Consider the following 71,727-nt stretch of genomic DNA (forward strand, 5'->3'; position numbering starts at 1 on the left):
TAGGTACTAAACCCAAGATCACATGCGTAACACACAAGACACATAATTATACCTTTGAAGCGTGAATTCCACGAAGCTATTTGATAGGCAAATCAGGGAGAGAATAGAGCCTCAAGTGTTGCCCCTTTACTTAGTCCACAGGATTCGAACGAGCCGTCCACCAATACTAGATTGGTCGAGTGAAGGAGGAAAACCACGATCACCACCTGAACGGACAACCGACCACCGCACGAACCACCGCCACCACGAGACACCACCGGCGCCGAGGTAGAGAGTGAGCCCTGAGAGAGAGAGAGAGAAATTTGAAGGGCTTGGTTTCTTGTTTGCTAACTCGAGCTTGATCAAAACTGATCACTTGAATTGTTATTCAAAACCTAGGCAACTAGTCTACTTATAATCACATTATAACTAGACTAGGGTTAGGAAGCCCAAAACACTCCAACCTTCTCTATATGGTCGACCATACTAGGGGATGAGGCCCATCATGGGCCTCGTCCTCTCGTGCTCGATCTAGGCCCTTTGTATGACCTTATAGGATCTGTCCATTTGGGCTTTGACCCATTTTACTAGCCCTAAGATTGTTACTACCTCTAGCTATGATATAATGACAACCCAAATGTACGAACTTAATTATCTTCATAATTTGATCTATTTATATATCTAGTATTGCACATGATAAAGACATAATTCCTTCAAAATTAACTTCAGTTGAGTAAAAATTATTTAAGTTTAGTAAAAATAAGGTGAAGTGAACGGTTTTTTTTTTTTTTTTTTTTTTTTTTTTTTTTTTTTTTTTTTTTTTTTTTTTTTTTTTGCATTTACACTCATTATTACAGTACATAGTATCATTAGATGATCTAAATGGTGAATCTTTTTTTTTTTTGACAAGCGAAATGGTGAATCAAACACCCCCTTAATAGTAAATATATACATTATTCTAATGATATAAATTATTATGTTAATGGTATTAATAAGGCAGTAACCTTTCAATGGTATTAAATAGTGTTTAGTGGTAAAGAATATTGTTATAATTCTTTAGATTATTAATAAGTCTTGTATAAGGCAGGCTTACGTTAATTTTATTGTAAGACACTCAATTTAAAGGTAATTTTAGCAATTTTATGGTAACTATAATACCCTATATGTTTTGAAAGTATTTTCTAATTAATTAATTAATTATCAATCAATTTCTTAAAATGGTATTTTGGTAGTTTTTAAAAATACAAACCACACGCCACCAACGAAGGGGAAGGGGGGACGGCTGCTACTGTCGTCGGCGTGTGCTGGCGGTAGAAGGTTGTGATGGTGGCAACCGGCCACCAAAGTGTGGTGGTGTGTGTATGAAGGTGAGTGAGGGGGAGAGGAAAATAAGATTGAGAAAATAAGAGGATAGAGATCAGAGAGTTTACCTTTTGTGTATTTTCACTTAGGGGCAAAAATGGGACTAACCTGTTGACTTTCCCTATTTGCCCTTAATGAATCCATTTCCCACTCAAAATAGTTTGTAGACTTTATTTAAATTCCATTGACTTAAAATTCCTTTATGATTTAAATACTTGTCCCAGTGTTTAAATAAAAATAAAATGTTTCCCAGAATAAATAGATGTCAGGCCTTATATTTAATTAATTGAAACCTTAAAAAAAATTTTATGTTCTCTTTCTTCAAACCTAGCCACCATAGTAAGCCCAAATTCTTCATTAATTTAATGTTTTTAGCAACTAAAGATCACCAACAGTATCGTAATTATAGTTAGTCCCTTCTAGGGATGGCAATTTAATCTGGGTTCGATTCGAGCCCGATTCCATCCAAAGGAAAAAGTTCGATTCGAATTCGAAATAGAAAAAATCCGAATTCGAATCCGATAAAAAGTCCGAGTCCTAATAGGATTCAGATCGGATTCGGACCTTGTGAAGAGTCCAATCCATGAAGAGTCTGATCCGAGTCCAGTTATTTTATGTATATGGGTTGTAGAAAATGCTAACTATAAAAGCCCAAATGAAAACCCTAAAACTCTAACAGTCGCCTATTCCTCTATTTCCTCCTTATTTTTCATTTCCTCTCTCTGACTCTTACCCATCTCTTTCTCTCTCCTTAATTTTCATTGAAAACATACCCTCATTACTCAATACTCATGATAACATCCCTCATTACTCATGGCTAAACTACATCAAGGTCATCAACGTATACAATTAGCATCAATTTATGAAGTTTTCGCCATGCCGAAGATAACACTCAAATATCAACGCTTGCACATCTTCTTAATTCTTGATCTAGATTTTTATGTAAATAGTTTGTACTCAAATTTCAGATCTGAATTTTGAAGGTTTGATTATATATGTCATATATTTATTAGTAAATTTAACAAATTCGATTATAGATAATTTCAGCCAATGTCTTTTTTACTTTTATGGCTTGATGTTTCTTCATGTTTAATTAAGCACCATTTTCTTGTGTTAACATTCAAAGATATTGAAAAAAAATATATCAGAGTGCCTTGAAATTTCCCGGATTCGAATTCGGATTCGGAGTTCCAAGACTCCTATTGGAGTGGATTCGGATGCAGATGATCCGAATTCGGAGGTGGACTCAGAGGTAAATATAGGATCCGTTTGTTAATCGGATCGGATTCGGACATTGTAGGGTCCGACCCGAATCCGATCCGTTGCCATCCCTAGTTCCTTCATACAGGGTTTAGTCGGTCCCTTCATGTAGGGTTTAATATTGTTTGTTTGTCTGTTTTAATGTTTTTAGTGTGTGCAAGGATACAAATTTAGAAGATTCATCTTGCAAATTTGTGGAATTGCGGGAACCGAACCCTAGCTTGCTGTCTGAACCTGGGCTTACTGGTATAGGGGTGCCTTGCAAATAAATTTATAGGTCTTGATGACCAATCAGGCTTTATCACTTTTGCGACTATACATTAATGGAGCTCCGTCAAGAATGATGCAAAGACATCTACAATTATCCAAGAGCAGGTCAGAAGCAACGTCATTAGTTAGGAGTGTTTAATTCTTGTATTGAGAATTTAGATCTCTTAAGGGATGCGAATGACTATTATTATTGAATGAAATCACCCCTCCTTATTCCATTAAAAAAAACATATCTATACTATCTAATATATATATATATATAAAGGGGAGTTTTTCCCCGAGTTTTTAGAGAGCCACGTAGGATCTAATTTTCTCAACGCGCCATGTAGGATTATAAATCTTAGTATTAGCCAATTAAATAAGAGATTATTAATTTCTTTTAGAATTAAATAATTCAAATGCCACGCGTAAGCAAAATTGGCGAATGAGATTTTTAAGTTTAAATTAATTAAATATTAAATATTATCTTTTAATATTAGGAATTTTATCTAAATATATAACAAAGTTTAGCTCATAAATACAAAAAAATAAAAAATAAAAAATAAATCAAACAAACCGTGCGTCGCACGGGCTTCATCTAGGCTTCATCTAGTCTAGTCTAGTATATATATATATATATATATTTATATTAAAAGGCGTTCCTTTTAAAGGAACGGTGCCACGTGGCACTGTTCAAAGTATGTGTGCCTATGTCACAATGCCACGTCATCATCTAAAGTATATGCGCCATGAAAGCTAGCCACTTCATTTAAAAAATAAAATATGCTTTCAAGCAGATTCGAACCCATAACCTCCAATACATATAGGTAATACTTTTACCATCTCAACCAACTATTATTAATGTTTCAAGTTTCACATAATATTATAATATTCCTTTCATTTATTAAGTAAATTAGAGGTAATATAATTCATATATTTTTCACAAGATTAAAATAAAAATACATATGATGTAAAAAAAAAAAAAAAAAGGTGACATCCAAGGCAACGCTCGAACTACTACAAACACTAACTATATATAAATAGTTGAACATAATTGTTAAATTAAAGCAAGAAGTACACAAACTAGCAACCCGGGGCATCGCCCGGGGTACACACTAGTTTAAATAGATTAATTGATGAGTTTTTAATTTCAATTTAACCTTCAAATATTTAAATAGAAATGAATAATTGTAATCTAATTATTAATAAATTGAGATGAATCTAATAAGATCATATTCAATTTAATTGACAATCAAAGTAGCTTATGTGAATAAGGAAAAAAAATATCATAAAATAAAAAAGAATTGAGCAAATAACATTAAAGGTTTAACAAAAAAAAAAATATATATTATTAATTGAGTGGTTACATCATGCATATGCATACCCACGTGCCATATAATAAAATTTGTTGCTAAGAGTGCTTTATCCTAAGATCAAAAACCCCTAACGTTGTGCTTCTTATCACTGTGGCAAATATAAGGCATAATGGAATATGTAACAAGATAAATGATTATTGTCTATTAGGTGATGATAATGAGCATATTGAGGTAAAACTAACTAATAATTTTAGCTGAGTGAATAGTAACAAAAAGGGCTCAAAATCAATGGTTGGATAATGACTTTTTGGATAACACTACATTAATATGTGGTATAGTAAAAAGAAGAACTCAAAATCCAACGGTTGGATTATGGGTTTTTAGAGACTAAAATAGTAATATGTGTCATATTATAGGGAAGGATGTATTAAGGTTAATCCTCACCATCGAAATCAACAGTTGAATTTTAAGTTTCTAGAGACTAAACATATTGAGGTAAAATTAACTAATAATTTTAACCAAGTGACCATTATGATGAGTTGATGTGGGTATTTGATGTATGGTCAAGTGATTTAAAGAGAAATAATTAGCTAATATGATGCTTCAATTTTCCAGGAAATACATCAATAGTAATGTTTGTCTTATTTTGTTAATAATATAAGCTTAATAGTGATACATATTATTTATGCTCTTAAAATCATTATTCGTTTTCAATTATTGTTTGCTCTTAAAACCATCAAAACAAAGGCCTAGCCTATTCAAGGTAATTTTTCTAGATGTAAGTTTGAGTTATTTCATTACATTTGGTTGATGAACAAGAAAAAGTGATAAAAGGAGTTGAAAAGAGGTTGAATCTTATCTTCAAAATATTTTTTTTATTATAGATTTTTTTTTTTTTTTTTTTGTGGTGTAGATTAGCTAAGATACAATGTTATGGGTATATATATACGAGTATAAAGTTTTGGTTAGAAGAAGATTTAGTTCCATGTGTTGCCACTTGGAGCAAAATCATATGTAATATTGTCATTTTTTTTGTTCTTTTGTGTTCTTATAAGCCACTCCATTCCAAATTTATTTAAAACTAGGTTAAAATTTGCACAGTTGTTAAATGTTTTTGACAATAATATTACAAAATACAAAGTATATCAAATATATTTAAAAATATTTCATTTGGCCATTTGGGTATATAGGGAATATGATTGTCAAGCTGGAAAGAAAATACATAAGGTATAAATAGTTTACTTAAAGATTTTGCAAAAAAAAATAAATAAATAAAATAAAGAAGCAAAAAAGGCGGGAAATTTTTTCACAAGATAATGACAAGTGTCATGGAATGATTTGCTTTTAGTATAGGTTAATAGATAGATAGATTGACTTCGACGAGTCAATGTACAACAACTCAGCGGCGGAATGAGTCATGAACAATCAGATCCCTCATCTAGGCTACCTCATTTAATCTGGTATTACCAAAGTCCTCATTATAGAAGCTACAGTTCTCCACAAAAAAATTCACAAAGCACTCCAATAAGGTATATTTACAATATTCAAATTGAGGGCAACAACCTTTTAGTTATCAACTCTATCCAAGGTATCTTATCCATTCTATGACAAATTGAGCACATGATCTTTAGTATTAGAGCACTTCTTTCCCAATTTCACGCATCTATCGAGAGGCGAACAAAGCTGCAATAACAAATGTGTTTTTTTTTTTGAACAAAATCAATTCATTAATAAAAAGCAATCTGACATATACAAATGAAATCTAAATTAACAAATACATAAAATATATATAATCAAATAAAGGTTTCTTTCATCAAAGCTACAATCGTTGATAAGATCTTGCACTGTGGTACATCCCTCGCACACATTGCTGAACAATGCAGCCTTTTTGAAGAGACGGTCTAACGATTTTTTGTAGCCATAAGGATAGTTATTATATGATTTGCTTGAACGCATTTGAGAATTCGACAACCATTGCAATCCCAAACAAATGTTTACTAACGAACTGATAATAGGGCAAAGGTTGATTACTTTTTTTATAAGCCCTGACAAACAAATAAACCCTAACGATAAACAAACAACTAATAAAAACTAAAGACTTCATCATAGGGAGATGGACGAATATCTACACTACTCGTGTAGATTTATTGAAAACTAAAAAGCAACACTATAGAAAAACAAGATTAAAGGAGAGAAAATAGTCTAGTTTTTTTTTTTGAAAAATTAGACTATTTCTAATCTGGCCTAAACGGCCAAAATATCTATAATCTATTTATAATATTATTAAAACTCAAGGGATTAATATGTTGACGACATGTGTCATTCTTATGTCATCATGAAATTTACAACCTAAATTGGCTAAATTAACCCTAGAAGAGAGGAGGAAAGGAGAGGCAAATGTGGGTTATTTAGTTGGCAATAATATGGATATTATTCATTATAGGAAATTTTGTCAAGAATTACCAATTAAAGTGCGTGTTTTGAAAACAACTACCTATTAAAAATTTCTTTTAAAAGAACTACCATAAAATTGTAAAAAGTTTAAGTAGCATTACCACTCTAATAATTCTATCTAGAATATTCGGCATGTAGGTTCCACTTTTTACCTTTACCTCATAAAATCACCATCTAAATTGACTAAATTAGTCTTAGTAAAGATAAAAAGTGACAACCAAATGTCAAAAAATTTAGCCAACATTGTTAGAGTGGTAGTGCTACATAAACTTTTTACAACTTTGTGGCAGTGGCGGATCTAGGATTTTTAACTAGGGGTAGCATTGAGCCATTGAATAATAAGAGAAAAAAACGCGTACGGTATATTGTCGTTAATTAGCCTTTAAATTTTAAACATTTATGTTGGTAGTTAAATTTCATTTCGCAAATATGGAAAAATTTATATTTTATATCAATATAATACAATGATCAAATTAAAAGTATTCTATATGTTCAATAGATTACCTTTCTGTGTATTTCGTATCCATCATTCACAAGTTTAAAAGCTACTTTATATATGATAATTTATACTAGTATATACAATAACTTTTCTTAATTGTTTTACTCATTTAAAACTAAATTATAAGTAAATTACTTAATTACCATATATGTGCATCCCTACCTTATAAAAAGTAGAAAATAACTCTTAGGAATAATGTGCTGCCAATTATACCCTCAAAAATGTGTACCAAATTGTGTGCAAAATGTGTATTTACTTTTTTACCCTCATTAATATGGTTACTTTCTTTATTTATATATCATCAATTAATTCAGTTTTTTTTTTAAATAAAAAAATTCTAATGTTTTACACTTCATATGATATTATTATTATTTAAAAAGCAAAAAAAAAAATGTATATACAAAGGGATGGTTTATAACCAAGATACCGTTTATTTTTACTCTTTTGTAATTGCTCTTCTTATTTACTATCTTTTTGTCCTTTAATTACATCTATCGTTAAGGTTTATTAGCTTTTGAAATGTACATATAAAAAACGTTATAGAATTTGAATGAGATTCATATTAAATAGTACGTGATATTTGAGCAGACGTATGTTATCAAGAGGTATAAAGAACTTAAAAATCCTAAAATCAAGGGAAATCAATTGATGGTAGAAAAAAAAAATAGCTGGTATTAATTATTGAGAGAATTTAAGAGGAAAAAATATACATTATTGAGTTTTTAGCTGCAGCATTTTACATATTATTACTCCATAGTCCATGCATATGACCACAGGTCCACAGCTCACAAAAAAAATCATTTGAAGAAAAACACGCTAAATATATTACACTAAGTATTATTGAAACACGCACATCAATTAAGAGTTCTAAACTAACAATCGGCGCTTAAAATATGAAGGGATTCAAATCAATTAAATATTATGTAATAATAATATTGAAATAACACTATCAAACTGTTTAGGGTTTTAAAAAATAATTGTCTTAAAAGATTTTGGTGGCTTTCTTATACTATTCTACAAATTCACCACATAGACACATAAACCAGATAGTGTACGTATTAAAATTACCAGGTCTACCACCCAAAGCAACGGTATAAATACATGCCAATGCAAATTCTCCGCAAGAGCTAGCCCCTCCGCGCGCATCGCGCGCATAGGATACCCTAGTTGAAATAAAAGAGCAACAAAATGTGAAGAATTTCATCAAATGAAGTAAAAAAAAAAATGTATGATTGCTATCATCTACATATATATGTATGGTGATTAAAAAATTATTAAAGTTTGAGTATATTTATTTATAAATTTAAAATCATAAATTTTATTACTTGATAATTTCATAAATTAAATGAAAGATTTCAAAAAAAAAAAAAATGGTTGTATGCATAACTAATTATGCTTACTATGCTTACATAAAGTAGAAGTAGAAGTTCATAAGCAAAAGTTTGTAAAAAGAGAAAAAAAAAAAACAAGACAACCTAAGAGACCGGTTGTTAGACACAACTGGTCTCTTTTACTATAAAATTGAAAGCAAAAGAAATTGGTGGTATGGGCCCTACGGGGTACAGTGAATATGCTATGGGCCTATTGGCTGATCAAAGAGACCGCCTTTGCATAATAACAGGTCTCTTTATCAACACTATATTTTTTTTTTCTCTTTTCCAGGGGTAGCATGTGCTACCCCTTGTTACTTCCTAGGTCCGCCAGTGCTTTGTGGTAGTTCTTTAAAAAAAAAAAAATTGATAGGTAGTTGTTTTCAAAACACATGCTTTAATTGGTAGTTGTTGAATTTTTTTTTATAATAATCCCCATTCTTTCATTAGGTGCATTAAGAATTTCCTTTCGTGATGAGTTTTTTTTTGGGTGTGCTAAACGCAACCTAAGTTTACTTAACGTAACCCCTTTTTTCCTTATTTTTTCCATTCTAAAAAATGAATCATTATTTGACATGGAACGATGGATTTAAACTTTTTCGCTTTTATTTTGTTTTTTAGCTCATTTCTGTACAAGTTGTGTGAAATAAAAAGATATTCTCGGACATATTGAATAAATGCTATTAAACTTTTCCAAGTATATTGAACAAAACAGTTTATTATATTTCCCTCATATTTGAAAAAAAAGCGTATACTATCTTTCCTCATAAATTGAACAAACTAGTCTAATATGTTCGTAAATATTGAACAAAATACAATTAACAGATAATAATCGACATCGATAAAGCCATACGAGTACTTAGATAATAAGCGCATACAATTAACGGATAATAATCGATAAAACCAAATGAGTACTTAGATTTCCATTATATCAGATAATCATTGGCATTGAACAACTCATCTAATAACAAAGGTGTAAGAAACTAAAGTTGTTGATGAGTTTCTAATCAGCAAATTAGTACAGTATAAAAGCTAATATAGGACATAGATTATGATATTAGACATTTTGGACAATTCATATGAAATAATTGGTCTATTTCATTGCACTTGTAAGCAATTCCAACAACTAATTAAGACCAGTTATCAAAAAAGAATGTAACCATTTCGGGCCATCCATCCAAAGCAATCACCTCATTTCGTTCAACTCATTCAATGTAATTGTAACCACTTTTTACCAGCCTTCCAAAACAGTCTCTGGCCCCCAGTTTCTTTCAATCCGAAATCAAATTCGCCAAATTTTTTTTTTGACAAATAGAACTAAGAAATAAACAAACACAGAAAAAGAAACAAACTAAAAAGACCAGAAAAGAAAATGTCGACATCGTGCCTGAATAGCCAGCCAATGAGCAGGAGTAACCCAGGACCGAGGACCTTCCGAAAATGGCACGCATGGAAACCATCTAGAACCTGCCTAATGTCATGAAGTAACCAGCAGCACTCGACATTATCAGATCTGGAACCACCCAGTAGGTAAACAAAGAAGAACAATTAGTGTAAACGGAGACACGCAGCAAGCCTCTAGTCAAAGCCGCGAGGAGGGCCCAGAAACAAGCTTGCAATTCTGCCTGGAGGGCTGAGGATGTTCGACAAGCACGGGAACCCCCACCTAAAACCACATCTGAACCCAAGTCCCGAAGGATCCAACCTGCACTGTTATCTTGTTTATCCCAAGCACCATAAAAAATCAAGCAAGTGTCCAACGATGAGTGAGCACACCCTTTAAGCCAGGAGAAATCACCCAAGGAAGAGAATGTTGTTGATACGAATGCCAAGAGGAAAAGGAAATGGCCTGTTTGCTACGCTGGTACCAATCCTCAGTTAAAATGGAAATGGTGGTTGGAGAATAGACTGCATTGCGAAAGACCAGATTGTTGCGAGTTAACCAAACTGCCCAAATAGACGAGAAGAAGAAAAGGAGAGCATCATGATTCCCTTTACCAACCAAATCAGAAACCATTCTCGTGAACCACTGTTCAAAAGGAGGAGAAGCAGGACGAAGATGATCAAAGCTCGGAGGGGCATCCAAAACAAACGGAGCAGTAAAGAAGCAATCACGAAATAAGTGTGATGGAGTTTCCGGCTGAGAGGGAACGGGAACACCTCTATTAGCTAGAGAATCAAACAAAGGAAGAGCACCATGAATTAACTTCCAAATAAAGAGCTTGAACTTCGGGAGAATCGGCAACCCCCAGAAGCGCTTCCACCACGTTGCAGATGCCGGTGCGCTAGGAATAGAAGCCAAAGAACAATGAACCAGCAATGCATAAGCCGATTTGGTCGAGAATTGACCATCCCGAATGAATTTCCAGTAAACAAAGTCGTCCATTGGACGCTGGGGGTGCTCCAAGGAAAGACTCCGGAGCGCTGAAGAGTTATCAAAGAACAGATGAATCCTAGAAGGATCCCACGCGTAAGTACGCAGATTAATGATGGAAGAAACATGAGTCGGAAGATCCGACTCAACCAAACCTGCTCTGAACCTCACTGGCCCCCAGGGGCCCAATCGTCCTCAAGCAGACGAACCTGCGAACCATTACCCACTTTCCAAGCCAACCTAGAGACCAAAGTGGACATCCCAGCCGAGAGACTACGAAAATCCCAAGAAGCACGAGGAATCGGACCTGTACCCAATGAGAAGAGCGAAGGATACTTAGCCGAAAGAACCCTAGATGCCAGAAGCTGAGGATGTTGCTGAAGACGCCAACACTGACGAGCCAATAAAGCCGAATTAAAATGCTCTATGCTGCGAAGACCCAGACCACCTAAACCTTTCGGAAGGTGTAACAAGGAAGCAGAAAGAAACGCCCACCCCTTGGAGGAAGCAGAGGACTTCCACCAAAATCGAGCCAAAAGCCTGTCAATACACTTCGTAATAGAAGAAGGAACACGGAAGACTGATAATACATGATTAAAAGATGCAATCAGAACAGAGTTGATGATAACCAACTTCGCCGCTGCCGAAAGCCGCAAAGAGGAGAAATCTGACAATCTTTGAGAAACCTTGTCGACCAGGAAACCAAAGTCAGAGACCTTATTGCGACCTAAGTCCACCGGGGTCCCCAAGTACGAACCAAGGTTGTTCGTATGATGAAGACGCAAGCTATTAGCCAAAAAAATCCTTATAGTCTGATGGAGTATTAGGGCTAAACTTAACAAATGACTTCTGCAAATTAATCATTTGACTAGACTTGTCACAGAAGTCTTTAAGAAGCTGCATCAAGTTATCGCAAGCAGAGGGATTCACCTCAAAGAAAAGGAGTAAGTCATCCGCAAAAAACAAATGGGAGATAGAGGTATTCGCCAAATTGTTATTATTATGGAATCAAAATCCATCGAAATCGAAAACAAAAGTTTATGAAATAATAGGGTAGAACTGTATGTATGAAATTATATATTGAATAATTGATATTTTAATATCATGAATCCTTCAACCAAATTGTTAGTTTGTCGTTGAATATCCATTACAAAATGAAGATACCGAATTGAACAAAATCAATTATTAAATTTAAAATAGCAGAAATGGGTCTACATTAACATGAATGGTTTATGGCTGAGTATGCATATTGATGAAAAAGAGGGAAATGCGTCGATTTGGATTGCAACGACTAAACTATAAATTCAATAGAGGGTTGCAGAAAGAAAGTAAGAAACTGTCCGTATTGTGTTTTGGGGAGAAGGGTGTTTTAGGTTTTTTAGAGGGGTGTGTAGGGTAAGTAAAAGTTGTATTTAGCAATCATGTTTTTTTTACTTTTTATGTTTTCCCTTTTTCTTACCTGAAAAAAAAAAAAAAAAAAAAAAAACCGATCGTTGAACCCAACACATGAATACGACCCAAACCCAAACCCAAACCCAAACCCAAATGACCTAATAAAACCCTAGCTAAACACATTGATAATTGTCAGCTGCCTCCTTCTTCCTCTCTTCACTCCACTTCCAGGGAAAACCAGAAAACCTTCGCACTTCGAAAATGGTAATCTCTCTCTCCTCTGTTTTCCATGGAAATTTAACTTCTTCTTATATTTTTACGAATTTGTAACAATCAAATCAAATAATTTGATTAATTAATTTGTTGAATGAACTTGATGTAGCCTTTCAAGAGGTACGTGGAGATCGGAAGAGTAGCTCTTGTCAACTACGGCAAAGAGTATGGTCGTCTTGTCGTCATTGTCGATGTTCTTGACCAGAACAGGGTATTTCCTTTTCCTTTTTTTTTTTTTTTTAATTTTCATTTCAATTGATATAAAAATTCAAATTTCATCTTCTATTATGCATTTCTGAACTGTTAGGTTATGATTGATTGCTTTGAATCGGTTTGATTTAGGGTTTATTTGCAGATTTTGAGTTGAAATTTGGTTAGGGTTTGTAAATTTATTGATGGGTGAATGAATTTGTTTCAATTCTGCTTCAATTAATTTGCCTGCATTTGTGTTTTTATGGTCGTTTGTGAATTGGAAATCAAGTTCAAATTTGCTTGTATTGTTTGCTTGTTTTCATGGAATTATGGACTTCTATCTTATGCATAATGAGTAAATTTGAGAACTTTATGTGTATTATGAAAGTATGTAGGCTTTTTCTCTTTGGCTGCGTTACTAGCTTTACTTCAGTATTTAACCTGGAGTTATCTGGGTTTTCGTTGTATCGTTATATGGATATAGACATTTCAATGGAACCTCTGATTGTTGAATGGTTTAGGATGTCACATGGACTTGTATCCAAATCCTATACCCGAATGCGAGTCTTTAGTTACATACAATCAGGTTATTCTTGATTGGAAACCTGTATGCTAGACATTTCTCAAAGTTAATATTGACTTTTTTGCTGTGCTCAATTGTAATATGTTAGTTTTGGTTGAGTGGAGTACTGTTTTGTTTGTATCTAATTGTCTATGGAAAATTGCATTTTAGGTTCTAGTTGATGCTCCCGATATGGTCAGGGGTCAAATGAACTTGAAGAGGCTCTCCTTGACTGATATTAAGGTTGAGATTGAGAAGTCACCAAAGAAGAAAGCTTTGGTTGAAGCTATGGAGGCTGCTGGTAGGGTTTCTTTTATCTTGTAATGGCCCTTTGCCACTTACGGTTTCTGCGTGCATTATGATTAAATTGCAATGATGGTGCAGATGTTAAGAACAAGTGGGAGAACAGTTCATGGGGTAGGAAGCTGATCGTCCAAAAGAGAAGAGCTGGTCTTAACGACTTTGACAGATTCAAGATCATGTTGGCCAAGATTAAGGTTTGTGTTTGTGTCAATGTCTTCACTTCTTTTGGTCCAAATTTCATTGTCCTTTTAATGCTGCTCTCAATGTTCAGTAGTATTTGTTCTTGAGGTTCCTAGTAAAACAATTTAATTTTGGGAGAAGATTTGTATGAAAGGAAACCTTTATAAAGGTGTTGAGCAGTATTGCCAAGGAACATTCTTATGTTTTCAGAGCATGTGAATTTTTTGATTTTATTGTTGTTTTCCTCTTATGCTTGTTATACGGTTTCTAGTTAAGGACTATGATTTTTTGGGGGCAGTTTTTTATGAAAAGAAAGCTTTAGACTTTGAGCAGTATTTATTCGTCAAGGAACATTCTTATGCTTTCAGAGCATGTGGAACTATTGATTCTAGCGTTGTTTTCCTCTTTTGTTTGTTGCTTCTGTTGAGCGCTTGGAGGATGTGTAGGTGCCTTGTTGCTCTAAATTGCACGTTTGCACCAATTACTTTTGCCAGATAGACATGCTATTTCTATAGTCATAAAGTATGCAATCGTCATGTTGTCTATTGACTATCATGGTGCTGATTTATCTCTCCTGTTTTGACTCTTGCAGAAAGCTGGTTCAGTGAGGCAGGAGCTTGCTAAGTTGAAGAAACAGGCTGCATAAGATGTTAGGATTCATGATTTTGTTGTCTCCAGTTAATGTGTTTGAAATTCAAGATTTAGCAAATTTTTGAGTGACTTCGTTTCTTGAAGTACAACGAAATAGCAAGGGAATTTTTATATATCTCCATCTTTGTGTTGGAACAACTACTTTGTGTCTGAGTAATGAATTTAGAAATCAGCAGGTTGAAGGTTTTTAGCTATTTATTGCTAGTGAACCTTTCAATTTCAATGTTTTTTCAAGTTTCAACTTCTATTACTCAACAATGTTTATCTTCCAACAATCGAAAAGTAGAAAAACATCTTATCTTCAATGTCTTCCAATTTTGCCATTAACTACATGAATTGTGTCACTTTCCTATACCAATCCTAAAACCAATCTTGCCAATTCCAGACCATGCCTTGCTGCATAGCTTCTGCGACATCCGCATCTGCACTATGATCACTGCAGCAGCTTCCAACAGTTCACCCTTCTGTCTTGCTAAGCTAATTGAACCCACACAGCCCCAGATACACCTTTCACAACATGTGCATCCAATTACCCGAGTAGATTTTGACGCATCCCACAAGAGGAGACAACAATACTTACTTTACACATCATGTGCATCCAATTACCCGAATAGATTGACGCATCCCACAAGAGGAGACAGCGGGCTGGGAGAGCAAAGATGGGAGAGTAGATGAAGGATTAAAAACCTTCATGGCTTCATGACAGAGTAATTTTACACCATTCTACAGCAACTATGGTCGGGTGGAGTTCATTTGTAAGCCACCTCCAACCCACAGGAACATTTATTTCATTAATGTCGGGTAGAAGGCCAAATTTCAGTATGTTTTAATACGAGGTATATGGCAAAACATTGCATCAGTTGCTTCATGATCAAGGACGTCAACCCACTAGTCACAATCTAGCTTTTCTTCAATAAGTCCAAGAACTCTTCATTTTTTTTTTTTTTTTAAATGGTAAGGAGAAGGACCCTGACTGAACCTCAACCCTCACGGTTTTTTTGGTCCGATATTTACGGGTCAGACACTTTGTGAGTGAGGGGGGGAAGGGTAAGGAATCCCCACTCTCAAAGTACTTCTAGTGGGGATTGAACCCCCAACCTCATGGTTGGAAGGTGCAATCTTTCCCACTAGACCAAGCTAAGCTTGGTAGTCCAAGAACTCTTCATGCATGCATCCTTGAGACATAAATATATTTCACATTTAACAATACAAATACCTTCACATAATAATGCCACATAATTCTTTTAAATAACAAACATGCTTAACCTTTATACGTACAATGTACTTTTTATACGTACAACGTTTAAGCCTTAAGTAATACATGAGAGCCCCAAAATCTTCAGCAAAATCAAGCAGCATGGTTATGTTATAAACATCAAAATAAGTAGCGACACCAAGTGCAACATTCGTGTAATGTGTAATGTTCTTTTTGAGGCACATCATAAACATGTGCATGAACTCTAAATAGAAAGTTTTTAAACTGTTATTATTATAACAATTGCACAAAATTAACACCTTTTACAGTTTAATGCAACTATAGAAATACTTAGATCATCATCTCTAATAAAATAGATGCATTTTTCTCTGATTGACTATAAGAGGACTCTATGCCATTGGGATATATTCTCTAATACATACTTCATCTGTTCTTTTTTACTTGACCTATTTCTTTTTTCACGCTTGCCAATGCAAATCATTAACAATCAATAACTTTAAGCATGTCAAGTAAAAAAGAACGGAGAAAGTAGTAGATTAAGACGTGAGTTAAATTAGTTAAGCGAGATTGAACATGAGCCCTCAAAAAATCTATTAAGCTTTGTTCATCTACTATTTAAATGTTACCGAACAACTTGTAAATGACTTGTTTTATTTAATTGAACAAAGTTCATATAGGATTAGATTGATAAATGTTCCATTTTATAAACAAGCGTCTCTCATAAACAAGATTCGTGCTTTTGACATATGAAAATCTTAAAATTAATCCACATGAGCTAAATTAACATCCTTGATTGAATTTCAAACATTTAAAAATTGCATTTTTTAGGGCTTTCGGGTATGCCACGTCGCATTCTCGATTATCCAGATGCTCTCGCAAAGACGATGTGCAGACCATTAGCGTTGGACATCAAGGCTCTGCCATATTTGTTTTTGCAACATGACAATCTCACTCGAATTACAAGGACCGATGGTATGTGCCCTTTATTCTTCCAAGCTTATTGGCGTATTGTTGGTTCGGCTGTCACAAATCTTGTGTTGGGTGTTCTAAATGGTGAGGTTATTTCGAGAGAACCTAATAAAACCTTTATTGTGTTGATTTCAAAGAAAAAAGAGACGGATATAATGACTGAATTCCGTTCGATTAGTTTGTGTATGTAATGTGGTGTATAAATTGATTAATAATATAAGGTGCTTGCTAATCGTTTGAAATTATTTATTTATAATATTAGGGTCTGTTCTGTTCACCTTATTTTCACTTATTTCAGGTGTAATAAGTTCAGATAAGTTCGTTTAAGTTCAGATTAGATTTAATCAGTTCTGATAAGGGTTACCCAAGTACAAATTACAACTAAAATAAGTTTTAATAAGTTCAGGTAAGTTCAGATAAGTGAAAATCAGGTGAATTGGTTCCACCCTTACTTCTCTGAACCAAAGTACATACCTTTACTCCAGGGAGATTAATTACAGACAACATTTTAGTGGCTTTTGAAGTGTTTCACCATATGAAAAATTCGACTAGTACAGGTGGTTCTTTGGCTCTAAAATTACACATGGCTAATGCATATGATAGAGTGGAGTTAGGTTTTTTGAGGCCTGTAATGGTAGGTGAAGATGGGATTTGCATAGATGTGAATTAATAGTTTTATGCATTGTATTTCTACAGTCTCGTTTTCAGATCTGATAAATGGTGCACCTTCGGGGGAGTTTACGCCTTATAGGGTTTGTGGCAAGGTGATCCTATATCCCCATATTTGTTCATTCTGTGAGCTAAGGCATTATCTGGTTTGTTATATAGAGCGGTGGAGAATGGTAGCTTGCATGATATTAGAGTGGCATAAATGAATCCTTCAATTTCACATTTGTTGTACTATTATAGATAGAGATCCTTCATACTTATGAGGCAGCGTCGGGGAAAATGGTGAATTTTAGTAAGACGACTATCTTTTAGTAAGGGAGTGCTGGAATTAAGGAGGGGGGAGCTGGCGAATTTATTAGGGGTGCAGCAGGAAGTATCTCAGACTCCCGACTGTTGTTGGGAGGTTGAAGAGGGTGCTTACTAAGGGTGTTCGTGAAATATTATGGAAGAGACAACAAGGGTGGAAGGGGAGAATGTTATCTAAGGTAGGTCGGGAGATTAAGGCTGTTGCTTAATCTATCCCAACCTACACCATGAGTGTGTTCAAATTTCCCTCTTCTTTTTATGATGAGTTGCGGTCTTTGTTGCCAAACTTGAAAAGGGAGCGAAAGATTCATTGGCTTGCTTGGAGGAAGTTGTGTGAGCCCAAAGGGGCAGGTGGTTTGGGTTTTTGAGATTTTAAGCTCTTTAATGCAGCGTTACTAGCAAAACAGGCTTGGATATGAGTGCTCCATATTTCAGGGAAGTGATTACTTAAACTTGGAGTTGGGTGCTAATCCGAGTTATTCATGGAGGGGAATATGGGGGGTGAGATGAGTGGTGCAAAGGGGGTATTCGGTGGAGAGTAGGTGATGGATGGGCTGCACATCTTAGTGTGGAGGACCCCGTGGATACCAAACAACTAATCTAGGATGGTTATTTCTCCATGTTATAGTCGAGGCGGGATATGAAAGTTTGTGACCTTATCCACCTTCCTACTGCATCATGGTCTGTCACGCACTCACGCTTATAAAGGATATTTTCCTTCCCTTTGAATGTGAAAGAATCCTTGCTATTCTGTTGAGCTTTAAGCTCCCTGATGATGAGTTTTGCTGGGATTTAGAAAAGAATGGAGAATACTCAGTTCGGTCAGCATATAGGGCGATCTTTGGGGAGTATGATGGGGAGCATGGTACTTCAGCTTCAAACTCAACGTCTATTGGAACAAAATTTGAAATGCTGTCACTTTGCCAAGATTGTATTTTATATTTTTATGTGTGGAGGGCGTGTAGGGGTGCTTTGCCAACATTGTGGCCTGGGGGCTTAGCAAATAATGAATTCATGGCAAAGAGAAAACCTGTAGCATTTGTTGGGTGGAAGCCGAGACTAAGCTAAATATTCTTCATGACTGTGACACTGTGTGATTGCTAGATTGATTTGGGATTGGTGCAATTTAAAGTTGGAGGATAATGGCTTTTGTACGGAGATAATTGATTGGATGCAAGTCTCTCTTGTTCGCATCCATATCGTGATGAGTATGGGCTGTTCTTTACTATCTGCCAGGCGATTTGGACAGAATTTCGAGGGTGAGGCGTGCAATCCCACACAATCAATTACAAAAAGAGGAGAAAGGGTAGGGTTTAGGTGGGGTTTCGACTCGACACATTAAAAATGGAAGCCACCAAGGGAGGGCATGCTCAAGCTTAATGTGGATGGAGGGTCTACTAAGGGGCTAGGGGCTTCTGCTGGAGCTGCTGTTCGGAGTGACAAATGGCAGTTGGTGTTGGTTAATTGTTTCGTGGAGGTTTGAGGAAAGGTGGGAACCAGTTATAGGAGAGGCAAAAGCAGTGCTTTTGGGGCTGCAAGTTGTTGTAAATGCGGGGTTCTCGTGGCTTATGGTGGAGAGTGATTGCCAAGGACTTTTGATCACAATCAAGTCTCAAAAAAGAGGTGGAAGTAGTCTTCATTTGATATTGGATGATATTTGATATTGCATATGTGTTCATAGTTTGTTTGAGTTTGTTTCGTTGAGCTTTGTTCGTAGGGAATGTAATAAAGTAGCTCATGAGCTTGCACATTGCTTGCCATGGGGTGTTAGTAGTAGAGTTTGGTTTTCGGATTTTCCGAGTTGTATTGTTTCTATTGTGGAACTTGAATCCCCTATGAATGAAAGCTAAGTGCCTTTAGGCCACGTTTCAAAAAAATATATAAAAAAAACTAGTATATATACCTTTGTTTGAGATTCAATTTGTTTGTTAAACGGGATCTCCAAACTTATTCAAGCTCGGCTAATTTCTTACAACGTAAATAAATTAGCGGAAACAAGCTCGGCTAATTCTTTCCTCATGCATAAAATGAGTAACAATTTTTTGTTCATTTATCAAACAAACAAACAAACAAACAAACAATTCTTTGTTTCTTTGCTCATTTGGCACTTAAGCAAACAATTTTTTGCTCATTTGATGTGAGCAACAATTCTTTGTTTCTTTGCTCATTTGGCACTTAAGCAAACAATTTTTTGCTCATTTGATGTGAGCAACAATTCTTTGTTCATTTATCAAATGAGCAACAATTCTCATACTTCTACCGTTCTTTAATTTTATTATTGCACCACTTGCCTTCAAATTTCACAAATATTGCACCATTTTCAATTAAAGAAACAAAATATGTGTGTTCACACTGTAAGTATCTAATATACCCTTATTTTTAACACTTGATTTTTTTACTTTATGTTTACACCACATGGCTTTTTTGTACTTTTACCCTTCTATCTCCTCATTTTTCCCACTACCAAAAATTGGAAAAATGTGTGCCCAACATGTATGGTGCACTAATAAAATACGGAGGAAGTATAAGAAAGCGTTCTCACATAAAAACCTATTCTCATCGAATAATCTCCTTAATGCAATACAATTAATCGATTATGATGAGTAAGTTGAACCTACAATCTGTTATACGGAGTATACTCAGGGACTGTTCTCTTCATCTTCAGTTCAGTTCAGTTCCAATTAGTTCAGTTCAGTTCAGTTCTTATCTTAATTTCCTTCTCTCATAAAATATAGGAAATTTTGTCAGAAACCACCCGTTAAAAACATTTTTTTGTCAAAAACCACCCGAAAATTTTTTTGTTGTCTAGAACCACCCAATTTTAAAAATTAGTTGTCAAACGCCACTAGAGTCTATTTTCCGACATTGACTCAGAATTCCAGCGTTGACTCCAACCAAGAAAATAAAAAAAAAGCCCCGCACCACCGCTCTCCCACCGCCACTACGCTTAACCAATACATTTGCCTTAACCCACCAATCGCACCACCTTAAACCACCCACCAGACTCACCTAACCCTAACTCGCCACCTTAACCCACCCCTCCCGAACCCACCCACCACCTTTACCCTCCTAACCCTAACCAACCCACCACCTTAACCCACCTAACCCGAACCCACCCACCAGAACCACCACCTTAACCCACCTAACCAGAACCATCACCTTAACCAACGTAACCTTAACCCAATCCGAACCCATCCACCCTAACCAAGATCTATCACCTAAACCCACACAAACAAAACCCATAACTATCATCCTAACCCTACCTATTCCGACCAACTACCCACCAAAAACCACCCACCACAACCGCCCAAAACCACAACCACAACCCAAAACTTAACAGAAACTTTTTTTTAAAGAAAAATTAAAAACAAGAAAACATACCTATAATCGAATTTGGCTTTGAATGTCACCTCGAATTTGGTTTAATATGGTCAAATTCGACCATGAAAACTCTAGATCTAGAGTTTTCATGGTCGAATTTGACCTAAATAACTATCAATTTCGTGTCGACCACCGTACCTCCACGCGACGCCGGCGAGAAAGAGGACCGAATTGGCGTTATGACCCAACCCCTTTGCCAGCAACAAAGAAAAGAGAAAAGAGAAAGGGAGGGAGAAGAGGAAAGAGAAGAGAAAAAGAGAAGGAGAAGAGGAAAGAAAAGAGAGAAAGAAGAAGGAGAAGAGCAGCAGATAATGAAGAAGAGGAAAGAGATATGGAAGGAGAAGAGAAAAGAAGGAGACCAGCAGATTCGAAGGAGAAGAGGAGAGAAGAAAGACAGGGGAAATAGAAGTCTAGAAGGGGGGAATTGGGGAAGGGTCAACGCCGAAATTCTGAGTCAATGTCGGAAAATAGACTCTAGTGGCGTTTGACAACTAATTTTTAAAATTGGGTGGTTCCAGACAACAAAAATTTTTTCGGGTGGTTTTTGACAAAAAAGTGTTTTTAACGGGTGGTTTCTGACAAAATTTCCTAAAATATAATATTCAGTTCAGCACCAATTTAGTTCAGTTTAGTTCAGTTCAACTCAATTCAGTCAATGAGAATATGCCCTTACTCTCAATTATATACAAATTCAATCATAATTAAGAAAAAACAACCATCATAATTAATATTGAGTATAGTTATATATTATGAGTACTAATTAATTTAATATTTCGGTTTGTATCAACGTAGTATTAAATTTGTAGTTTTATGTTAGCTAATAGCTAATGACGAATTGGCGATGTCGTTGGAGGCTTTTATGCATGCCACGTTGTCACCACAAGGCGGCAATCTATATCCTTTATTACAAATTTAAATTAAAATAAAAATAAATTATAATTATAATTGTTTTACAAGACCAAGCTTCCCTGTCCAGAATTAAATATTTGAATCTAATTCAAAATAAATAAATAAATACTGTAATAAATAAAAGTAATCGTATTAATAAAAATAAAATTAAAAAAGACTCCAGAAAATGTCGTTAATGAATTTGAAATAGTTTGCTTCTGTAAACGTTAAACCGGCCTCTTTCTGGGCCCTATCGCCAGAACATCATACATAATCATATTTTTATTCTTCAGAATAATCCAAAAACCCAGATTTCTCTTTCATTTCTTCATCAATTCTATTTTCATTTTCTCTCTTCTTGAGTTCTTTCTTACTTACTCTCGAATCCTTTGTAAGTTTCCATTTATTTAATCAACTTTTTATTTGTTGTTTGATCTTTGTTTGATTAACTAGCTTATCTTAATTTCTTCTAGGTTTTGAGTTAATTTTGCTGTTTTTTCTGTTGATTTTTGATTATTTGTCCTAATTTATGGATTTTGTTCTTGTTATTCATTATTTAATTTTGATTAATTTGTTAATTTCTTTCTTAATTTGCTCTTTGGATTGATTTTAGTTGCTGGTATGTAAAGATTATCTTGCTTTCTTGAAATTTTTGCTCAAATGTTGCCTATTTCGCCGCATTTTTTGGTTAGGGTTTAAGTGAATATGCAATGATTTAATTAAGGTTTTACATTACTGTTCGAGGTTGTATTCTGTACCTGTTGATTTCCATGTTGGTGTAGCTTTCATAGTTTCTTAATGATTCATAAACAAGAACATTAGTCTACTTATATCGAGGCAATTACCGGGTTAATTCACCTAAATTGTGGTTAAAATGAGAAAACCTAGTTGGAGACGGCCATATCTTGACACATTTATGATGTATATTTGATGATTTTGACAAGTTGTGAGCATATGAATGTAGCAGAATTTACAAGTTGAATCAGAATTAGAATACAAATGTACGAGTCTAGTTACCCTTTTCGTTGCAAATATCTATCGTTTTTCTAGCTTAAGTGCTTAAATAGTCCACTATTCTAATGTAGGCAATATTACACCATTTCCTTATTGTTTTCTTTTAAGAATGATGGGAATCTCTAGATTTTGGAGTTTGATTGCCTCAGAATATACTATAGAAATGCGGTATACTGAATTATTTTCCTTTTTCCCTCTACACTATAATGGTATAACAGAATTTAGTTACTCCGTATCTGGTATTTATTCTTTGCTATATTTCCCCTTATGTTAATTGTATGTAATTTTGTGTTTACATCTGGAATTTTTGTGAGTTGTAAACAATTGTTTGGATTTTCAATTGCAAATTTTATATTAGAGATTCAAGAGCTGTTGCATTATAGACAGTCTCATTTTTTACCGTGGAGATTCGTGAAGCATTTGCATGCTATGCTAATGTAGTTTGTTCTAACTTCTTGACAATTGACCAGCATTAATTTGCATCTGTTTACTGTGTTTAGTTTGTTCTGCTTCTGCTTGTTAGGCATAAATAGCATATGGGGTTGAATGGTTTTATTTAGTTTTTTTTGTTTCTGTAACTAGTCATAAAGCTAAGGGGCTATATGGATTTGGTTTCTTTTCCCTATCTTGAGACCCAAATAAGGATACAAGATAGAATCATAATTAGTAAAAGTTCAAGTGATGTATTCCATAGTCATATTACCCTTAGAAGTAAAAAATATTATCACTGTTTTCTGTCCTGCAATTGAACCAAATCCTGCATATTATTTGATTCCCTCCTTGTATGATTTATTTTCTTTCTGCCTCCAACTATTGAGCTAAACGTACTCTTACAGAGACTTCTTTGCTAGTGAGAAAAGAGAAAGGATGAGTGGGAGCGAGCCAACTCGAGTGCTGATAGGGGTGAACCAATCCAGCATTAAAGGCTATCCTCATGCCTCCATTAGCTCCAAAGGTGCTTTTGAATGGACTCTCCAAAAGATCGTGCGAGACAATATTCCTGGCTTCAAGCTCCTCTTTCTCCATGTGCAAGTCCCTGATGAAGATGGTACTCTCTTTCTCTCATACTCCTAAATATTTGTTTCTTATTGTATCTGATTACTGATTTATCTAATTAAGATGTTTCAAAGGTGTTGTAGACTTGTTGCGCATTTTAGGGGCAAATTTTATGTATTTAATCATACTTTTGTTCTTCTGGCTATAATTTTTTTTTTTTTGGGCATTTTGTATATGACCTACATTACAAATCATATACTGACCTATGTTTTAGCTTAAGGGCGTTAAGGCTGCCTTTATTTGAAGCATTTAATGATATGTTTGCAGTTCTATACTTCTATCTGTATCGTTTGGATTATCTGTATTGTTTGGATTATCATATGTACATTGGGACACAAGAAATATTTTGACAATTTACAAATATGCTTTGTCATCAATTTGTGCTTTCACTTTTCTTCTATCACGCACAACTTATGAAGTTATATTGTAAGCTTTCTATTACTCATCCCCTCTGCACAGTATATTATCTGCACCACCTAATTTATGATGTCCAAAGGACACACATCACCTCTTCCTTTTTGATTCTGATTTTGGTATGAAATTTTTATCATCACACGAAGGGGGGTGGTGACTTTGGGATGTTTTGCACATGGCTTTTCTTTTGAAACTACATTCATTATGAAAACAAGTGGCACCATTGACCATTGAGAGTGTATCAGCAAATAATAATTTATATGCATGCACAGTTTTTTAACCTAATCTATTCCCTAATGTCTATGCAAAGATATATTTTTTTAATTTTTTATTTATTCTTTCTGCTTGGTATAAATATTTAGGTTGCTTCTTCATCTTCTTTAGATAATTTAATACCTATGATGAATTTTGAAGGAATATCCCATATTTTTTTTTTTTTTTGACATTGTGTTCTTTTTAGGATTTGATGATATGGATAGCATATTTGCATCACCTGATGATTTCAAAAGCATGAAAGCCAAAGAAAAGAATAAAGGACTTCATCTCTTGGAGTACTTTGTTCAAAGATGTCATGAAATAGGGGTAAAGTGAAATCTTTTCAACCTCTGAACTCATCATCCTTACATGATTTTTTGGTTTCTTTGAGTAGGCTTGCTGATATTTGGGCAATTCTTTTGGTTTATCATTCTTTTAATATATGCTTTTGTTGGCTTTCAAATGATTCTTGCAGATTGCTTGTGAAGCTTGGATTCGGAAGGGTGATCCACAAGAAACTGTTTGCCATGAGGTGAAGCGGGTTCAGCCTGATTTCCTTGTTGTGGGATGCAGGGGACTTGGACCTTTCCAGAGGTATGCTAGACTCTCTGGGGTTCTTTTTTCTTGATTTTCTCCTTCGTTCTAATATTTACTGTGGATTTTGCTTTTCAGTCTTATTATAATTTAAGGGTAGAATTATTCACTACTCTACATCTGAAATTTTCAATGCTTTCATAAATTTTTTTTTAGGTCATAAGTATTGACCCCTTCACACCAAACTGAGCCATCATTTGCAGAAAACTGCCTTCTTTTCAAGCCTTGATCCCTAGATGCACCACATTCATAATTTCATTTACTGCAGTGCTACTAGCCATTGATTGTTTAACATTTGCAGCGGCTTTATTATTGGCTACCCAGTGCTACATGGACCAAAATATCTTCCCTAAGTCTTTATCAAAGTAAAATCATCTCCACTCCAAAATTATTTTGTTCAATCTGGCCTTTGTACTGTAGGAGAGCACATACATGATTTGGCAGTTGCTTCAGATTGTCTGGCTAATGCTTTGTTGTTTTGTTTTTATCCCTTTCCTTACTTGTGCTTGGTGGACCTAGTTGGGTGACAACATGATGAGGGGTTGGATTTCTTGACTGAATTGCTGGACCAAGAATTAGAGGGAGAGAAGCTTATCTTGGGTTGGGGGCTTTTTTTTTTTTTTTTTTTTTTTTTTGACTAAAACTCTTTTTCGGTTCTATCATACTAATTTGCAACGTAGTTCGTAGTACAAATTTCCCACTTTTAAACAGTGACAGATATTTTGGAATGGACACATGGAGTAGTCATTAAAATTCATAATCTGTTGTAGTCTGGGCTAATCAAATTCCAGATAGTAGTTTTTCTTAATCTCTTTCTACTTTGAAAGTATGAAGACGTGGTTTTGACTGTTTGCTATGCAGGGTATTTGTGGGTACTGTCAGTGAGTTTTGTGTCAAGCATGCTGAATGCCCTGTCATTACAATCAAACGGAGTGCAGAGGAGACTCCTCAAGACCCTGTAGATGATTAAATGTTGGTGTTGTGGCTGAACCATGGTGCTTTGTATATAGACCTGATTTTAAGATTTTGAATGTTGTGTAAATTTGAATTCGAGTGAAAATTGGGGGCTTAAGACTTGTTTTTTAATGACAATGAATTGAATACGATGCGTTGTGGTGATCTCTTGCAGAGTCTGCTTTAAGGTCTTCATACTGTACAATATTTGTATAAGTTCTATATTGTATACTGTATGTTTTCCCTGCAGGGCCTAATAACTTTAGGCTTATTAGTCTTTGTAGTACATGCAACTATGCAAGTCTAGGCGTCTAGCCCGATGGGCGGTGGGAGATGAACTTTTGTGACCTTGACGTTGCAATTGCAAATACCCTCTAGCAGGTTGGCATTGTTGGGGAAGTGTATCGCTATTTCCTCGCATGCTTGGGGCATTTTTTTTATTGTAACTTGCAAGTGTTAAGGAAAAAAAAAAAAAATTAGGAGGCACTTTTTATGTGGAAATTCTTGATAAAAATAAAGGAAGGTAATTAAAAATTTAAATTATGGTATGTTTTTACAAAAAAAAAAAAAAGTTTTTTTTTCTTCCATAGTAACCCTCCTGATTTCACTTAATTACGTTGTACCCTCCATATGGCGAATTCCACACTGTAACTCGCAAGTACGTTTAATAATCATGTACATCTGTGTCTTCAAAACTTAAATTTTCTCATTAGACCCTAAAAATTAACAACATATTTTAATTCGAATTTCGGATCTATCTAAGTAACCAAAATTTGATTTGAATTTTTGAATGTTTTAAAAAAACCAAAATTAATTTGGATTGAATTTAAAAATTAAAACTAAGGTACTGATCACTTTACATTACAAAAATAATATTAAGTAAAAATAAGTTCTATTTAGTAAAAGTAAGTTCAGTTCAATAAAAATAATTTCAGTTCAGTAAAAATAATTTTAGTTCAGTATAAATAAGTCCAGTTTAGTAAAATTTAGTTTTCTTAAAGAACAATTATAATAGAAAATCAGTATAAATAATTTCAGTTCAGCAAAAATAATTTCAATTCAATAAAAATAATTAAAGTTAAGCAAAAATAAGGTAAAGTGAACCACGATAAATTTTGAATCAAATTAAAAGTGGAAATCGAAAAGCGAACAAACACCCCTGACTCGATAGCCAAAATACTCGAAACAACAAAGCGTTGGGTTAATGTAAGGGCCACGTCAAATGATGAAGTCTATTTGGGCTCTCTTTCCCTCTACCCAAAATTGGTTTCCTTCCACCATTAAAACTACTCTAAATTCTATCATTTAAAGCAACATCATATTCATCATTATAATTTCAACAAATTCCATCTTGTCTAATATAATTTCAATCAAATTTAACCTAGATTCCCAATTTTCTTGACAAAATCCTATTAATTTGCAGTTAGTTTTGATTTCTTTTTCTGGAAATAAAATCAGCAGAAGCTGAAGACGAAAGCACAGAAGTGATCATTGACTCCTATGGTTGTTCATCGAATTTAATTGAATTATTCATGGAAGATAATTTCGAACCTTCTTCGTCAGTTGAGAGCAGCAATTTTCGATACCCTAAGATTGAACTCCATGATTATGAACCTCGCGCGTTTCCTACGCTGGTAATTTGAATTTGTTGTTGAATTTGTGTCACTTTTATTGAATTGTTATGTAAATTGTTACATGTATTTTTGATTATTCAGAAATTTAATTGTTCCGATTGATTGATTGATGATATTATGCAATTCGTTGCAACTTTTTGATTGATTGATTGAGTAAATATTGTGTGATGAAAGGGGGTATGTTTTTGGTTTGATTAGTGTTGTGATTTGGTAGAATTATGGTGTTGATTATTTTAGGGTTCTAATTTGATCATTATGTTTAGGGTATTGTAGAGAATTGCTGATTACAATTATCATACTTTGGTTGTTTTTAAAAAGCTTATAAGTGTGAAAAAAACTGAAAATTATGATCATCTTGAAATACTTCTACTACCTCCGATTTTTTTAGTTGCAACTTTGGAATATTTTATATCTCTCAAATAATACCCCAAAGTTGCAACTAAAAAAAATCGGAGGTAGTAGTTTTAATTCTATATTGGATGGAATTGAGATTGTTTTATTTTGCCAACACGTCCATTACCCCGTGTTTTAAGGGGCAGGTTAAGTATTCGCTCTTGAGTATGAAATTCTGGTTCAGTCCAGCCATAAACAAACAGGAATTCAAAGTCTTAGAATTTCAAATAAGAATAAAAGAATGAATTTAGATGCAAATTAATTGTCTACAGTCTCATGGTTGAGTTGTGAAGCGCTGTTTTGTATGCAATTAGCAGTGTATATAATGACAATTGCTACAAGGCATCACTTGTAATTTACTGTGATATATGTAGAAATATTTCGGTGTCATCAATATTACCTGTTTTAGTTGACTTGAATGGTAATGCTTGTGCATGGTTAGGTTAAAGAGGATGAGAGATGTGTAAAAAACTGCGAGAATGGAGTAGCTGATGAAGTAGGGGAAGAAGAGAAGAGAGAGACAGTGCATTCTGAAATAAAGTCTTCTTCAGATCCCGAGATGAATGATGATGTCATACACAATGCAGTCACTGGCCATAAGAAGCATGGCAAAATCTTCATTTATGATGCCCCTGTTTCTGAGGAAACTGGGTTTTGGATTCCTGTCTCTGTCCCTCCTCTACCGGAAAGTGAACATGAAAAATGGGCTTCGAATCCTTCTTTAAATGGGGGCTACTTGCCCGACACAGATATGGATTGGGATCATTTTATTGGAGAAAATAAGGAGCTAACAATGTGGGATGTGGTTATGGAGATGATGATTGTGGCTGGTGGGAAGGTGAAGGCAATTGCTTCTGGGGACTTTCATCAAAGACAACTCTCCTGGATAACATCTAACTTTCTGGAACAAGCATGGAAGGAAATGGCTCAAACTCTCACTGAGGCGACCATAGTGAACGTGCAGGAGATTTTGGAGACAGAGCCTCCACGTTGGCTTCCTGACAGTTCTGCATCAGCCTGCATGCTTTGTAGTGTTCGTTTTCATCCTATTATGTGCTCCAGGCATCACTGTCGCTTTTGTGGGGGAGTGTTCTGCAATGAATGCTCAAAGGGGAGGAGCCTATTGCCTGTGAAGTTCCGCACTTCAGATCCACAACGTGTCTGTGATGTGTGCGGTGTGCGTTTGGAGTCTGTGCAGGGGTATTTGATGGACCAAGTTAGTCGTGCTGCACAGTTGCCAACCCATGATTTGACAGATCTCAGTACCTTGAGATCTTGGCTAAATTTCCCTTGGGGCCAGTCCATGGAATATGAGATTTACAAGGCAACAAATGCACTCAAAAGCTATAACAAGGTATCTACACATATGAATGTGTTTTTTTTTAATAATATATTACTCCCTCCGTCCCAGAATAACTGAGATGTTAGACTTTTTTTTTTTTTTTTTTTTTTTTTTTTCTTTTCACTATTTATTTATTAAATTTGACTATAATTATTTACTAATATAATAAAAACATATTTTGTCTTAAAATATGTTGTTAGATAGGTACTAAAATAAAGTTTCATAATAAAACTTTTATTATAATTTTCATTTATATTTAGTTTTATAAAAATAAGGTCAAACTAAGCATCGGCATGTGTGCAAAGGTTGACTGTGCCGGTTATTCTGGGACAAAAGGAGTAGTAGTAAATTTCTTACTTTCGTCCCACTTCAGGTAGGATTGAGCTTGTGAACTTAATATGCAGCTTGTTATCCATCTAAAATAAGTGCTGCGATTTGTTTCATATGTAGATTTTGGTAAACACTGTGTTGTGTTAGTGTGGTGAAACACTGAAACTGCGAAAGTACTAATTTACAAGTATAGTTTCTTTGGCTGTAGTGTGTGTTGTGTACCTTTGTGCGTAATTAATTAAATATCATGAAAAACATTAAAATTATTGCATTGATGGAGTTTGTTGTTTTCTTTTTCTAAACTTTGAATTTGCTCTTTTTATTGCAAATCAACTAAAACAATTACATATTCATGAAAATAATGTACAGATGGGCTCTATGTCAAATGAAAAGTGCATCCCGGATGCTATTTTGAAGCAGGCAAAAGGCCTTGCCATTCTCACTGTCGCCAAAGTTGGTACTGTCATGACTTACAAAGTAGGTACTGGGCTGGTTGTTGCTCGAAGGAAAGATGGTTCTTGGTCAGCTCCTTCTGCCATTGCTTCATTTGGCTTGGGTTGGGGAGTTCAGGTGACACTCTTTCCTTTTTCTTGGATGTGACTTCATTGAAGTTAATATTATGCATTGAAGATGATTGTCAAAATATTTCAGTTAATTAACAAACATCATGTGTCCTTTTTTTATGCAACACAGTGAAATATCTCTGTAGCTTTTGCCTGCATGTTTTAATGCTGCTTTTATCTATTCATTTATTTTTAGGCTGTTGAATTGTTGATGTATCAAATATCAATGAGTACCTTTTTGACGATATTCACCTTGTCATGTTTTCAAAACAAAAAAATGTTTCACGTTTATAAAACAAGGTTTAAAAGGATCAAATTTGTTTTTACACTAATACTTTCTCCGTTCACTAATAGTTGCACCATATATTTCCTGTGACACAATCTCTTATGCACTTGTTTAACCATGGATTTTTTTATTTGTACATTAGTAAAAGTTATAAAATCTTAACATTATGAAAATATAAATTGAGATGAAATCATAAGATATCATGTGACAATTTTTCCCTTGTATATTAATGAAAATTTAAATTAAAAATATTTAATTTTGACCTTTATAAGAGAAACAGTGTAACTATTAGTGAACAGAGGAAGTATGCGTATATATTACCAAATATCTGATGAAATTTCAGCATTCTTTTGTGGAAACTTGGGTGGCTTGGTGTACCAAACAAAAAGGGAAATTGAAAATTTCTCAGCATTTACATGGAGGAGGGGTTTTACAAAGCACTTTGAGGTGATACAGTGTCCTGCATCATTGCAATTCTGCTTTTGTTGGAAGTTTCATAAAGACGCATGCGATTCTCTGTGATGAGCTATAGTCTCAGGTCACTAGACAACTCATAAGCTAAAATTTGGAATCTCCTTGATCTCAGCTTGAAAGAGCTTGTTTTCATGTTTTGTATTATGGGTGAAATGGTGACTTATTGTCAGCAGCTGGCCTGCTGGTGCATATGATTGGAAAGGATGAAAGCTTACGTCTAAATTCCATTGGAGATTAAATAAATCAGTGGGAATACGAATAACTTCCTTTCCTGGTGTTGCCTACTTGTCTAGAAGCATGGAAAATGGAATTGGGAGAGAAGCTGCATTTTTCCATTTACGTGATGGAAACACGGAAAAATGCCTTCAAAATGCTTCTCTAACGTCTATAGGACTGAGGAGTGATTAACACCACCACACCCCCCCCCCCCCCCCCCCTCTCACCTTGTCAAAGGAAATAGAAAACCCTTTCAGATACAATGTTTATATTCAAAATCTCAGTATCTATAAGTTAAGCATCAACTGATATGAATAGAGTCCCAAGTCTCAGAGTCTTTGCTTGCCTCTGAATTGGTTGGGGGTTTCTTCTTTTGTGGGTTCGTTTTACCCAAGTAACTCAGCTTCAGACAATTACAGATTAGGACTTCTTCCACTCACCAAATGTTTTTAAAAAGCTAACTTTCCTATGAATAAAAGGCATTTCATGCGGACTGCATGTACCTACTTGTTTGGATTTTCCCTATGAATAAAAGGCATTTCATGCGGACTGCATGTACCTACTTGTTTGGATTGGCTTAGCATTATAGAAAATCTGCAGGAAAAAAAGATTGAATAATAGTCCATCTCTTAATTTGTCTGTCTTATGTGTTGGTAGTGAGGAGGCTGGCTTCCTTTCCCTAGGACAGGTTGTTTGCAATTTTTTGAATCTTTGAGTGTGTTTGCTATCTCACGTGGATAATTTGTTTGTGCATTAAATTACAGTTGGGAGGCTTAAGGGAAGGAGAATTTTATGAAAGGTAGCTTGTTGAGTGACAATTCCTTGGTTTTGTGGATGGAAAGGAATGATTGGATCTTTCAGGGTAAAAGTTCTAGCTGAGAGTCCTTGAGGGATAAAGTGGTGTCTATAGCTGTCCTTTGATGGAGTTATTGCCTAGCTGTTTCACTGATTTGCAATGAAGGTGGCCTTTGTTATAATGAGCATTAACATTGTTATGAATCTTGGTCCTGTAAATGTACATATTGAAGCCCTGGTCTTGTTTATGGTGTTCCTCTTGCTTTTATTTCATTTATCAATTCTTTTGTTCATCCAAATTCCCAAAAAAATAATAATTCTTTTTTGATAATCTGATTTCATGTTTAATTGTATGTGATATTTAGTCATTGGAGTATTGGACCACTAAATGTTATCTCCATTTTGATTGTGATTCCTTTTAAACCTTCCCTAACCTTTTTTTATTTCTTAATTCATGTGGAATTTGCGAGTTTATGAGGTTTGAATATAAAGATGATGATGATGTCATTGTTTTACAGGTAGGAGGACAGTGTACAGATTTTATAATTGTGCTGAGAACTAGTGAAGCTGTCAAGATGTTTGGAGGAAATATGCACATATCTTTTGGTGCTGGAATGAGTGCATCTGCTGGTGTTGTGGGAAGGTCTGCAGAAGCAGATATACGTGCTGGGGATGGAGGTGTTGCAGCTTGTTATACATATAGCTGCAGTAAAGGTACATTGCTGCAAAATTTTCAGCTAATTGACTGACACCTCTATTTATTCCCTTGTGTTATCTTAACATTATTAACATTATTTAAATAAATTTTATGATGCTGTAGACTTTTCTAATTTTTATTTTTTAATGTGAAGGGTCCATATTCTAGACCACAGAGCATGTTTGTGCATGTAGAATTGTAGACAGTAGACTACTTTGATGCCAGGTTGGGTATATAATGTAATACCTTGGAGTGATGCCAGGTTGGGGATATAATCTGTGAATCAGTAGTCAGTACTCAGTATCATGAATTTTTTTAGAGAGATTTTGGTTTCCCAGAGGAATCTATGCTAAAAAATCTGGTCAAATTTTCTCCCCAGTTACAAGCCACTGCCATTTTGTAGGTTGTGGGGATAGGCGAGAAATTAGTATTACATTATTGGGAATGTTGGTGCATATGTGTTATGCTGATTATCGACTTATGTTAGCACAATAGAATGGTATCTTGAGTGATTTGTCATAATTGAATACTTTTATAGCTGAAAAGTTGCAACAGAGGATTGCAAGTGGAGCTGAATATATGGGCAGGAAAACTTGCCTGATATTGACAGGCCTGACTTGAGGCTTCAATCATGGAGTTACATCCATATATTTGAATGTTTTTTTAATTACCATTTCTTGATTCCTTAAGTTGAACATTACTATCTGAAAGCGTTTCCTTTACTGGCTTAAGCTAAATAGTTGACCCGCTGTTGAAGAGCTTATAACATTCCTGTAATCATTACTTAGTTCTGATGAGTAATCTAATGGCTGATTTACATCATTGATTGTACAGGTGCATTTGTTGGTTGTTCCCTTGAGAGTAATATAGTTACAGCTCGCCATAAAGAAAATTCTAGATTTTATGGCAGTTCATCTCTGAAGGCGTCTGACATTTTGCTTGGATCATTGCCACGACCTCCTGCTGCTGCTATCCTCTATGATGCACTAACAGATTTATATCAGAAATTGGAGGGATGAAGGTCTGAAACATTTGTATATATTGGCTTTGTCCCAAGCTTGGGTCTCAACTGTAGATTCTGTCAGCCTCCTTATTCTTCAAGTTACGCCATCTCATTGATTTAATTTATTCTACAAAGGCACTTAACGGCGTATACATTTGTACAGCAAAATTTACAAATATTGATTTGTGTTTACGGTAAATAATCATTAAAATTAAAAAGTTTCGAAACAATCTGATTGTAAATATTAACATTAATTGTTGAAATCTTGAAATTGCCTAAGCTTTGCGTCTTCCACTGCCTCAATGGCCTCATGTTTTTAAGCCACTGATGTTCAGTGTTTGGAGGCAAGAGCTTCAAAGAGGTATTGCTATATGTTTGATGGTTCTTGTTAGGAGGCTGGGTAACTCAATGTACATACAATAGTAGCATGCTACGATAGTACCAGCAAACCATAATAAATGCATGATTATGCATTACAAAGATATATCTATAAGAGTCTGGAGAAAAAGGGATCATAAGAGCATGAGAAGCTCAAAGTTAGAAATATATGACAGTTTCAACTTCTAATCACTGTATTTAAAACAAGTTTCAGTTTCCAAATGCAAACCTAATACGCGGTTGCAGATTGTAACGATGAAACCAAGTCAGTACAAAACATTAGAATAAAACATCTGCGAGCAACACTACTAGTGATGCATGATTTACTACTTCTCTTAACTATTAATAAGCTACCAAACAGCTAATTGACAATAATCAGTATAAATTTGAATCTTCCATTATAAACCATATCAGGTTTTTGTTGATTTAGAGCTAGCTGCATCACTTCCCAGTGTCCAAATCTCTTACCTGCAAGAAATTTCATTACGAGTCAGGCATATATCAGCCAAATGTGCAGCCTCTTTGTAGTGAATTATGCTATTCAACTCAAAAGTACCTTGTCCTGGAGGATCCAAGTGTGAGCTCAAGATCGTCAGATCCACAATCTTCATGAATGATCTCTCCTTCCCATGCTTTGAGAAGTCCCTTGGCATTACCCCTGAGAGCAAACTCATCCGACATCATTCTAGACACCGGAACACCAGCACTGTGATCACAACCTGCAGGAATAGCAGGAGAACAAGTTCCACTTTGTAAAGGCGACAGCATTCGAGGAGAACCACCTCCAACGACAGCATTTGCAGTAAAGAATCCACCAAATGGATGATGAGAAGAGACAAGGCTGAATGTCGGAGAGGAAGGGGATGAGCACAAAGCAGGTGTTACAGGAGCACTAATGGAATTCCCATGAATGTAGAGATGAGGTAGCTTGGAAGACGAGGGTGGTGGTGACAGGTTCTTAAGCCATGGAATCAGAGAAGTCCCTTGGAGAAAAGTTGTGTTTGCGGTGTAAGAAGATGAAGCAGGGCTTGCTAAAGAGGAGGATGCAGGGCTCGGGTGGAAAGATGAACTAGGGCTCGGTTGGTACGATGAGCATGGACTTGCTGATATAGACCTGCCTGTGATGCCCAAGGGTTTGATAGGCTTGCACCCCTGCATTAAAAGAAACAATTATTGGACCTATGAAAGTGTAAGCTAAATAAGCATAACAATACATGAGATTTAGAATTTATTTTAGCAAGTAACTTTAAAATTTCCAATTTTTTCTTGGGCAAACAAATACATAAAATATGTCTAATGTAAAGAATGGAGCAAAGGATGACGTCTAGTCTGGCATCGCGTAACCACACACTCACGCTATCACGCCTTCAAGCTACATAACTCATAAACATACATAACTCATCATGTAGTCACGTACTCTCATCCTCGCACACTCACCCCTACATCATTCATCCTATCGTGTCGTGCCTTATGGTCAAGTACCCAAACTATAATTTAGTCCACCTTAGCTTAAAATTCATTTGAATTTACCCAAAAATCAAATTGTCCATACTTTGTACTACGTATATACTTTCTTACATAAACTTTTTTTTTTTTTTTTTGACAGGATGATTGTCAGGATCGTTCTTACATAACTTACACACGAGCACTAACTCTCATCCACAATGAATCGAATCGATTTACACTAAAATATTCTTACCAAACAAGTATGGGGTCAAATCCTACTCAAAATTCCAAAGATAAATCAAGTAAAACGATTTCCACTGTTTTAAGAATAAATTTTAATAAAAATGATCATTAATTCCTTATGCAACAAAATGTACGAAAGTAGTCAGAAAAAACGAAATTGACCCTTAAATTATTGAATCCCACGATTTCTGACAAAAGCCGAATTTGCATCACAACTAGTGGTCACTGCTCAGAAAATCACACTAGCTGAGCAAAGCACTGCCACACTTCTACCACTAAGCCCTATCATTTGACATATTTGCCCCTACTCCTAAGTCTCACAAAAGGCTAAAACCTTTTGCAAAAGGGTATTTTGGTCATTTTTCAATAAAAATTATGAGGTCTTACCATATCCTTTCTTCCACCATTTTTTGGTCAACATTTACATAAATCAGTTTTTAAAATTCATTCTTTTTACCTAAAAAAGCCATTAATAATTAAACAAAAATTAACATATGATATTATGCGTGGTGTATAAAAATAATTAATGGAATACGATACGGTCAAATGGAAATTATGGTCCATGGTGCATTATTTTTAATAACAAAAGTCCAAGAAGAATTGATGATCATTATTTTTACCATTTTGGCTAAGGAGTACATATGAGTCGTTACATTATAACAGAAACAAAAACTAAAAAATCAATTATTGCCAAGAAATTAGCAAGTCCTTTATACCCCTTTCTACATGTAAGAGTTAAACAGTAATAGTAATTCCATTGATTGTGGTTCAAATCTTCTTGGATGAGAAACTACATACTCCGTAATTCACAACCATTATTAGTTTATTACGTAATAGACTAACAATAAGTTTATAGGTTGTTACGAGTCAATTGTAGATACCAACAAATCCAAGTACTTGTATATAAATACTCCGTACTTGACTTAAATCGTGCAAATTTATAATTAGTTAGAAATCACAAATAATTACGTGAATCTCATTAAATTTCTCTCATGGTATTCAGTGTACTGTGGTAGTGCTGCATTGTACCAAGTCTTGATTAATTGAGAAATATTAGTACAACTTTATCTTAACTTGTACAAATTTTAATTTTATTTTAACTTAATCTTAACCTTGATCCCCTTCAATTTTAAGATGGATGACATAAAATAATACTCTTATGAAACTTATTAAACTCAATAAAGTAATTAATATCATATCAACCCTCCCTTTACATTATCATTTTTCGGTCATCCAATTACATTTTATTATTTCGTATACTCCCTTTGTCCTACAAAGATTTATGCAACGAATAATGTATGAATAAGAAAAGATCGAAAGAGACAGACAAACCTTTCGATAAGTAGTGCCATCAGGTTCAACAATCCAGCCAGCTTCATGACAAAGAGCTCTAAGAACTTGATTATTGTCACAATGCTTGGGTAGTTTATAACTCCCGTACATTCGAAGCCCGGAATAGATTTTAGCAGCGATGGCTCTACGCTTTCGTTCTCTTCTCTTGTTGTTCTCTCTCTCTCTCCATGACGGCGTTCTAGTCGTTGTCGAAGCCGTTCCGCCATTTCCTGGTGCCATTCTATTGAGATCTTCTTTATGTATAAATGGGTCTGAATAAAGATGACAATGTTGAAATTGGTGTAGAATTGTTGGTAATGGAGTTTTATAAATTCACAGTTTGTGTGGAAGTATTTTAAGGAAGTATCAATAATGTAGTACTTGTAACGTAACATAATAAATAAATAATTGTGGTAAATTGGTAATTGGTAAATAATATAGTGTAGGAATTTGTAGGAGAAAAAGGGTAATGACGTTTGCTAGAAGTGATTGTGACACTGCTATAACAGACCTAAAGCTAAACTCTATGATGACTTGAGGCACTTTAACAATGTTGGGCTTCACTACAAAATTTTACCATCTCAGCGTGTCTTGTGTTCAAACGAGTCATATGTGTTTAAAATAAGCCATGAAATTTTAAAAGGAAAATTTGTCGAAAATATCACGACCTTTGAGCAGTCATCCTAAAATAGCACCACCTTTCGATTATTCCAAAATAAAACGACCTTTCACATACTTCCGCCATAAATGGTACAAAAAACCTGTAACCTGTTTTACAAGTCACCCCGTGACACATGTCACAATATCTTTGGTTCAATTTTTATTTTTTTTTACAATTTTGATTTAAAAAAAAAAAACCTAAAAAAACTAAAAAAAAAACTAAAAATTAGAAAAAAAAAATATTAAACCTCCCATCTTTCCCCTCCCCAGCCAGCCTAGCCCCCTTTTCACCGAGAACCACCACCCCCACCAAACTATCCCACCTGAAACCCCCTCCTTAGCCCCCCTTCCCAGTTTCAAACCCCCCTTCCTTTTCGTCCCCTCCCTTTCCCGTTCCCAATTTTAGCCCTCCCTTTACTCCTCGTAGCAGATTTGACCCCCATCCCTTCATTGTCCCTTGGAACCCTTCCCCTTTAAATAACCATCATTTCTGGCGAGAAGGTTTCGAGGAAGGAGAGAGGTGGTAAGGGGCTGAAAATGGGGAAGGGAAGGGGAGGGGCACCGCAACTGGAAGGGAAGGGGGCAGCGGAAATGGAGAAGATAAGGGGAAGGAGATCGAATATGGTAATGAAAAATGGAAGGGGCCCAAAAACGAGGATGGGAAGGGGAAGAGGGGTCAGAAATGATGACGGAAAAGGGAAGGGGGATCGAAAATGGGGATGGGGGCTAAGATGGGGTGGTTTCAGGTGGGCTGGGTTGGTGGGGGTGGTGGTTCTGGTGATATGATGGGCTAGCAGGGGGGTTTATTTATTTATTTTTTAATTTATTAGATTTTTTTAATTTTTTTTAATCAATATTGTGTAAAAAAAATTGGCCAAAGACATTGTGACACGTGTCATAGGTAACCTGTTTTACAGGTTACCAACCGGTCACGTACCATTTATGGCGGAAGTATGTGAAAGGTGGTTTTATTTTGGAATAATCGAAAGGTGGTGCTATTTTAGAAAAACCGCTCAAAGGTCGTGTTATTTTCGACAAATTTTTTAAAAAGGCCCTCTGACATATCTACCTGTCAATTAATACTCCAAATGATGCTAATCAATAATCACAAACCATTATGGATTACAAGTACTATTGTAGGATGGCCATGCACACCAAAATTCTGGACATCTCAATTCTCATGATACTGTATGTGAATATTACGGAGTAATGTATTTTGGTTGGAGGACGTATATATATAAAGGCGTATAGCAAGTTCTCAAAGTACATATACCTGCATTTGACTGGGTTTGGAGAAGAGTGCATGCATGCATGCATGCTTCTAGTTTAAAATAGGAAGATCAAAATAAAATACAACACAATCTATATGCACCTTTATTTGTCCTCATTCTGATCTTGTGATCTTTCTGCAACACCTAGCTGGTAGCCTGGTACATCAGCTGCTTGACATGCATTAAGACTTGCCTGTAGCATAACATCACTTAATTCAGTACATACAGAGAACGACTAATTTTGATTCTTCAGTGGCTCAATATATGTAAGCAAGCTCCAATTTAAGAAAAGAAGAAATTATATCTGAGTTCTTCAGAATGCAAACTGTCGGTCTGTTATTCATGCTCTTAACTTATAATTCAGAGTTCAAAAAATGGCTTTTGGTAGTGTTGAAAATACAAGCTAAGCATGTGGTTGCAATTCTTAACCATTTATATTTAAAGCATATTGGTGAGAGTTGCACATGAGCTCATTTTACCATGTAAAGGTTGTAAACTAAAAGCGCATCTCATATGGCAGAATTTCTGAGAACAAGAAAGATCTATATATTATTGGAAATTTCTTGTAGAACTACCCTAAAGATAGGGTCATATGTGAACAACTACCCATTTTTTTTAATTTGTTTAGAACTACCCGCAAGTTTATAAACGTTTGGATAACACTACCCAATAACATTTTCCATCCAATTAAGACGCTACTTTGACCCAATTTTTCACTTTTGTCAATTACAATGGCCAATTAATGCCAAAATAAGCAAAAATCCGAATTCAATTAAACCCCCAAACCTTAAAAATCAAAATCCCTAAATAATACTAAACTTATGAATCTTAAAATGAAATCCTAATTAAAACCTTAATTAGGTTAATTACAGTAAATAAAAATCTTTAAATACATTGGGGGATTAAATTGAGTGGTAAAAGTGAAAATGTGGGCTCTAATAACGTCTTAATTGGATAGAAAACGTTACTGGGTAGTGCTACCCAAACGTTTTCAAACTTGCAGGTAGTTCTAAACAAATAAAATAAAAATGGGTAGTTGTTCACAAATAACCCTATCTTTAGGGCAGTTCTACACAAAATTTCCATATACTACCTCTGTTACAGGTTATGTGCAACGATTTGACATAAAGCAGAGAATGAAAATGTCTAATCGTTGCACATAACTTGTAACGGAGGTAGTATTATTGGTTGCTTCAGCAATAATATGAACACTTTGCTTACAATTACACGAGGAAGAAGGATCCTAAACCCCCAAGAAAAATGGTTCAAAAGACATTATCAAAGATACGATTTTAACCACTAAGAACTGCAGATAACATCTTAGTGCACGGCAGCAAGCTATGGAAGAGGCGATTTGATTTGCACAGTTTAGAACAAAGGAATTGTAGAAAACCATCAATCTCAAAGGCACAAAAAAGCATGCTGAATACATCATGTGGACAAAGACAATGTAGCTTAGTAGTAGTTTCAGACACACTGAATGCATAAATGTATACAGAGAAAAGGCACTTCTTACCTAATGCCCACCAACCTACTGTATTCCTTATTTTGGTTGAAATTTCCTGCAGTTGATTCAGGAAGAGTATATGCACCTTCTAATGGCATGGAATGATTACAGTTTTATTTTGAACTTGATAGCTCAGACATTACTGAAGTTTGTGCAACATTTTTTATTTTTTAAGATAAAAGATGCTAATAAGTGGAAGAGAAAAAGCCTGGCATCATTTAAGATACTCAAAACACTCCTCAATAATATTATAAGTTATGGTGGGCGATTTGAGCGCATGTGTGCCACGTACAAGTGAACTGATATGCTATGAGTAAATGAGATCCAATATTTAAGATACTGTACTATTCAAAAGAAACCAGTAGTGTTAAAAAGAACATACGGTCGATACTGAAGTCCAAAGATATATACTTGTCTGTGACTGTCCTCTGAAAAGAATTTTGGGGCTTAGTGGCTTACAAAACTTATTTAGCCAAAGAATGTACGGCTTTCTAGAGCCATTTCCTTTCGCTTATCTCTGGAAGCGGAAACTGTAAATAGCAATCAAACAGTCGTATCATATCTCTGATAAGTTCAAGGCCTTCTTGCTAGCTGAAAAACTCTGCCATGAATAGATTATATGCAAACATTGTATAAAGACCTGTCAACCATTTTCTTATATGACTACATAGATTGGAATTATATTCTAAACATAAATTAATCCAAAATTTAAGTGGTCAAGTCATTTTTACTTCTATGGAACTAAGGGAACATCGAAAGTGTACATTACTTGAGTTTGCTTAGGTTGCACATCCAACTTTGCAGCTGTGAAAAGGTTAGTACTTTGGTGCTCAACTGCTCAAGCTTATAAACCAAATATTTCAGGACAAAAATTATCAATGTCAAGACATTTTCAAAGCTATCATCTAGTTGCGGCTTTTGTTTGCCTTCATCCAGTTTAATTAGACAAGTGAAAGAAATCAGAATGCCTCTGAAAATTTGGAACAAATTACTACACTAAACAGGTAGTACAACATATTACAAGCATCCAAGCATCACATGGTAATCACAATTAGATTCATCTATTTTGCACATAAAATCCTATAGAGAACATTGCCTCATCCGTTCAAAGAAACACAAACAGAAGATCCTAATTATTAAATGATGCAGAATCTAATAAACTTACAGATAGTCGTTCCTTGTAATTTTCCCACTCAGCGTGTTATTTTTGGTTCAAATCGGAAAAGGCACCACTTCCCCCTCTTGCTGCTCCTACATATGTTGTCAAGGTACAATACAATAAATGATACAAGAAAACAGAGTTGCCAAAGAAATGATACAAAAAAGATAAATAGGTAACATTACATTTTGATTATCCGTTGGCCTCAATATGTTTTCGATAGGAGCATTCAACGAAGAATCATCAAACCAAATAGGCAGAGAAGTTGTAGCTTCACCAAAATCAGAACTGGAACTCGATCTTGGTTCTACTGTAGGGTTTTGAAGTCGTTGTGCTACGAGCAACTCCGCAATCACCTTTCCCATTGAAGGCCTTCTAAAACCCTTCTTTTTTACACACATCTTAGCAATTCTCCCATATATCTCAACTGATCTGCGTTTGCATTTGTAAGGCGTCGATCAATGATATGATGCAATTTCCCATTTTTCTGTGAATACACGGCTAGATCACGGAAGCTATTATGTCCATTAAGCGCTTCGATATCATTAGCGCGTTTTGCACAAAGAACTTCGAATAAGACCATCCCGAAGTCATATACGTCTGATTTTACGGTTATGCGAACTCTATGCCTAATCTCAGGATCTAGGTATCCATGAGTTCCTCTATGTATTGAAACACTAGCCTGAGAATTACCCAAGGTAATCTTTGATAACCCAAAGTCAGCAAGTTTGGCTTTAAAATCCTCATCAAGCAATATATTTGATGGTTTGACATCGCCGTGAATAATACCTTTTTTTTCCACGAAGACCAGAATGGAGATAATAAAGTCCCCTAGCAGCACCAATACATATCTCAAGTCTCTGTTCCCAGCTCAAACTAGTTGCTTCAGTATCTTCAGGATAAAGATGACTCTTAAGGGTTCCGTTTGCCATGAACTCAAGAACCAAAACCTTCACATTCTCTTCATCACAATATCCCAACAAAGAAACCAAATTACGATGGCGACATTGTAGCGTCAATTCAAGTTCTGTCCTGAAAGATCTCTCTGGAGAGCCCAACAAAGAAACCATATTACCTCGTTTTATGGCAACCACTTTGCCATCCTCTAAGACAACACCTCAGTAGACTTTCCCGAAACTACCCTGACCAACAACATGTTCATCATCGAAATCATTTGTAATTTCTTTGATGTATGATAAAGAATAGCGAATTAAAGTCTGCTCATTGATTATTGACTCATTCGCGTTGGTGTTTCTTGTTGAGTGGGAAGTCCCTCTAAAGAGTGTTAAAGGGATGCCAATTTCAAAATTCAACTCCCCCCTTTTCATTTTGAAAACAAAGAAGAGAATGACACCCATCACAAGAATGAACCCCACAACACTTGTGCAAACTATCACAACACGTAACCGATTATTGCTTTTTTCCATAGAAGAAGGCGAACTATTATTACCCCAAACTAGAGAGCGATAACCACCATCAATTTTCATGATCTCCAAACCATTCAAAAAAGCTTCATGTTTGATCCCATATCTCAAAGTTGGTCCAATGCTTATACTAAGCTCCTCACCAGTCATCATTGAGGTCACGATATCAACATAAACAGGGACACCAAATACCCCATTGGTAAAGTCTAATGTATGAGGAACCAACCATGAATTAATAAACGGTGAAGGATAATTTGTAGTCTTTTGATGCACTCACGATGTTACAAAAATGTTATCGTATTAAATACTGGAACTTCGACTCGACATAAAATTTTGAGGTGATGTTGACATTTGCACTATTATAACTTAGTGTTTTCACTCTCCTACAAGTTTCATAAACCAAAATTGGTGCAACAATCACATCCGTTCGACTAATCTTATGCCAAATAGCTCTCATGTTATGTACCTCCATTACAGAATTTTAATTTTATTATATATATTATATATTATATATTATATATTATGTATTATATATATTAGCGTTAATTATTAGCCTTTAATTTTTAACAATTGTTTTGTTTGATAAATATTTATTTTACAAATACGGAATAATTTATATTCTAGTAATCAAAATAATACAATGATTAAATTAAAAAAGTACTCTATATGTTCAATAGATTATCTTTCTATGTTTTCCATTGTCTCCGTATATCATAAGTTTAAAAACTACTTTGTATATATATGGTAATTTATGTAATTTATACTACTATATACTATAAATTTTTTTAATTGCTTTACTCATATAAATTTATACTCCGTAGTAAATAATTTAATTACTTACTAAATATGTGTAATAAAATAAAAGTGTAATAAAAGTTTAAACAAGGGAAAAGGGGACCTAGTTGATCATGCTGTTAATATATTTTTTTATTTAAATTAAATGGTCTATATTTTTTTATATATAAACACCATTCCCCATTTAATGCTCTAACTAGTTTTTATGCCCGGGCGATGCCCCGGGTTATTGCATTATTTCTATGATAGAAATCTTTACTAATATTTAAATTTGATAGAATCACAAGTAATATGGTAATAGCTTAGTGGCTAACATGTTAAAGTTTAAGCTGAAGGTTGTGGGTTCAAATCTTGTAAGAACTATATTTATGAACATATGGAATGAAAAACTTGATTGAATGAGGAGAGCGCCATGTGTCACCTAAACATTTTTAGGAACACCTTTTAATAACCAAATTAATTACACACATCCAATCAAATTTAGTAAAAAAAGTGAACCCCAATTTTACATTAATAAACTATAGTACCCAATTAATCAATTAGTATACTTACATAAAATTGGTTAATTTAGCTTCGATAAACACCTCATATAAGTTAGGGTTTTCGAATGTCTTTTGAATTAACTTTAATTAAATCAAAGATTATCTTATTATGGTTCACGATTATCAATTTTGCTGTAAATTTAGTAATAAAGGTTAGTTATACCTTTCATGACCCTTGCCTTCTTGAATAAACATACAAGTATGTAAGTTCATCTCTAATAACTAACCTTAAAAAATTTTATAATCATGTAAAAGAAACTTTAAAATTACCCTGATTGCTTATATGCATGCATGTGGAGCTAGTAAAAGAAATTTAAAGCAAGTTTAAAAACGAGGGATATGATTCTATCATCTAGCTAGCTAAACCTGGCCTTTTAATTAACAATTAAGCATACGTAGAATCTATCATATATCATAATCCTAGCTTCAAAGTAAGTTAAGAAGACTCACTGTTATGTTAGCAATGGAAGCTGCCTAGCTGTCTTCTTATTAGCAATGGAACTTCCTTTGCGGCATCCGGCCAGGCGGTAAGAATGATTTGTAGGATTTGCCCCAAATATCAAATGCAATTATGTTGCATTTTTTATACTCATTTGTTGTTTACACTTGTGAATTTTTTTTTTTTTTTTTTTTTTGATGAAGGTATGGTTGTTTACTACGGAATACTTTAGTTGTTGAAAAGAAGAGGAATGAAAAAAATGATGGCAAGACCTTGGTAAGAGAATCACAGTAGCCGCAAATCACTGCTAAAGTGCTAACTCACTACCACTTTGCAGTACTAGTGGTCACTACTCAGAGAATCACAAGCAAGTAGCTGAGCAAAGCACTGCTACAATTCTACTACTAAGCTTTATCATTTGACATATTAGCCCCTAATCCTAAATCTCACAAAAGGCTAAAACCCTTTGCAATAAAAGGGTATTTTGGTCAATGAAATCTAATCATATCCCTAACCAATCTCTCCCCCCCTTTTTCGGCCAAATTTACATAAAATAATTTTTCAAATTCATCCTTTTTATCTAAAAACGGCCTTAATTAATTACAAATGAACATTAATAAACATGTGATATGATGCATGTTATATAAAATATTATGATTAATATAATGGATATAATTCATATAAGATATATAGTCAAATGGAAAAAAAGGTCCATGGTGCATTATTATAACAGAAGTCCAAGAAGAATTGATGATCATTATTTTTACCATTTTGGCTAAAGGAGATCATATGAGTGACGAGTCGTTACATAAAAACAAAAACAAATACTGAAAAATTAATTATCACCAAGAAATTAGCGAGTCCTTAATACCTCTTCTACATGTGGGAGTCCTTTATAGTAATTACATTTATTGTGGTTCATATTTCCATGGATGAGAAACTAAGTACTTCGTAGTCTATAAGTTATTACGGAGTCAATTGTAGTCTTGTAGATACCGACAAATCCAAGTACTAGTATTTAAATACTCCCTCCGTCCCTAAATTACATTCCTGTTTGTAAATTTACATGGGAATCAAGGAGGAAAGAATAAGACAAATAACAATAATGAGATATTGCAATGGGAAGTACAAAACATTAAATAATGTAGAAGATTACAATTGACTAAGTACTCTGTAGTTGACTTGAATCGTGTAAATTTATAATTAGCCGGAATCACAAATAATGATGTGAATCACTCATTAATTTTTTTTTTTCGTGGCATTCATTATATTGTGGGTGGCAGTGCTGCATTGAATTATAAAATTGTACGAAGACAAATTTACAAATTAATTGAGAATTCAATATTCTTAACCTTGAATAACTTAAATTTTAACATCGATGACATAAAATAATATTCGTATGACACTAATTTAACTTAAATAAATACTTCGTAATTAATTAATATCGATCCTCCCTTCAAATTACCATCTTCCACTCATTCAAAACATTTTATTTTGCATACTTTCTCTATTCAACGAAGATTTACGCAATGAATGTATGAATAAGAAAAGATCAAAACAGACAAACCTTTCGATAAGTAGTGCCGTCAGGCGCAACAATGGTCGGATTCCAGCGCTGACTTTTTTGTGACCCTCGCGAAAATGGAATATGGTAATTGTTGTAAGAGACTACCAATAGTCGGATTCTGGTGTTGACTATACCACGTGACCCTCACGTGACCTTTTCTAACCCTTTTACCACCTAATTTTCCCCAATATCCATCCATCAAAAGACTCTTCTCAATTTAGAAGATCAATTTTTGACCAGAAACTAAATAAGCAAACATCATTAATCAAATCAACAACAACAACAACAATAAACGTGCCTCAGAAGTAACAAAAGGCAGAATAGCAGCCAGAAATTCCAAAGGCTCTAAAACATAGCTCCAAGCTCCGATTCAAGTGATTCTTGAGCCTAAATTGATTGATTTTTCGAGGTCTACATCTTAAAGGGGAAATTACTACAAAAACTGATTGCATGTTAGAGTAATAGGATAATTATAGTTATGTGAAGAATAATTCAGAATGGGTTCTGCGCTTAATTGTATCTCATAGCTTATGATACGATCGGTTTAAATGGGTACTACGAGTGGCAGCAGCAATTGGTTGTGCTAAGGCCTAAGGGCCTGTGGAAAGTGTTGGTTTGTATACACCCAACAATTGACAAAAGGTTTAACCGAAAATAACGAAATAAACCTTAATTGAGAGTAAACACAATGGTTGCCCACAACCATTGTGGTTATTGCTTATTTTAATAATTTCTACATCTTCCACCTCACCTACAACCACTCTTATACCTATTTAATAACCAATGTCTCCCAATAGTTAACCACAACTTTTTGGTTATATATTTTCTCTCTCCTACTTTTACCCAACCCCACTACACAATATCTCTCTTTAATCCTATCATATATAACTAATGCACTTGGTAATAATCAATTAAAAGTAATAATTATTATTAGCATACATTAATTGAATAAAATGACTTATGTTTAAACTTAATGCATTATATTATTTAATTAGTAAGTAATTAGTCGTTAATTAAGAAATACACAATAATTACAAATTTACTAAATTCGATAATAATAAAAATAATACATATTCTATCAACTGACAACAATCTTTAAAAGATAACAACGAAGCGTGATTGAGTTCAAATACAATAATTTAATGTTGCGATTATACAACTTTTAACGCAAATTATTTTGCCTATGGTTAACACCGAATTTGAGCAACATATGTTCAACTAAGTCTTTCTTCAAGGCTCTATGCATAGCTTCATCACGAACACGAGTTCTATTAGACATATAAGTTTTCAAACTTGGAATTCGATTGTTGCTATTTTCAAACTGAAAAGGCTCTTCAATATTTCTATTACTTGAAGACGCATTTATAGCTTGATCATATTCATTTGGATCGTAATACGTTTTATACGTATCTCTTTCATCCTCAACGATCATATTGTGCATAATGATACATGCTATCATTATTTTTCCTAACATTGATGAGTCACAAGCTAGCGTAGGATTCTGTATTATTGCAAAACGAGCTTGTAATACTCCAAAAGCAAGCTTAACATCCTTTCGTCTAGCTTCTTGTAATTTGGCAAAAAGACATTCTTTTTCATTTTGTGGTAGTGATATTGTAGGAATAAATGCTGCCCATTTAGGATATATACCATCAGTGAGATAATACCCCATATTGTATTGATGGTCATTCACAACATAGTTAATAGAAGGTGCACGACCTTCAAAAACATCGTTAATCAAAGGGGATCTATCAAGAACGTTAATATCATTACGACTACCTGGTGTCCGAAAAAAAAAGCATGCCAGATCCAAAGATCATATGATGCCACAGCTTCCAAGATTAATGTGGGTTTACCTGGTCTTACAGAAAACATACCTTTTAATCGAAGTGTACAATTTTTCCACCGTCAATGCATGCAATCAATAGAACCTATCATGCCCGGAAATTCTCGATGTTCACCAATTCTTAGTAGTCTAGCAGATCTTCTTCATTGGGCTTTCTAAGGTATTCATCACTAAAGTAAGAGACAATTCCTTCCACAAAATGTTGTAGTGGACCTCTTGCAAGAGATGCACTAATTTGAATGTAGTCATCCACAGAATCAGCAGAGGTGCCATAAGCTATTAGCCTCATAGCAACTGTGCATTTTTGCAATCCGGAGGCACCAAATCTTCCAGTAGCATCTTGTCTTTTCTGAAAGAAAGGATGACGTTCTTCTAAAGTTCGCTTTATTCGGAGAAATATATGTTTGTTCATACGAAATCTCCGACGAAATAACTGTGGGGGAAACACAGGATGGTCAGCAAAGTAGTCATTCCATAAACGATTGTGTCCATCCTCACGATCCCTTGGAACGGGGATCCTTGTTGTTCTTAGAACTTGATTTAACATTTGATACTTCAATTGGATTGGACATCAAAACTTCATCCATCATTCAATTAACAAGACGATTGGCTTGCCTTCGTATTTCATATTGTTGTGTTTTGCTATTTTCTGAATTGGATGAAGAATTAGAAGAGTTGGAGCTTTCGTCGGATGACATGTTATTAAAACCAAATTGATATGAGAATGGAAGGTAGAAGTTTTTTAGGGGAAAAGATGGATGGTTAATCAAGTGAAATGTATCTCATCCATTTTATAGAACAAATGTGTTTGGTATGTAGCCATCTTTATTGTCTTATATGATAAATTTGAAGTCTTGAATGCATGCATTGATTCAGAAAAAAAAAATTAATAATTTTTCAGTAATGTAGATGCATGTATTTTTATTGTCAATATCAACTTAGCATTGTTATGTACGTAAAAGCAATGTAATGTTACTATTACCTTTTCAGTGTCAAGTATATCAGCGTACAGTGTTTATCACTATTACCTTTTCAGTGTTAAGTACATCAATGTCTAGTATCTAATATTTGTTTTTCAGTGTTGAGTACATCAATTCATTTTCTATGTAATGTAAATCAATGTACATCTTTTGCAGTGAAATATCAAAGTGAAATATCAATGTACATCTTTTGTAGTGAAATATCAATGTACATCTTTTGCAGTGAAATATCAAAGTGAAAAATCGAACCTTAGTACATAAAACAGAAAACTAAAATATAAGACAAATTATTTGAAATTAAGCAACATGTAAACTATAATTAACCATAAACTTAGTACATCAGTCTGAGGGGAATAACTTCTTCAATAAATTGTTCCTTAGTTCTTGATCTTCCGAATATAGGTTTGGCTTTGAATCGAGGTGCTTAAATGACTCCATATTAATCTTTCTTTATTTCCTTGCTTCTTTCTCCCTTTCTAGTTGCAACCTTGTAAGTTCCAATTGATTTTCTGATTGTCTTATAAGTTTCATGTCCTGGGCCGTGTCCTACCATTGTTGCCATGCTCCAACTGGCATATTTTCCATCTTACTCTTTCCTTTATTTTTGCTAGATTCGTTGTTGGTAGGCAAGGTTGAATACCAAATATCAGTGATATTATATCACCTTGGTGTTTCGGGGTTTGATGAAGATGAGTAGTTGTCAGCTTCATTGATACGTGATCTCTTTGAGTCACTTCCTTGAGTAGATGTTTTTTGCTTGCATTTTTGAACAATATCTTCACTTGGTTTCCACGCATCATGTTGTATCAAAATGTCCCAAACATGCTTGTCTTGAAAGGTTTTAGACATCAATGATGTCTCTGTTTTGTCAGCAGCATATATACTATATGCTGCCTTCATAACATCTTCATCATTGTGACCACTTCCCCTTCTTGATTCAACATGAGCATGTGAACCACAAAATTTAGAACATGAAGCATTGATCCTTCTCCAACGGTTTCTAAGTTGCTCCGAACCCCTCATTTTCAACAAATCTTCTCGTGTTACCCCGTCAGTACCTTCTTCGAAACACCTTTGTTTGTATAGTATAACATTATTATACATTTCCTCAATTTTCCACCAAAAAACATCCCCCTTTTGGTTAGTGTTAATTTTTTTATTTTGACTAAACTCAAGCCAAGACTTCACAAGAACCACTTCTTCAGCTTTTGACCAAAACTTTGTTTTCCCATCTTGATTGCCTCCTTCATGACCTCTTTCATTGACTTTGACTTCTTCAACTTCTGGTTCATTGTCGTCATCTGATCCATTCGAAGTGTATGAGCAATTGAAACTCGGAAGTGCACTATCATCACCTTGTGACATAGGAAATTGAGACATAGGAAATGTTGGATCACCTTGAGAGATTTGAATATTCTCAAAAGATGGTTAACATTTTGAGAATATGAATAATTAGGATTTTGTAGTGGTTGAAAAGGGAAAGAAGTACAAGTACTTGGATTTGAGAAATTGAGATTTTGTGAACCATAATTCGAAAATTGTTGAAAATTTGTATCTAAATCTGAGTTGAGATCAATTTGAATGTCAGAATAGTAAGGTTGAAGATTTGGATTATTCTGTTGTTGTGATGAGTTCTGAGATTTTGTGGGTTTTTTTTTTCTATTAGATTTTGAAATATTCATCTCTACACGATTTGATAATAAAGAGAGTAATATTCACTAAAAAAAATTGTTTCTAAATACCTCAATATTGGCTTCATTTTATAGAGAAAAATAAAATAGAGTCGTTGGTGTTTTTTTTTTAGAGTTGTATTTTAAAAATTATGGCCGTTACAAAATTACAACGGTAATACAATCAGAGCAAATCTCAGCCATTGATTAAATAAATAGGTGCCACAATCCTCTTTAGCCACGTCATCCTAGGTTGTCATAAACACCCACCCACTTGCAATATTTTATTGCATAACCTATCCCAAATAACCGGTTAAAGAAATAACCTGGTTATTGAAATACTCCCCCTACTTTTTTCTCTCGCTTCATTTTTTATTATATTTTCAGTTTCTCTCTCCCCATAACCAACCCAATTGGGCAACGGCTGGGCATACTCTAACCGGTCAAAGAAATAACCTGGTTATTGAAATATTATTCCCCCTACTTTTTCTCTCTCTTCATTTTTTTTATTATATTTTCAGTTTCTCTCTTCCCATAACCAACCCAATTGGGCAACGGCTGGGCATACTCTGAAGAAAGCCTTACACAATTGACAGGAAGAAGAAGGGAATTTGCTGCAATCAGGGGAAGGACGATGAAAATGAAAGGATAATTGGAGATTTAGGACGTAATTAGCAGTTAGCTGATTGGTTAAAGCTGGTTGTATTAGCGGATTCGATTAGCTAGTTGCATTAGTTGTTTTGACTAGCTGATTTATAAGAGCTTTTTATGTAGAGTTGTTTGGTAAAATTAGCTTATTATTTGTAGTTGTTTGTTAGCTGAACATATGAAATGACAATTTAGGACATTGATAATTTTTTTTGTTGGAGTTTAGATAGAGAACTCCAAATAAATTGTGCTTCAAAAGAATTCATTTTCCATTTGTCAAAGATTGCATTGTATAAATTGGTTCTTAAAATAAATTGATTCCTTGAAATATGCTCAATTAGTCAATTGTTTTGGACTTAATTGGGGGATTTAGATGTTAACCATTTTTTGGTCTAAATTGGTGACCAAATTCGTTGTACCTTATTCACTCTCATTCGTGACCAGATTCGTTGTATCCAGTTCACACTCATATACTATATAAACATCTCCTTTTGTCCCTTTTCGGACACAGAAAAAAGTGAGAATTGATCCTCTCTTACAATTATTCTTCATGACCTCCTTTTCTATTGAGCATTGCTCGAAGGTGTTTTCAATCTAACTCTCCGTAGTACACCGAAGAGTTGGAGTCATGTAACCCTGGAGGTCGATTACTATGAGTCCGTGCGTACCTGAGCGGGGCAAATTCGACTTTAGGGCAGTGATCTAATGTCACGCCACGACATTTTCAAGATAAGTCATTTAATTATCTTAATTGCTATTAGTCATGTTTCCTACAATCTAAAGTCGAATTTATGTTTTTCCATTATGGCTAATAGTGATACTTGTTTGTGGTATACTATTATTTGTCTTTTGTTGAAACTATGGATTTTAGAATTCATTGCTGTGTTTTTAGACCAATGTGGGGAGAATAAATGTTGCAAATAATTCCAAATTATTTATTCTATATTGATGAAATGCATATACCTGTCCTGAACAATGGCATGCCTCATATTATTATCTTAATTGATTAAATTGACTACGTGTAACACCCTAGAAATTCCTTTCCTTTAAATACCCATTTTACTCTTTAAAATACGATTTAGGAATATCTAAGACATTACCACCACCGTGAAAATGGCTAAGGCAATTATCAAAGATACACAGCGGAAGACTTAAAATTAAAAACCGTTTAAACAACTCAACTCAATAGTCAACCAAATGAAAGTAAAGTTTGAAACCAAAACAAACGAAGTCAAATAAGATCAAACTACAACTTGGAACCATTAAAGGCCCTTATTCAAAACCGTTCCAAAACCAAACCTTTGCGTTAGTCCACACAAAACATATCATAAATAAATAAAGCATAAAATACACCGTAAACTAATGGAAACTAGCATGATTCACTCTTCACTCATGCCCCATCATGAATATGCTTCAATACCTGAAAAGTTTATCTCTACTTGTCCCCACTACTCTCCATTTAAAATGGGTCATCATAGGGCCAAGATAAAGACATGGCCAAACACACAAACACACGCAATCAGCAAAGCTGAGTACATAAGCGTAATTAAACACACTAACATGCTTTCACCTATCAACACACACTTACCTCAATGCACCTGTTTACAAGCACACACAACAATCAACAAGACACTTTAACTAGACACTAAATAATTCATTTAGTGATGATTACGCATCGAATGGGTTTCCAACTATTCCTCCCCTAAATTAATTGAGGTTAACTGACACGGGAGCTAACCGTGCCAGCGACAAAACCACTCAAAGGTGGCGGAATTCCTGCGCATAATAATAAATAAAAAGGAATGTACAGCGTCCTGTACTCCATTAGAAGTTAGGGTTAAATATAAAACCTCATAACTCCCCCCATTGTTCATACTCAAGGTATATACGTTCCAAGAGTTTTGGTGCGTAATCTCTTTCACTTTACGTTATTTACATGTTATTGGACTTGGTGATGACTCTCATAGCATAATAAATCAATTAACATTATTTATTCAATGAACCAAACATACCAACTTAATTCTTGAATAATTAGTGACCACTTATTATTTAATGTTGGACCCTTTTTAATTCTACCTCAGTGTCAAAGACACATTAAACGCATAAAGCGCCAAAAATCCTATCCCTCGGTGTTAAAAACACCTTAAGTGCACAAAGGCACCAACATACAATTTATTCCTCGTGTACATAGACACTTATATAGCTCCTTCCTCATGCTAAAAGCATCAATAAAAATTATATGAACCATAATAAAATTCCTTTCCAATATTCCATGTCAAATTAAACATGTAGTTTAATTAAACATGCACTCTAACATGCCATAAATAAAAGTGTAGTCCATATAATCATGCCAAAATATAATTTTCCAATCCAGAAACCATCACAAATAATTCATGCTTCACAATTCAATCACCAACACCAATAATTCACAATTCAATACATAAACCTTAGCATGATACTACTTGTAATTAATTGAAATCAAGCCTAGCATGATTCTACATCATCAAAGTATGCTAAGTACGCGAACGTACCTTGAGTACGATCTTAAAATCGCCACGACTAATAGAAATTGCTTACTTTGAAGTCTCCTACACATTAAAATCATAATAGAGTATTCAAATCCACTCTAAACAAATTTCCAGCAATATATACTATTTTAAAACCCCTAATAATTTAATTAAAGTAAGCTGAAATTATATTAAAAACACCATATTTAAGTCCCAATTAATGGGTAATTAAAATTCCTTCAAGAAACATAATATTAAGTGTTCTACATAAAATTCCAGCACTTTATTTTAATTAAAACTTGCTGTAATTAACCCTTAAAACACTTGAAACAAAGATCTAAACCAATATACATCATAATCCTTCAATAATTCATAAATCAAGAACCTAGGGTTTCAAAAATTGGGGCTTTTAATTAAAAATCGAATCTGAAAATTAATCAACACAATTATTATAATCAAACATCAAAATCAAATCTCAAAACTCATAATTTACAATTAGATTTAAGCATAGATTAAATTAAAACAATAAAGTTAAGTTTTTATTTTTTATATGCTCGAAAAAAAGAGGAAGAGGAGGCACGGCAGCCACCTGTTGCCGGCTGCTGGCAGCGGTGGAGGAGGCGGAAAACAGGGCAGCCGAAAAAAAAAGGAAGGGGAAGGGGAAAAGAAAAGGAAAGAAAATAAGGAGAAAAGAGAGAGAAGTTTACCTTGGGTTTTTTCTCCACTCTGGGCAAAGTTGATTTGCCTCATAAGTGGGATATTTATACCCCTTCTCTACCAATCCCTTTTTTCCTAAACTTTCCTCTTTTAGTTTTTCCTAATTTCTTCCTTAATAAAACTTGTTAAAATTAAACTTTCTTAAAATAAAACCCCAACTTTTATAAATAAAGAAATTAAATAAACTTTCCTTTTATAAAAATATTAGTTAAAATACCATAATTAAGATATTAAAATTATTCAAATACTTTATAAAATACATATTTTAAATAAAATACGTATAAAAATACGGGGTATTACACTACGAGTATCAAAGCAAAGTTATTATGTTGAATCATGAGTCTTTGTCTTGTGAATATACTATTTTCATGGTTACAGTATATATTTTCCTAAAATCTAGAAGCGTTCTTTTGGTTTTTACCATGGATTATTTGATTGATTTGACGAAATTGATTTCATTATTTTCAATTGTCATATCTTCCTATGTTTTTATCATCAAACTCCCATGATAAAATCAATAATACTTTGTTGTATAGCTAGACGAGACTATACATTGATATATTGATCTGACTTATATTTAGTATGCAGTCAATTTGGATTTTTCGAGAGAGATGTTGCAGCATCGGTATAAGTTGTTGATATGGGGAGTTTAAGTTGTTGCTACAAGGGCCTCTTTCTTATTTAGTTGTAATTTAATTTCAAACCTCTGAAATTCTACTCCAAAGGCATTATACTATTTTAGTATCTTGTTAGGAAGTGATCTTAGTGGATTAACTTGAGCTAGTTTGGAGTATATATTCAAATTATTATTGTGTATATATTAGCTTGTTGTTAGGAAGCATGCAGCGGAACCTACCTACAGTGGCTTGGCTTAGGGACATAAAGGCTGGAGAGTGCAACATGTGACGCAGATAGTTGAGTTGCTCGGACATTTGGTATGTTTGTGTACTTAAATTAATTTGTTTGGGATTCAAATAAATCAAGTAATCAACTTTTCTCATGAATGGGAAGATCCTCCTAAATTATTGTCATTATATTTCTTGCTTTGCGTAATATGTTATTATGTGTATATTCATGTGAAACATATATTTTGTGATGACCTGTTGCGTAATGTGGAGCTTGATTAAGACTTTGAGGCTAATGAGTAGGTTAGTTGGACTCACCTTAGTGGGTGTGTTGAGGAGGGAGACTCTCATGTGAGTTCATTTAATTGCGGCTTAATATTGACTGATTTGTTTGTCAAGTTGTGAGTTGTTACCTTTGCTCATAGTATTATATCCATTGTTGAGTGTCATGGATGATTAGGGCTTGGATATGCAACTTTTTATGAGCCTTAAGTGTTAATCTTATATCCTTAATCCATTGGCTAATTGATTTATTAAACTTGGAGATCGAGTAGAATTATAAATGTGATTTTGTTCTATATGTTGATGTTTGCTTGAGGCATATCTTTCCTTCATGGTCTAGGTGAGATCAATTGTCTCCTTGTTTATATAGTAGAAGTAAGAGTGTTATTTTAACTAAAGTTTGAACAAATAAATACGGTCAACAAAATTTGGAGAGCTCTACATATTGGAATAATTAGAAGGAATTACCCAATTTTTAAAAGGTCTTATAAATAGCATGTGTTTTAACTTTGGTTAATACTACCTCCGTTTCTTTTTAGTTGACACGTATTCCTTTTTAGGAAGTTTTTTTTTAGTTGACACGTTTCCTTTTGGGGCAACTTTTTTACCTTACATTTACAAGCTACCCCACTTGCCTTTTCATTCTCTCTCACTCTCTTTCCTCTCCTTAATACATGTGCCTAAATCAAACGCGTCAACTAAATAGAAACGGAGGAAGTATAACCTATATGGGGGTATCAATATTTTTTAGCTCACTATGTTGGCTAAATTAAGGTCCATCTCACGAGAGTTTGTCTAGGTATCCCTTGTTTAATGGATTATTTATGTCAGAATCTCATATGCTTGTTGTGTGGGGGTACCTATTTAAGGTGAAATGTTCCTTGGTGTGCATTGCAGTTGTTTTTTGAGACATTGTGATATTGTGATTGTTGAATATGATGAATTTAATATTGCTTATTTATCCATTTATGTGAGTAATCTTTTATTCAATTCATTCATAAGTAATGTAAATTTTTTCAAGCTAGCATAAACCTTTATACTATTTAAAGGTCCTAATATGTGATTTAGGATGAGTTATGCTAATTTGATTTGTGGTTGTGCTAATGTTATTAAAATGGGTTGACATAGTACAATTACCTCCGGGGTTTGGTTCTAGTCACAGTACAGGTGTGCAAGATAAATGCAATCACTCCCTGATCATTGGTGTAGGTGCTTGCAATACCTCGAGTCTGGTGGTGCAGAAATTGAAGCAGAAAGGTGGTGGTATAGGCTGGACCTGGTGCCTAAAGGATGCTGACCAGAACATTGTGCAGAGATATGGCTTCTCTTCTCAGGAGGGCAACTCCATGAGCATCTTATGTGCTATCCATAATGGAATGCAGGCTGCTCTTAACAACCATATTTGGCATCTGCAGATTTGCTGCCAAGACACAAGAGTAACACGCTGGCTGCAAGGAAGTCTTTCAGAGCTGCAGGAAGGAAGAATGTGGATTCATAAGATCAACAACTTATTGCCTCTCTTTCATTGTTTATCCAGTGTTTCTAAAATTGGGGATTAACTCCCTTTGTTCTAGCTGTCAAAAAAAAAAAAAAAAAGTACAATTACATTGAGAATGACTTGAATTGTGTTAAATTCTCGTATGCGAATCATATGCGCTAGTTTGAGAATGTTTTCTCAATTTTGTAATGGTATGATAATTTAAAATTTATATCTAAGAGTCATATATATACATAGTTTGATTCATATTTTTATTTAACCTTTTCTTTAGTGAAGTTGGTAGATCAGCTAGGAAGGAGCAAATTTAGAGTCCAAACTAATTAAGTCTAATTGTCCTTCTTAATTACTAAGAAAGATTTGAGGATAAGAAGAAGTCATGGGGTGTCTTCAAAAAGTGATGGATAAATATCCATAACCATATGGAGAAACCATGTCTTTGTGTTTGTGCTAGTTTTGGAGAGAAACAAGTTAAATATAATTCCTTATTTGTGATCTATTGAAGTTTGTGAAAGTTAGTTTTGTCTAACCATAATAAAGCCATTAGATGTAATGTTGATGACTTTCATGAGTCAGTTGAAAGTAAAGAAATTGATATAACTTCATTGAAGGTTTGGTGATTGACTATCTTTGTTATCTCTCATCATGACTAAGTTTGTGCGTTCATTTGTCTTGTTTGCATTATTATCCTCTAATGTTTTGATACTGGTTCAAATGAAGGCATATATTGCAAACTAATATGACAACTTAGTTATGAAATTGAAAGTGGAGGAATTTTTTCTAAGTGTGTCCTTGTTAGAAATAATACAACGTAAATAAGTTTATTATATAATTGAGCACCAAAGCTATGGTGTGAGAAGTCATCACATGATTATTCCCGTAATCTGTTAGTTTGACCATGATTGTGAATCATATGCTTCTAACTTAATGTTGTTATGATATTAATCATAGTGGTTCAAACGAGAATATTGTTATGTTATTAATCATAGTGCAGGTGGAGACTATGAAAGTGCTCTCTAATGATCATTGTATGGTACTGTGAAATAAGAATTAAAATTGCAGGTTGAAAATGCTTACAAAGTAACCAAAAATGATGAGTTCACTATGAAGGTTTAATTTGACTCAAAACGTTATTGCAAAATCTATTAGTAGATATCAATTGTGGGGGGAGCCAACTCCATTAAATACATGTGTTGTGAAGTACAAGTTACAATTGAGGCAACTTACCATGGAAAAATAATAAAAATGTATACATGCTAGATGCATGAATACTTATCATAAAAATGTGATCACGTGATGTGAGAGGAATATTAGAGATTCCTCAACAAATAAGGTCTTTGTAGAAAAATGGTGCTAGAGTCAGCACAAGGAATGTGTTTAAGCCTATGAGGAGTGAATTGTGATTGATACCCATCTTAGAAATGTCTAAGTTCAATGGGTCAAACGAAGTTACAAAAGAGCTCAAGTATAGTACCACGACCATTCCTATTAATAAAGAGATGTGGTACTTCTTACTGCTATGTGTATGAGGTTGAGTTGAAGAACTCTTAATAAGTTCATAGCCTTAATATATAAAGGTGGTTTGTGGCAGTACAAACTTAATGAACTTACCTATGTGAATGTGGGGGTTACGCCCAATCCCCTATGAGGTTCCAAAGGCTAGGACCTCTAGAGCATTCATGAAAAATCCAGGCAAATGTGGGGCATTTTTAATTTCGCGAGAACACCTTTGATTTGAGAAAAATTTAGTACGCAACTGTATTTTACAAACTTCATGAAAGGTTCAAGGCAAAATCCACCCGACATGACCGTAGAATATAATTGTAAGTACTGGGTATCAATTCAAGTCCACAAGACATTGGTACTTGTAAAACTAAATATCCAATGCTTAATTTCTTTATCTTCATTCTTCTTTTGAATCATGTGGGGGAATGTTGGAGTTAGATAGAGAACTCCAAATAAATTGTGCTTCAAAAGAATTAATTTTCCATTTGTCAAAGATTGCATTGTATAAATTGGTTCTTAAAATAAGTTGATTCCTTGAAATATGCTCAATTAGTCAATCGTTTTGGACTTAATTGGGGGATTTAGATGTTAACCATTTTTTGGTCTAAATTGGTGGCCAAATTCGTTGTACCTTATTCACTCTCATTCGTGACCAGATTCGTTGTATCCAGTTCACACTCATATACTATATAAACATCTCCTTTTGTCCCTTTTCGGACACAGAAAAAAGTGGGAATTGATCCTCTCTTACAATTATTCTTCATGACCTCCTTTTCTATTGAGCATTGTTCGAAGGTGTTTTCAATCCAACTCTCCGTAGTACACCGAAGAGTTAGAGTCGTGTAACCTTGGAGGTCGATTGCTATGAGCCCGTGTGTACCTGTGCGGAATGGATGTTAAATGACAATATTATCGTAAAAGTTACTCTAATTCACATTCTTACCTAAGTCAAGTAAAAAAAATGTAGGAAACATGACTAATAGCAATTAAGATAATTAAGTGACTTATCTAGAAAATGTTGTGGCGTGACATTAGATCACTGCCCTAAAGTCGAATTTATATTACTCAATAAGCTAATCTAAAAAGCTCTATTTTTTAGCTTTTACAAATTAGCTTATTTGTCTCAATAAGCTTATTTAAAAATTAAAAAGCTATTTTACCAAACAACCAAATTAGAAGATAGTATGTAGTAAAACCTCTAACTTGGTCAAATAAGCTCATTTTTGGTCAAAACTCTAATTACCAAACATGGCTAGGGCTATAAGAGGTATATTGGAGAATTGAGCAGGAAAATTGAGGGAAAGGGGTTGTTAATGGTCATGTGAGGGTCACATGGTCTGTCAATACCGAAGAAAAAAGTTATCGGCGAGATTCTGATGTATGATATTCTTTTATAACATTTTACATTTTAATAGATAACTAGTATAGTACTCGTGCAATTGCACGATTTTAAAAGTTTAAATATCAAATCTCACAAAATCAAAACCAAAGTTAGCTTAATGCATAGTAGTGATATTTTTTTACATTATATGATTATTCATTCACAACAATGTGTATTGTATTGCGTATCATAATTTTAATTCAATGTTAAAGAAAATTAAAATTTAATTTAGAGATATAAAAAAGCTTATGTCCTTTACATATATTACCTATTAGATCATAATGACTCATGTCCATTCGTATATCTCATATTTTACCCTTATATGTACTTTTGAGCTTATGTTTCTTGTCTAATGGAGAATGTATAATTTACATTATAAAATTATATGTTACACTTTTCTTTTAAAAAATATATATATATATATATATATATATATATATATATATATATATATATATATATATATATATATATATATATATCTTAATGCAATATTTTCTAGGTCCTTAAGTTATTTTGCAGCACTATTTTTTTTTAATAATATGTCCAATTACTCCTTTTGTCTCTAATTTTTTTTGTCCCATTGTATCTATATGGGTAATACTTGTCCTAAAATCACACACTTCAGATATTATGCACGATAATAATCTATCAATCAATAACTATATACTAAAAGACACACTAGCAATGACACATGTTTGTGTCTTTAGTTTTTTTTTTTTTTAAAAAAAAAAAAAAAAATCCTTTTATAAAACTTTATTTTTTAGGAAATTATTATATACAATAAATCAATAATAATTGTCATAGTTAACTTTATAAAGTAAGTAAAGATCTTTACATTTTATAGATAAATATGCAACTACAATAGGTATGTGTATTGGCAACATATAATTACTTAAAAAAACGCAATTTTTGAGAATCTTTTTTTAAGAATATGTAATCTTCATATACTTGACAAGAAAAATTAAAAAATTAGGAAGAAAAAAAAAGCCTATATATGATTTATAAATACTTCTTTGATTAATAGTAAGAAATAAAAAAGATACATCTATTTTGTCTTTGAAAATTTAAAGTTACCCATACGAAAGGCCACTACAAGAAAACGCGTTTTTAGCAATCAATATTATCGACGGGCGTCAAATCAGTCGGTAAAATGAAACATTAGCGAATAATTTTAAAAACGGTCGCTAATTACTGACTGTTAAGATGATAATCGGTCGCTAATTACCAACCGTTTTAAAAATCTATCATTCTACATAATTTGAAATTACTCATTTGACTAAAGTACTCAACAACTCTTTTACGTGATATTTAATATTTAAATTTCTGTAAAGACATGAAATAAGAAGAAAATAACTATATTTTGGTAAAAATTTGTTCACAACAGTTTTAGAATTTTTTTAATTAAACATAGAGCACCTAATTAAAACAATAGCTCCACGTGTTGCCTCATCATTAAAAAATTCCCCGCCCTTTCCCGTTATTCTAAATAAAGCAATTAGCTCACCAAATTTTATTAAGACCTTTTATTTCCTATAAATCTTACATATAAAATTCAAATATTATATAATATAATAAAAATATCACAGTTTGTATATTAGAATAAAAATAATTGATCTTATATAATATTTTTGCCAACAAAATTTAAATTTATTGATCTTAAGTGATACAATTTTTGTCTAGAAAATTTTATGCGTAAGAGTTTAAGGAAATAAAAGGTCTTAAAAAAAATTCATGCATAGCCCAGCCGAACTCATATTGGTCTTTTAAAAACGAAACTCATGCATAGCCCAGCCCACGTGTCTTGCCAATCAAGTCAAAAGGCCCCTGACATTATTTTTTTTGGTTAAATCGATCAAAAAGGATTGAGCCTCGGCCTGTTGTCCTCTTGTTGAGTTCGTTCTATGGGTTAAAATAAAACATAAAGACTTTGAGAATTATTCTTTCTCCTCCATCCATCTTCTCTCATCAAACCCAGCCTTCATTGGTGAATTAGAACGAGTTTTCAATCCATTGATTTTTACTGGTCAAAAAGCCTAATTTATGTTATTTTTTGGTCTATTTCTATAATTTTATGGGATTATTTATATTTTAAATAATGCTTTCCATTATGTGAAGATAGATTGCTATCCTTTAAAAGACAAATTTTATCCTCCTTTTTTTACAAGAGACTGATCTTTTCTTTTTTAATTCTAAAGTTTAATATCTAATGGAATACCATAACTGGCTTGATGAAAAGAAATTGTGTGAGATTGAAAGAATTTTCAATAACCAGATGATTAAAATTGAATCATCCTCTTTTGGTTACAAAAAATCGCTAGCTAAGATTGTCTACTACCCACCTAAATCTACTTAGAATTATAATTAGACAAACTGGGGTATGCGAGATTAGTTAGGCATGTATGGAGAAATCCACTTATGCACTACCCATGGGGCTCATTACTCACTTACTTTATCCGTTTATTTCAAGGTTATGTTTAGTTCACCTTAATTATTCAGGATCTCATTGCTTACTCCCTCTGTCTCTTTTTTTTTTTTTGGTCCCATTTTATTTTTCACGATTTTCAAAATGCGTATCTCTAATTTCATGAGCATAAAAATTATATAAACTCAATACTAATAAAATATACAATTAGACGAATCCAACAAGAACCCGTATGGCTATACTATTTCTTATATAAATCAATAACAATTAATGATCAAAATTTTAAAAGTTTGATAACATCGTTGATGGGGCAAAAATATAGGGCAAAAGTTATTTAAAAGTTTTAAATACTCTCTCTATCCCTAATTATGTAGTTCTCATATGACTTATTTAGGTTAAATTTTGAAAATTTTGACTATAAATTCCCGTTTTATAAGATACTAGGTTAGAACCCATGCGATGCACGGTTTATATAAAACCTATTTTGAATTTGTACATTTTAATAATAATGAATCGCTATCATACATGAATATAAATAAGAGATACGTACAATTTGTCATTTAAAATCTTTTATATTCTTCAAAACTATGATATAGTATCTAATTCATAGTTTAATATAGGAGATCATTTATAAGTGGGTTATTAAAACTTTTTCAAGTTCCTACGATAAATTAATAGGTTTTAGTTGTAAGATAGAAGCTTTTTAATATTTAGATTTCAAAAATGTTAATTAGGATAATTTAAAAAAAATAAAAAAAAAAAGAGAGAGAGATGACGTCATCATTGCATTTAGGCGGGAAAATTTTTATTAAGAAAACAACACGTGGGCAATGATGATGTCATCATCTTTTGTTTTAGTAATAGTTAATAGATTACTCCCTTTGTATTTTGATAAGTGTTACACTTACCAAATTAGACCGACACTTCCTTTTTTTGGCAAAAAATACATTAAAATATTTTATATCTCTCCTCTCATGGTCCCCACTCAAACCCACTTTTACTTTTAATTTTTTTTATTTATTATTATATCTCTCCTCTCACATTCATTACTTTCCAATAAACTATTAACCCCATCATCTTTCTTTTACAATTTGTTAATACTTTAAGTACCCCACTTACCTCTTATTTTATTTAAGTCAATTAAATTACCTAAAACTATGTGCCGGTCAAACTGTAACACTTATTAAAACACGGAGGGAGTATATGTTAATGTGAGATCTTGTTAGATTTATCACATTTTATATTTTATTAATATTAAGTTTTATAATTTTTAAGTTTATGAGAATAGATTTAGACGTTTTAAGACATGTATTGAAAACAGTGAAAAGTCAAATGTATTTAAGGACAAAAGGAATTAGTATAGATGGTCAAACTGCAAATAATTTTTTGAAAATTAGTATAGATGGTCAAACTCCAAACAACCAATAGTCAACTATGAAGTATCAATTTTAATTGTTTATAATTTTAAGTTTTTTTTAAAAAAAAATAACCACCAACTATTCATCTCATTTTTGCAATAACCACCTACAATTATTTTTATTAAATTTTCCCACCTACTATTTTTAAAAATATTATAGTTTCTTACAAAATTTTCCACTCCCTAATAGATGACGTCATTGTGGTGTTCTTCTCCCTCGAGGCCTCGATTCTCATGCTTGATTAAGGTTTTTTTTTTCATAAGACATTAAAATTGGGTTAGGGAAAAACATTTGGTAGTCTATTTAACATAATTTAAGCTCACACGATGATAATCAAGTTACTAAACATTTATATATTATAATTTGTTGTTCTTCTTTTAGGGTTTTTCAAATTTGGAGAATTTTTTAAATTGATATAAATTTCTGAAATAAGCGTTATTTACATAATTTAGGGTTATAAATCATAATTTAGAAAAACGATTGAATTTAAGAAAAACCCAAAGTACATATGAACCCCTAAGTATTCGTAACAATAATTAAGCATCATTTTTACACAATAATGGCAATGTTGGTACTAATTGAAAACATAATTCATGAAATTGATGCAAGTTAGTCCCAATTTCGTAAATTAATCATGTTAGATTATATGTAAATAATCTAGTATATAATTAGTTTGTAAATTACTAATGTAGCCTTAACCCTAACCTAGTATACGCTTGTATTATAATTAGTATATAATTAGCTTGTAAATCACTAAATAACAAACCTCCAGTTTCATTAAAAACCCCAAAATGAGGAACATTATCATATAATCAGCCCCAATTTCATAAATTATGTGTTTTATTTGTATAATTTGAATTTGTAATTAAGAAACCGAAAAAAGTCCATTCCTTGGTCCGGGCTAGGTCGGGCCAAGCTTCGGGCTGAAATATATATGCCCAAATTACCTGGGCCATGCAGGCTTTTCGAACTGGGCCAAAAAAATTAACTAAAAATGTATACAATATAGGAAAATTTGTAATTATTAATCCCAACTTTGGGCGATTTACTTTCATTAATCCCAACTATTTTATTTTTAAATAATCCTAACTTTGGGGGGCATTTTCTTTTATTAGGTCAAATGACCGGTGACCTGTTTAAAAGGTAAATTTTTTTAATTTTTTTCTTAAAAGCCACATGTCGCAATCTCATTACTCAAAAAAAATTAAAAATAAAAATAAAAACTAAAAATAAAAAAACCCAACCCAGCCACCATCATCCCATCGCAGCCCCACCGCTTCCCACCTAGCACCCACCGGAAACCATCACCTCCTTCCCCAACCCCACTGAAAACCACCGAATTTCCCTCGAAACCACCCGCAACCTCACTCCCTTCCTCCAAAACCACTCGCAGCGCCACCCACCGTCGCAGAAAACAAGCCCAAAACCACCAGCCGCGGATTCCCCCTCTAAAACAACCATCTCGCGCAAACCTCGACCCCATTTCGCCGCAGATTCCCCCTCCCCTTTCGCCGCTAATTCCCCCTCCCCATCCCTCTGTTTTTCGTTTTCTCGGGGTTTCGATTTTGGGTTTCGGTGGCTGGGTTTTGGGGTTTTGGTGGTTGCGTGGGGGAATAGGAAGGGGATCGATGGTTTTCGGTGGGGTTCGGTGATTTTCAGCTAGGTTTCGGTGGTTTCCGGTGGGGTTCGGGAGGGAGATGGTGGTTTTCGGTGGCTGCTAGGGAGGAGGTGGTAGGGCTGTGTGGGATGAAGGTGGTGGTGCTAAGGGAGGATTTTTTTTTTTTTTTTTTTTACTTTATTTTTTTAAACTTTGATTTTTTTTTTAGACAAATTAAGTGTTGGCACGTGTCCATTCACCTGGTATAACAGGTGATTGACTTTCGTTCACCGGTTTTGGCCTGATAAAAGAAGACACCCCCCAAAGTTGGGATTATTTAAAAATAATCAATAGTTGGGATTAATGAAAGTAAATCGCCCAAAGTTGGGATTAATAATTACAAATTTTTCTAAAATATAATAGAGATTTCCCAAGCTCGCCCAATTTTTAAAATTTTTCTATTCGGGCCGAAAAAAGCCCAAACCCCGTCCTAAATTGGGCTGGGCCAGCGGACCGGGCTCAACTTGATCAGGTACACAATGACGTCATATGGCAATCTGAGTCAAATTGGTCATAGGAAAGATTTAATGTTCTTGTAAATAGTTGGTGGTAAAATTAAAAAAAAAAATAATAATAATAATTATAGGTGGTTATTACTAAAACGAAAAGAGAGTGAAGGATAGCTCAAGTGGTTAGAGCTTTTTTTCCCGATTGCAGAGATCTGGGATCGGTTCTCATAATAGTAGGTGGATATTTTCAAAAATCCTAATTTTAATTTTTTTTTTTTTTAAAAAAAGGCTTCTTTTTAGTGAAACCTTCCTCCCTTCAACTCTTCCCTCCCATTTCCTTCCCCATTTCGCTAAACCCTCTAAAACTCTTCTTTTCATAATAGGTTGGCTTATTTTTGACAAATTTTTCATTAATTAATGAATGGAGGTGACATGTGACATTGATAAAAAATAAGGTTTACATGTGACATGATGGGGATGGTGGTTTGTGTTTTTAAATACTAATGGTCTGTTCACATTTACTAAACTGAGCTGAATTAAAATGAACTGATTGGAGCTGAACTGAATAGAGCTGAAATGAATACTCTCTCTGTCCCCTTTTGATAGTCCCTTATGGGCAAAATTTAGTCCCAAAATGTTCACCCCATTTGCTTTTTCCAACAACCATTAATATTAATTTTTTTTATTAAAATTCCCTCCAATTTGCAACAATACTTGTGCAAAGTTATATTTCCCATGTAAATTTTGTTTTCCCATGTACTTTTATTCCTTTCTCTCTCTACTTTTTTGCATACCCAATGTCAATTTACTTTTTCAATGTACTTTAACTATTCTTATTTGTGTTTATTAATTCCCGTGAAAAATGCCCATAACGGACTATCAAAAGGGGACGGAGGGAGTATTTTATTAGAGAAGATTATAGGAACTGAAATGAACTGATTGGAGCTGAACTGAAATTAAGCTGAAATGAACACGACCTAAGTATAAATAAATTATTTTTGAAGAAAGTATAGATATAGATTTTAATTGTTTATTGTTGTTTCAAAAAAAAAAAAAAATAATAAAAAAAAAAACTTAATTGTTAAAAGGCTTCTCTAGTTCTCTTTAGTGAAACGGCTGAAACCCTTCCTTCAACTCTTCCCTCCCATTTCCTCCTCCCCTATTTCGCTAAACCCCCCAAAACCCTTCTTCTCTCTCCCTCTTGAAGCCGCAACAATGGCGGAACTCAAACTCTCAGAAAGCAAAGACCTTACAAGAATCGAACGCATTGGAGCCCACTCCCACATCCGAGGTCTAGGCCTTGACTCTACCCTCGAACCCCGCCTCACTTCCGAAGGTCTAGTCGGCCAACTCCCCGCCCGGAAAGCCGCCGGCGTCATCCTTCAAATGATCAAAGACGGCAAAATTGCCGGCCGCGGAGTCCTCATCGCCGGCCAACCCGGCACCGGAAAGACCGCAATTGCAATGGGTCTCGCAAAATCACTCGGTCATGAAACCCCATTTGCTATGCTATCTGGGTCTGAAATCTTCTCGCTCGAGATGTCGAAGACGGAAGCGCTGATGCAAGCGTTCCGCCGTGCTATTGGGGTGAGAATCAAGGAAGAGGCTGAGGTGATTGAGGGTGAGGTTGTTGAGATTCAGGTGGACCGCCCTGCGGTTGCTGGGGCGGCATCGAAGACGGGGAAATTGACGTTGAAGACGACGGATATGGAGACAGTTTATGATTTGGGGACTAAGATGATTGAGGCGCTTAGTAAGGAGAAGGTTCAAAGTGGGGATGTGATTGCTATTGATAAAGCTTCTGGGAAGATCACTAAGCTTGGGAGATCGTTTTCGAGGTCGAGGGATTACGATGCTATGGGGCCGCATACTAAGTTTGTGCAGTGCCCTGATGGGGAGTTGCAGAAGAGGAAGGAGGTTGTGCATTGTGTTACTCTTCATGAGATTGATGTTATTAACAGCAGGTACTTTCTTTCTTTGTTTAAATTTGTTTAATTGTTCATTATGTAGCTATTTTATTAGTTATTTTTGGTACCTAATATGTCGTCTTCGAGTGTAGGTTGCTAGTTGTTGCTTAATATCCCTATGTTATATATGCCTGCAAGAGAAATGTGATGGAATCAGATTAAGCATATTTCGCAAATGTTAGTTGTTAATTGATGTGAATTAGTGTTTAAGAGGGGAAGGGAGGGAATGGGAGTGATTGGTTCTTGCTTATCACATACTCTGATGTAAGTTCGAGCCATAATAAAACTTTTACAATGTAAGGTAGATAGTTGAGTTGCGAATTCGAATGTTGCTATAAGCAGACAGCAAAGAGATAGAGGATTTAAGCTTACCTTCCTGCACGTAACGCAATTAATCATAATCAAATGTATACTGCTTGGTGACCTTTCTATCCTACAAATTGCTACTTCCTGATTTTGTGAAGTAGTGGGAAAAGAACTTTAGGATGCTTTGGTGTGATTTCCTTTTGTTACAAATTATGTCTCTCAAATTTTCAACCTATTATAAAAGAGGGGAGAATGAATTGAAAATGCTAAGTAAGAACAAAATTCTACTTGTTCTTTTGTCCCTTCATTGCTCAAAATTGAAAATGTAGGAGATAAAAATAATTTCTAAGCATCCAAAAAAATTTAACATTTATATTCATTGGTAAAAATTAATCTATATAATAGTTTTTCCAGTAATAATAATAAATGAAATACGAAAGTAGAGAGATTTTAAGAATTAATTTATCTTTTGATTAAGGTTTTGTAGCAGGTGTATTGTGTACAAGTAAAGAATTGACGATGATGCCTAAAATAAAACAAAGTAGGAGATCACAATAAGTGCTTGTAAGTAATTTGTGTATGGCACTATGACTTTTGAGTAAGTACAGGGCCATGATATGTTGCTAATTAAATAAGGCGGGTGATTTTTTGGGCAAGGTGTTGCTTGTGACCTGAAATTTGGATCTTGAATTTTTTGAACACTTGAATAAGACCAATACATAACTTTTACACTATGTTTGGAAAACAATAGTGAAGGGAAGGGGAGGGGGAGGGGGAGGGAGGGAGAGGTCACCTTCCATTTTCTTATTTTGTTCAAATGTCTTAAATTTTTTTGTCAATTTACTAATTTTATGGTATATCAACTATATCAAACATCACCTTTATCTTGATTATAATCTGTTATAACTTATATGTTTATTGGCTATATTTTCTTTCCTCAAACTTGAACAGTACACCGTAGAACTTGTGATAACCTTATTTTGAAGGTATTCAGACTTGTATACTAGTTGTTTGCTCATCTCTCTGTACATGTGTTGCTCAGAACCCAGGGATTCCTAGCACTCTTCACTGGTGATACTGGTGAAATTCGTGCTGAAGTGAGGGAACAAATCGATACAAAGGTAGCTGAGTGGAGGGAAGAAGGGAAGGCTGAGATAGTCCCAGGGGTTCTGTTCATTGATGAGGTGCACATGTTGGATGTTGAGTGCTTCTCTTTCTTAAATCGTGCCTTGGAGAACGAGATGGCACCGATATTAGTAGTTGCAACCAACAGAGGGCATACAAGGATCAGAGGGACCAATTACAGATCTCCACACGGCATGCCCATTGATTTGCTTGATCGGTTGCTTATAATTGCTACTCAACCCTACACAGAGGAGGAGATTCGCAAGATCTTGGAGATCAGGTGTCAAGAAGAGGATGTAGAAATGACTGAAGAGGCAAAAGTTCTTTTGACAAAGATTGCAATGGAAACATCACTCCGGTATGCTATCAACCTGATAAATTCCTCTGCACTGGCTTGTCAAAGACGGAAGGCAAAGTCAGTAGAGATGGAGGATGTGAGCAGGGTTTATCAGCTATTTCTGGATGTGAAGAGGTCAACACAGTACTTAATGGAGTATCAAAACCAATACATGTTCAATGCAGTACCTGGAGTAGAGGTGAATGAAGATGAGAATGCTGACATGATCGCTTGATATAAATATGTATTGTATTAAACTGTAAGCTTTTGAAATGAAAGTTTGGTGCTCATCACCATTCTGGGTTATTTTGAATTATGATCATCCTCACTAGTGTGCATTTTTTTTCCCTTTTCCTTTTTTTCTTCTTGCTTTGAAGCAATATTTCTGAGTTGCTGCAGTCAGAGGTAGAAAGCCAGAAGTTGAATGCTGAATTACATTAATCATGCAGCGGAACCTAGTTTCAGGCAGTAGATGACTGATGAACCCAGAAATAGATCAGCATCATGTTATCTCTGAGGTATTGGTCTTATTCTCTGCTCTTATCTGCCCCAGTAAAAGTAACACTTTTCAAAACTCTTCTCAGGTTTGTGAATGTGCCTTCATCTTCCGTTCATACGTAAAAATTGCCTAATAAAAGTTCAGAATAGGGCCTTTAGCCCTTTACTAAAACTATAGAATCAGCTGTATCGTCCATTTCCTACAAAAGAGCGCATTTAATCCGAGTACTAAATGAATGACAATAAGCTCTGATCTGAAGGACTAATCTCTTAATCAAACAAGAATCTGACTAGTAACAATTTGCAAAACAGAAATATGAGAAGTTGAGAAAGGTAAATGTGATAAACTCGCGGTTCATCCTGAATGATCTCCTCGGTCATAATTTCGTTATCCAGCTGCAGCTGTGGCTGTGACTACCGCCTCGGTCTTTCACTGCACCACCCTCTCCTCCTCCCCCTCTCTTACACGCACACACAAACAGCAGCACATGTCTTGGCAAAACTGGAAGGCGGCTAATAAATGTATATGGTAGGGGGACCAGCAAGGCTATATGATCAAGGAGCTGAATACTGATAGTCTGGCACAGTGACGCTGTGACGAGTCACATGGATTAAGCAGGCCGGATATCCATGGTACAAAGGGGGACACACTCGGAGTCTAATGATGTTGCTGCTGATGTTATCATTGATTTTATCAACTCTCACTCTCACTTTTGACTAACCAACTACTTCTGTTTTACCATGTCTATAAGAGAATAATTATTGGCGAAATTATACAATTTTTTTTTTTTGGAAATTCCTGCGTGTATGCAACTATGTGAGGGTTCAATGTTGCCACTTTCCATCGGTTTGACAAATACAATGCTAATTTAGCACTGATAGGCATGATGTTTTTTTCTAGAAGTTAAGGGTGACAAAAGTGGGCTTATTACTGCGAATTTTGCACTGTACTAGTCTTACTTGGAGTGGGAATGAGTACGATTTTTCAAGATAGAAGCGGGTATGGATATTAAAAGTTATACCTACCAAGCTGCCGTACC

The 71,727-nt window shown here is 34.4% G+C and overlaps 7 protein-coding genes and 1 pseudogene across 8 annotated transcripts; 4 read left to right on the forward strand and 4 right to left on the reverse strand.

The window, feature by feature from the left end:
• The first annotated feature begins 12,380 nt into the window (after window positions 1-12,380).
• On the forward strand, window positions 12,381-14,614 carry LOC145604646 (large ribosomal subunit protein eL14y-like). Its single transcript, XM_081660551.1, has 5 exons — window positions 12,381-12,519; window positions 12,638-12,739; window positions 13,454-13,583; window positions 13,667-13,779; window positions 14,358-14,614. Exons 1-5 carry the CDS (start codon window positions 12,517-12,519, stop codon window positions 14,409-14,411), a joined length of 402 nt encoding a protein of 133 aa, XP_081516677.1. The 5' UTR covers window positions 12,381-12,516; the 3' UTR covers window positions 14,412-14,614.
• Window positions 14,615-22,078: 7,464 nt separating this feature from the next.
• LOC145604806 (universal stress protein A-like protein) lies at window positions 22,079-26,306 on the forward strand. 2 transcript variants are annotated; one of them, XM_081660762.1, is made up of 5 exons: window positions 22,079-22,236; window positions 23,696-23,907; window positions 24,790-24,911; window positions 25,060-25,178; window positions 26,040-26,306. In XM_081660762.1, the coding sequence occupies exons 2-5, from the start codon at window positions 23,727-23,729 to the stop codon at window positions 26,146-26,148; spliced, it is 531 nt and encodes a 176-aa protein (XP_081516888.1). In that variant the 5' UTR covers window positions 22,079-22,236; window positions 23,696-23,726; the 3' UTR covers window positions 26,149-26,306. The 2 variants fall into 2 exon arrangements, with proteins under 2 accessions (XP_081516888.1, XP_081516889.1); XM_081660763.1 differs by having other exon boundaries at window positions 22,090-22,236; window positions 23,711-23,907.
• A 1,051-nt stretch (window positions 26,307-27,357) lies between these two features.
• On the forward strand, window positions 27,358-34,095 carry LOC145604994 (uncharacterized). The gene is made up of 5 exons (XM_081660994.1): window positions 27,358-27,766; window positions 28,602-29,513; window positions 30,201-30,401; window positions 32,684-32,879; window positions 33,697-34,095. Exons 1-5 carry the CDS (start codon window positions 27,665-27,667, stop codon window positions 33,879-33,881), a joined length of 1,596 nt encoding a protein of 531 aa, XP_081517120.1. The 5' UTR covers window positions 27,358-27,664; the 3' UTR covers window positions 33,882-34,095.
• Window positions 34,096-34,707: 612 nt separating this feature from the next.
• LOC145604195 (BES1/BZR1 homolog protein 4 pseudogene) lies at window positions 34,708-37,504 on the reverse strand (annotated as a pseudogene).
• A 4,748-nt stretch (window positions 37,505-42,252) lies between these two features.
• On the reverse strand, window positions 42,253-43,435 carry LOC145604197 (putative receptor-like protein kinase At5g59700). The gene is made up of 3 exons (XM_081660136.1): window positions 43,003-43,435; window positions 42,709-42,906; window positions 42,253-42,650 (listed from the first exon to the last, which is right to left on the reverse strand). The coding sequence occupies exons 1-3, from the start codon at window positions 43,433-43,435 to the stop codon at window positions 42,253-42,255; spliced, it is 1,029 nt and encodes a 342-aa protein (XP_081516262.1).
• Window positions 43,436-47,790: 4,355 nt separating this feature from the next.
• On the reverse strand, window positions 47,791-48,503 carry LOC145604198 (uncharacterized). Its single transcript, XM_081660137.1, has 2 exons — window positions 48,485-48,503; window positions 47,791-48,407 (listed from the first exon to the last, which is right to left on the reverse strand). Exons 1-2 carry the CDS (start codon window positions 48,501-48,503, stop codon window positions 47,791-47,793), a joined length of 636 nt encoding a protein of 211 aa, XP_081516263.1.
• A 92-nt stretch (window positions 48,504-48,595) lies between these two features.
• Window positions 48,596-49,021, reverse strand: LOC145604199 (uncharacterized). Its single transcript, XM_081660138.1, has one exon. The coding sequence runs from the start codon at window positions 49,019-49,021 to the stop codon at window positions 48,596-48,598; it is 426 nt and encodes a 141-aa protein (XP_081516264.1).
• Window positions 49,022-67,636: 18,615 nt separating this feature from the next.
• On the forward strand, window positions 67,637-70,511 carry LOC145606311 (uncharacterized). The gene is made up of 2 exons (XM_081662333.1): window positions 67,637-68,418; window positions 69,770-70,511. The coding sequence occupies exons 1-2, from the start codon at window positions 67,670-67,672 to the stop codon at window positions 70,422-70,424; spliced, it is 1,404 nt and encodes a 467-aa protein (XP_081518459.1). The 5' UTR covers window positions 67,637-67,669; the 3' UTR covers window positions 70,425-70,511.
• Window positions 70,512-71,727: the final 1,216 nt, after the last annotated feature.

Source organism: Chenopodium album, chromosome 22 (assembly GCF_948465745.1).
Source record: "Chenopodium album chromosome 22, dcCheAlbu1.1, whole genome shotgun sequence".
In the NCBI taxonomy this organism is placed as follows: Eukaryota; Viridiplantae; Streptophyta; class Magnoliopsida; order Caryophyllales; family Amaranthaceae; genus Chenopodium; species Chenopodium album.

What these genes read in the sequence shown, in the direction of transcription:
- LOC145604646 (XM_081660551.1), top strand. An exon ending in ATGTTCTTGACCAGAACAGG is followed by an intron (nt 12,740 to 13,453) that starts GTATTTCCTTTT and finishes ATTGCATTTTAG; the next exon opens with GTTCTAGTTGATGCTCCCGA. An exon ending in TGAAGCTATGGAGGCTGCTG is followed by an intron (nt 13,584 to 13,666) that starts GTAGGGTTTCTT and finishes ATGATGGTGCAG; the next exon opens with ATGTTAAGAACAAGTGGGAG.
- LOC145604806 (XM_081660762.1), top strand. Translation starts at nt 23,727, where the DNA reads ATGAGTGGGAGCGAGCCAACTCGAGTGCTGATAGGGGTGAACCAATCC. An exon ending in AAAGATGTCATGAAATAGGG is followed by an intron (nt 24,912 to 25,059) that starts GTAAAGTGAAAT and finishes TGATTCTTGCAG; the next exon opens with ATTGCTTGTGAAGCTTGGAT. An exon ending in GGACTTGGACCTTTCCAGAG is followed by an intron (nt 25,179 to 26,039) that starts GTATGCTAGACT and finishes TTTGCTATGCAG; the next exon opens with GGTATTTGTGGGTACTGTCA.
- LOC145604994 (XM_081660994.1), top strand. Translation starts at nt 27,665, where the DNA reads ATGGAAGATAATTTCGAACCTTCTTCGTCAGTTGAGAGCAGCAATTTT. An exon ending in CACTCAAAAGCTATAACAAG is followed by an intron (nt 29,514 to 30,200) that starts GTATCTACACAT and finishes AATAATGTACAG; the next exon opens with ATGGGCTCTATGTCAAATGA. An exon ending in GCTTGGGTTGGGGAGTTCAG is followed by an intron (nt 30,402 to 32,683) that starts GTGACACTCTTT and finishes ATTGTTTTACAG; the next exon opens with GTAGGAGGACAGTGTACAGA.
- LOC145604197 (XM_081660136.1), bottom strand. Translation starts at nt 43,435, where the DNA reads ATGACTGGTGAGGAGCTTAGTATAAGCATTGGACCAACTTTGAGATAT. An exon ending in TGAACATGTTGTTGGTCAGG is followed by an intron (nt 42,907 to 43,002) that starts GTAGTTTCGGGA and finishes TGGGCTCTCCAG; the next exon opens with AGAGATCTTTCAGGACAGAA. An exon ending in GGAACAGAGACTTGAGATAT is followed by an intron (nt 42,651 to 42,708) that starts GTATTGGTGCTG and finishes TGGAAAAAAAAG; the next exon opens with GTATTATTCACGGCGATGTC.
- LOC145604199 (XM_081660138.1), bottom strand. Translation starts at nt 49,021, where the DNA reads ATGTTAAATCAAGTTCTAAGAACAACAAGGATCCCCGTTCCAAGGGAT.
- LOC145606311 (XM_081662333.1), top strand. Translation starts at nt 67,670, where the DNA reads ATGGCGGAACTCAAACTCTCAGAAAGCAAAGACCTTACAAGAATCGAA. An exon ending in ATTGATGTTATTAACAGCAG is followed by an intron (nt 68,419 to 69,769) that starts GTACTTTCTTTC and finishes TGTGTTGCTCAG; the next exon opens with AACCCAGGGATTCCTAGCAC.